The sequence below is a fragment of the Camelus bactrianus genome, chromosome X, assembly GCF_048773025.1.
Source record: "Camelus bactrianus isolate YW-2024 breed Bactrian camel chromosome X, ASM4877302v1, whole genome shotgun sequence".
Taxonomy (NCBI): Eukaryota; Metazoa; Chordata; class Mammalia; order Artiodactyla; family Camelidae; genus Camelus; species Camelus bactrianus.
In genome coordinates, this window is record NC_133575.1 from 55144315 (window position 1) to 55206358 (window position 62044).

The following is a 62044-nucleotide window of genomic DNA, read 5'->3' on the forward strand; positions in this document are numbered from 1 at the left end:
TCAACATACAAAAATCGGTTGGTTTCTATAGACTAATAAGAGCTCTCTGAAAATTAAATTAAGAAAGCATTCCCCATGCAAACAACAGCACATCACTAGTAAATTATAAAATACTGAAAGATAATAAAGACTAAACCAAAGACTCCATGAAAGAAGAATCTGGTCATGTATAAAAGGGCAAGAATTAGAATGGCATTGGACTTCTTGAAAACGAACTGATTTCAACAGTAACATCTTTTGAGTTTTACAATCTATACATCCTCAAGTACAAAGATGCAGAGATTACGTCTCATACGCTTTCTGGTGAAGTTATAAAGGATGTGCCCTAGAAAAACAAGGCAATAAAGAAAGAAAGAAAAAGAATGGGATCCAGAAACAACATCTTCAACTCAGGAGAGCAAAAAAAGGCAACATCCTTGTGTTACCAGTGGGGCAGCCAGAGTAGAGAGTGTATAGTCCTCATTGAAGAAATAAGACTGGGGGTTTTGAGACAGAGGTCTCCAAGAAAGCAGCATTATTTACTGGATAAGTGAGTCTTTGGATTAATACAAACTATCTGCATATGCACATCAAATCAAGGAGGGGAATAAAGAAAAAGAGAATTCTAGAAATTGCTGGATCGGGGGAGAAGGAGAGGCTGTTCAAGAAAGTAAAATTGAATTAGCTGAAACCAGAGTTTGTATTTGGAGGATAGTCAGGAAGTCACTAGGTAAGGCCTACACTGGATAAAGCAAGAAATGGCAGAATGAAGACATTATTAAGAAATAAAGAGGACAACCAAAATAAGTAGCAAGAAGAATGTAAAGTGACCGTTTCTGGTAAGTAGGCCAGAGGTGGAGTAGAATAAGATGAAGTTATTTATATCTTTTTTTAAAAATAAATACTTGATTAAAATACTCTACAAGTATTGATTTTATAAAAATAAAAAAAAAACACTTTACACTACTTTACAAAAAAAAATTAATGCCACACATGGCTAAACACAAAACCTAAATCTAAGTCTTGGTCTTTTGCTATTTAAAAAATATGCCCTTTAATTTTTACTATGGTCTCCTAGTGAATAGCATATATTTTTGCTAATTATTTAAAATTAGAAGGCTGATCAATTGTTTTGTGTAGTTATTTTATAATAACATTAAGTGTACGTTTATAAAACACTTTAATATCTATATGGCTGATCCTCTAAGAAAAGCCATCAATGCCTACAAACACTTTAATACTTATTAATGTAAACTGGTGTTTGTGGCAAAAAGTATTTTCATTTACTCCTAAAGTACTTTGGAATTTATTCCCAGGAATAACTTTCATGTTAGATTACTTTTTGTGTCAATTATGCAAATTCGGTTAGATTTAAACAAAACAAAACTATCACATTGATGCAGTCCCTCAAATCAAATGATTTTTATAACTTTAGTTGCATAAAAATAATGTAGAGAGATTGTTAAAATGCAGATTCTAAGATATCTCCCAGAAAATGATTATTAGTGGGTCTGGGATGGGAAAGAAAAATCAGCTTCTTTAAGAAACACCCCAGTTGATTTGATGTGGTTGATTCTTGGATCACACCTTAAGAAACACTTTTCTTGAATTTTATTTTTTAAATTTGCATTAATATGTTTAATTTTTGATAATATGGCAAGTGACCTTTAACCATGTATTCATGGGAGACTCTAGATACTGCACTGTCTAATACAAAGCTACAAAGCACGTGTGGATAATTTAACAGCTATACTTTATTTTTAGATGCTAAAACTACTAATTCTATAGCAAACTGTAATCTTAGGTAATAGGACTGTCTGCATAACTAAATTTGTGTCGCAACCCTATGCATTTAAAGGTGGTTCTTTGAACCCCCCCCCAAAAAATATTTATGGTACAATTACTTTAGGATCTCTAGCTTCTACTTTTAATGGAGAATCAGAAGATGATGAATTTGGATTGAGGCATTGTCAACATATTTTAAGTGCCCAATAAAAATAAAAACTGCTTTCATATTAGTGGTCAGGGAAATGCAAGTTAAGACTACAGTGATATGCAGTTTCCCACACTAAACTGGATGGGTACGTTTAAGGTGTTTAAAACATATGTATTGTTGTTCATACTATTTTGAAACTCAAGTGAAAAAATTTGTTTGCATCATTCATTTGGGATGCATTTTTAAAAGCCTCTGCAGTGCTCAGTAAATCAGTTTCTCCTATTCTTTGTAAGCAAATATTTGGCAATTCATTCAAGATCACCTCTACAGTTGAATTTCTAAACTTTTTGAGGTGACAGGACATGTATATGACATAACATTGAAACACTTGGAGAACAAGAAAACATGCAATCAAATTCTAACTTTTCCTTTCAGGCTTGATTTTCTTCTTTATCTGCCTCTCATACAGTCAAGGACACTGCTTCGCAAATTACAAGCATTCAGTATTTTTTCTAAGTTTTAATGCTGTCATTTAGTTAGGGAAGGATAATCGAGCTCCTAAGTGTTTTTTTTTTTTTCCTTTCAAGAAATACTATCTGAAAGCATAAGTTGATGGCATTCATCCTTGCCATTCTTCTCTTACCCTTTACTTTTATTGTGTTTCTACCCAAACAGTTAAGTTGTATTTGTGAACAAGTGCTCTGTGTGAGTGTAGATGGATGAGCAAAAAAGATAAAATGATGCATTCAGAAAATGACCCTGCTTCCTTGCTCTGCTGCTGCCTCCTGACCAAAGAATTCCCATGCAGTGTCTCCCATGCAGACATTGCCTTGGTGTAACTTGGCTCAGTGCATTTTGTCTGTGTAACTTTTACCACTCCAAAGGACTATGCAGTGAATATGGCAATGGGACACTAGTGTGACAGTGAATTTTAATCACCTCCTTATTAAGTTTATTCAGAAAAGAAAAATTAGGAAGTGTGCTTTGCCACGAAGGAAAGGACATGTGCTGTTGAGGTTTGGACGCATGTTAAGTAACAAACAATTCCTGTGCAAGATTAGGCTTCTTTTGAGGAGCAGATAAAATCCAGAGGACAATGATTCTATCAGATTTGACTAACAGCCAACAAACTTCCAGCTGGTATCCAAGCTAGATATAAGAGGAAAACAAACTTCATTTCATTTTGCAATCGACTTGAAGTGCTTCTTAATGGAAAAACAAACTAGCAGAACCCAAGTTGCTGCTTTACTTACTATAAACACTGGCAGGCTTAGAGGTAGTTATTTGAGGTTTACTTGTCTAAATATTGAGCCAGTAGGCATTTGTTGATCATTCATCTATTTAAAGCCAACTGTATGGAGCAAGTGTAAGGTGTGAAGATTGATGTGGACCAGGATCTGTGAATCAGTTGCATGGTACACCGAAAAGAGCTGCTAGTGGTTTTGTTCCCTTTGAAGTTTTGCATACTGATTCAGAGCAGGTTGAAACTGAGGCTATTTTCCAAATAAAGGATACAATTAAGAACCTGCTCATCTTTTTCCAATCTTTTGCTAATTTTTACTCATTAGTGATTCTTTAGGCTCATGAAAAGTGAATTCTCTATAATCAAATGAGAATTCCAGGAGAAGGGGCTATTGAAATTGTCCCTTTGACTCCATGGTTAATACACAAATCTCCTTCAAATCCTGTATCAAGGGCTGTGTATCCCATATCTGGAGGCTCACTTCTATCCTCAAATCTAGACCCAATCTAACTCTTAGCAGGAGAAACTTTATTTCTCAGTAACAAAACAGTCTTGGCACAAGATTGCACAATTAAGAGCCTGGGGAGAACCATCAGAACAAAAAAAAAATTATATTAAGATGCAAAAATATGGAAATATATATCATGTTCGTGGATTGGAAAAATTAAAGTTAAAATGACTGCACTGCCCAAAGTGATCTGCAGACTCAATGAATCTCTATCCAAATCCCAATGGCATTGCTCATAGAAATAGAAAACAACCCTAACATTCATATGGAACTACAAAATACTCCAAATAGTCAAAACAATCTTGAGAAAGTGTAACAACATACTTCTTGATTTCAAAATACATTACAAAGCAAACAATTAAAACAGCATGGTACTGGCACAAAAACAGACCTATAGACCAATGAAATGCAATAGAAATCCCCCAAATAAGCCCAGACATACATTGTCAATTGATTTTTCAACAAGGGTGCCAATACTACACAATGGGGAAAGGAGAATCTCTCCAACAAATGCTGTTGAGAAAAGTGAATATCTACATGCATGAGAATAAAATTGCAGCTTTATTTTACCCAAAAGTCTACTCAAAATGGATTAAAAGCTTTAGCATATAAGACCTGAAACTGTAAATCTACCAGAAGAAAATTTAGGGAAAAATCTTCATGTCATTGGTCTAGTAAATGATTTCTTGGCTATAACACCAAAAGCACAAGAGGAAAAAAAAAAAAAGGAAAAATAGGCAAGTGAAACTACATCAAACTGAAATGGCTTCTGCTTGGCAAAGGAAACAATCCACAGAGAGAAAAAGGTAACCTTGGAATGACAGAAAATATTTGCAAACCATGTATCTAAAAGGGGGTTAATACCTAAAATATATCAAGAACCCCTATAACTCAATAACAAAATAACCCAGTTAAAGAATGGGCAAAAGGACCTAAAAAAACTTAATGAGATATCAGCTTACACCTGTGAGTATGGTGGTCTTGTGTACTAAAAAAAAATATAATGAGTGCCGGCAAATTTGTGGAGTAATTCATATCCTGTGCACTGCTGGTGGGAATGTAAAATGACAAAGCTGCTATGGAAAATGAAAATGTAGGTTTCTCAAAACAAAATAAATAAATAAACATAGAACTACTATGTGATCCTGCAGTCCCACTTCTGAATATATATCCAAAAGAGCTGAAATCAGGATACCTAAGACATATCTGCACTCTTGTGTTCCTTGCAGCATTATTGACAATATCCAAGATATGGAAACACCTGAATTTCATCAAAGGATGAATATATAGAGGAAATTTGGTATATGCACACAGTGGAATATAATTCAGCCTCAAAAACAGGAGGAAATCCTGTCATACGTGTCAACATGGATGTACCTGAAGGACATTATGCTGAGTGAAGTAAGCTGATCACAGAAGGACAAATACTGAATGATTCCACTTACATGAGGTACCTAAAGTAGTCTAACTCATAGGAACAGAGAACGGTGGTTACCAGAGGGTGGAGGGAAAGAGAAATGGGAAATTGGTGTCCAATGGGTAAAAAATTAGGTATACAAGATTAATAAGTTCTAGATATCTGCTGTACATCATTGTGCTTATAGTTAACAATACTGTATTGTGCACTTAAAAATTTTTTATGACGGTAGATCTCATGTTAAGTGTTGATACCACGATAAAAAATGTCGTATGTATATGTAATGGAATCTTATTCAGCCTTACAAAGGAATGCAATTCTGGTGCAGGCTGAAACATGGATGAAACTTGAAGACATTATGCTAATTGAAATAAGCCAGATACAAAAGGACAAATAGTGCATATACTTCAATTATGTGAAGTGCATAGAATGGTCAAATACACAGAGACAGAAAGTAGTATGGTGGTTACCAGGGTCTGGAGATAGGAGAGAATAGGGAGTTATTGTTTAATGGGCACAGAGTTTCAGTATGGGAACATGGAAATTTCTGGAGATGGGTAGTAGTGGTGGGTGTGCAACAATGTTAGTGTACTTAATGTCACTGGACCACTCACTTAAAATGATTAAAATGGTAAATTTTATGGTATGCATATTTTGCCAAAGTAGAAATAAAACATGATTGACTTTTTAAACGAAAACAATAACAATATGCTGTAGGGTTTATAAAACGTGTAATAGTATATATGACAACATAGCATAAAGAACATATGAGGGGGGAGAAATGGAAACTTACTATTATAAATTTCTAACAGCAGTTTTGGAGTGGTACGGTGCCACCTGAAGAAAGACCATGATAAAATAAGACTGCAGTATAAATCCTATAGCAACCACTAAAACAGCAAAATGAATAGTTTTAGCCAGTAAGCCAGCAAGAGAGATAACTTTGAATCATAAAAAAATATCCAATTCATCCAAAAGAAGGTCAAAAAAAAAAAAAGAGGGAAAAATGTAAGAAAGGAAAGATAGAAAACAAAGAGCATGAAAAACAACTATATCAATAATCACATTAAATTTAAATGGCCCAAGTCAAGGCCTAGCAAACTTTTCCCACAAAGGGCCACATAGTAAATATTCTAGATTTGAAGGCCTGTGTTCTCTGTGCAACTAATCAAATCTGTCATTGGACTCAAAAGCAGCAATAGTCAAAACATAAACAAATGAGCATGTCTGTGTTCCAAAATAAACTTTGCTTATTAAAGTGTATAGGTGACCATTGCTTGCAGACCCCTGTAAATGGCCAAAATCTTACTCCAAATTAAAAGCAGATATCATGGGATTAGATAAAAGAGCAAGACTGAACAAAAAGAAACATAATTCAAAAATGAAGACCCAAGTGCATTGAGATATATATATATATATTTCATGCTAATGATAATCAAAAGAAACCTGGAGCGGCTATACTTATCTCAGACAAAACAGGCCTCAGAAGTAAGAATAGCAACATGTTTAAAGGAGATTTTGTCATAATGATAAAGGGGTCAATTCATCAAGAAGACATTAAAAATCCTCAGCAATTCTGCATCTGACAGAGCCTCAACATACAAAACACACACACACACACACACACACACGGATTCAGCTGCAAGGAGAAATAGTAAAATCCATAATTATAGTTGGAGATTTAAAGAGTTCTCTCTCAGTAATAGATAAAACAAATAGACAGACAATCAGCAATGAGGTAGAACTAAGCAAGGCCATCAATCAAATGTAACATGTTGACACTTACAGAATACTTCTTCCACAGAAAGGAGAATAAAACTTATATTTGAGACAATATGGAACATTCACCAAAATAGCCAAACACCTTGGATTGTGAAACAAGCCTTACCAGATGTAACAGAATGGATATCAAATAAAATGTGTTCTCAGACTATGATGAAATTAAGCTGGAAATTAATAGCAGAAAAATATCCCAACACTGGGAATTAAGCAGCACACGTCTAAATGGTCCTTAGGTCAATAAGGAGGTCTCAGTTGAAATAAGAAGTTTCAGTTTTTTAACTGAACAATGACAAGAATACAACATACCAAAATGTGTGGGATGCAGCTAAGGCAGCAGTTATGGAGAAATTTTTAGGTTTAAATGCTTACGTTAGAAAAGAAAGAAAGACTCCAATTAGTAATCTAAGATTCACTCTCAAAGGAGAAAAGAGGAACAAAGTAAAGTCAAATCAAGCTGTGGAAAGGAAATAAGATAAAAGCCAAAAGCAATGCAACTGAGACAGAAAAACAGAAAAATCAATAAATCAAAACACTTGACCGTGGCTTGAAAAAGATTAATAAATTGATAAATCTCTTTTATTTCAGGCCTGACATAAAAGGTGTGAAGATACCAATATCAATATAGGACTGAATAAGGAGTTATCACTATAAGCTTGGAAACATTAAGACGAATACTACAAAATGGCTCTACAATGAAAACTAGATGGTTTAGGTGAAGACAGACTATTTCCTTAAAGAACAAAAGCTACTAAAATGCCCACAAGATCAAATACATAACAGTGAATGTTCATGTAACTATTAAATGAATCAAATTCTTAGTCAAAAACATATTTAAAAGGAAATCTCCAGGGACTCGTGGTTTCATTTGAAAATCCTTCCAGTTACAGAGGAAATAATACCCATTGAGTACACACCTGTGTAAGGAATTGAAGAGGAAGGACTACATCAAAACTCTAAAACTTACTTTATGAGACTGAAATTACTCTGATACTACAACCAGATAAAGACATTACCAAAACAGTGATCTGAAGTCCAATATTCCTAAAGAACATAGATGGAAATAATTGTCAAGGAATTATTAGCAGATTATATTCCACAGCATATTAAAAAGGATAATACAGCATGACCAAAAGAAGTGTATCAACAGGATGCAAAGCTGGTTCTATATTTGGAATTTAACAAGTGTAATCCGCCATATAAACAGATTAAAGAAGAAGAACCACATGGTCAATGACAATAGATGCAGAAAAAGCTTTTGGCAAAGTGCAACATAATTTCATAATTAAAACTCTCCTAAGAGTAGGAACAGAAGGGTACTTCCTCAAACAAAACACATTTACAAAAAAACTTACAGCTAACATCATACTTAATGTTGAATTACTGGATGCCTTTCTTCTGAGATCGGGGGCAAGATAAAGAACTTATCTCCTGACAGTCCTATTCAACATGGTGCCGAAAGTATGAGCCAGTGAAATAAGGCAAGGCAAAAAATTAAAAATGCATACAGTTTGGGAAGGAATAAGTAAAAGGGTTTTTACTCACAGTCTACACAGAAAAACCCAAAGAAAGAATCTACAGAAAACAAAAACCAAAAACAAAACCAACAACAATAACAATAACAACAACAAAAAACCCTCTAAAACCAATAAGAGAGTTTAACAAGGTGACAGGATACAGGGTCAACACACACACAAAAAATCAAACTTATTTCTATACACTAGAAATGTCCAATCCTTTGCAAAAGAGTGAACCTCCACATAAGCCTGAAATCTTATGTGAAAGCTAACTCAAAGTGGGTGAAAGGTCTAAGTGTAAACTGTAGAGCTCTAAAACTTTTAGAATAAAGCATAGGGGAATATCTTCATGAATTAGGGTTAGGCAAAGGCTTCTTAGATGTGGCATCAAAATCATGATCCATAAGTAAAATAATTGATATATTGGACAATTCCAAGATTAAAAACTTTTGTTCTCTGGAGAACACTACTAAAGAAAGAGAGAATAAACTACAGCCTAGAAGAAAATATTTGCAAATAAAATATCTGAAATAGGATTTATATGCAGGATGTATAAAAACTCCCCAAACTCAACAATAAGTTAAGAGAAAAAAAAACTAGTTGTAGAGTGAGCAATAGATATTGAGATTTCAACCAAGATGACATAAGGATGACACAAATCTAATAGGAAGTACCAACACGCATCTAATCAAATGACTAAAATACACACAAACACACACACACACACATTACCAAGTGCTGGAGATGATGTGGAGCTACTGGATCTCTCAGGCATTGCTGCTACGAATGCTAAAATCTGGATCAACCTGTCACATGGTTTTGCAGTTTCTTCCAAATTTAAACCTATACTTACCATGTTATTCAGCAGTCCAAATCCTGTGTAACCTAGAAAATAGAAAACTTACGTTCACTGAAAAATCCTGTATGCAGATGTTATGGCAGGTCTATGCATATTTCACCAAAAAAAAAAAAAAACCCCAAAAACAAAAACCTGGAAACAACCCAAATGCCTTACAATAGGTGAATGGATAAAATACACCATGGTACATCCATACAATTAGATTGAATGAACTACTAATGCATGTGACAACTTGGATGGATCACAAGGTACTGCATGATTTCACTTATATATCACTCTCAAAATGACAAAATTACACTGATGGAGAATAGGTCTGTGGTCGCTGGGACTTGGGGCCAAGGTAGTGGTGTGATGAAACAGTGCCATATCCTGATTGCAGTAATGGTTACACTAATCTATACATTTGATACAATTCATAGAGCTTTATGCCAAGAGGGAAAAATCAAAGTTTATAGGGTGATAATTTGAAAAAAATAAAAAAATTAAAAATCATGCACACACACAGTATTCCACGACATACCTATTAAAATGGCTGAAGTTTATAGAATTTATTTTACTTTATTTTTTTAATGGAGGTACTGGGGATTGAACCCAGGACCTCACGCATGCTAAGCACGCACTCTCCCACTGAGCTATACTCTCCCCCCTACAGTGGCTAAAGTTTAAAACACTGATTTTATCAAGTGCTGGCAAAGATGTGGAGGAACTAGAATTTGAATACACTGCTGATGGAAATGTAAAATGGTACAACAACATTGGAAAAATATTTGGCAATATGTCTTAGTCCGTTCAGGCTGCCATAACAAAACACCACAGACTAGGTGGCTTATAGACAACAGAGATGTATTTCTGGAGGCTGGAAAGTCCAAGATCAAGGAGCCAGCATGGTCACGTTCTGGTGAGGGCTTTCTTCTTGGTTTGTACCAGGTGATGTCTTACTGTGTTTTCACATGGTTAGAAGCGCTGAGCTGTCTCTCTGGAGCTTCTTTCACAAAGGCATTAATGTTATTCACGAGGGCTCCATTGTCATGGCCTACTCACCTCCCAAAAGCCCTACCTCCTAATACCATCACATTGGGAATCAGAGTTTTAACATATAAATTTGGGGGGAACACAGACATTTAGACCATAGCAGGCAGTTTCTTAAAATATTACATATACACCTACCATATGATCCAGGCATTCTAGTCCTAGGAATTTACCAAAGAGAAAGGAAATCATGTGTACAAACAAATACTTGTATATGAATGTTCAGAGCAGCTTTATTTTCAATAGCCAAATAATACACATAATAATAAAACAGTGGTAAAGTCCATCAACATGTGAATGGATAAACACACTGTGGTATTTCCACATAATGGAATACTCAGAGCAATAAAAAGTAATGAACCATTGATATGCATTACAACATCAATGAATCGCAACATGCTGAGTGCAAGAAGCCAGACTAAAATGCGTATATACACTATAATTAAATTTATGTAAAATTCCAGAGAATGCAACTGAATATACATATACACATATATATATATATATATATATATATGACAGAGAGCAGGTCAGTGGTTGCCTGGGGACCAGAGGGAGTAAGGAGAGGATGGAGGCAGGGATCACAAAGGAGCAGGGGCAGGAAATTCATCATATCAAAATATACCTTGGAGGAGTGTATGTGAAAGGAAAGGGCAATGAAGTAAGGCTGCACAGGGTGCTTCCAAGTTACTCACAAGATTCTAAAACTCACTGAGGGGCAGCGACCATGCATTCTGCCTGATCAACATACAAATTACTACACACACACACACACACACACACACACACATATACTTCCTTCTTGTATGTGTGAAACATTTAAGAAAATGCACGTAAGCATCATGAAAGATAAATACATGCATATATATTATAGAGTTAATGGTAACTATAGGGTTATTTTATAGACCAGGGATTCATACAGTTTTAGAAATGGATAGAGTACTATGATCATCAACTGTGAGGCCCTCAGTTTACATCGAGAATAGTGAAGCGACCTGCCTCAGGTCAAACAACTAAGACTTAAACCTTGGTTGTTACTTTACTCCCACAGGACAGTTCTTTGAATTACTCCACCTTCCTTTTCTCATCTCTTGAGCTAGTTCTCTTTCTGTGACTTCAGTTAAACACTCTGCCCCCTCACAAGTAAAAGACATTCCTACATACATATATAAACGTATAGATACACAAATACAGCATTTGCCCATACATCCATACATACATGCATGGTGTGCTGTTTAAAAACCAGCTCTGTGGGAGGGGGACAAATTTGCAGCATGCACTTACCAATTTCTCTGTTCCCATTTCCCCCACCATGGCTGATTTCAAGCTCCCAACATGGTGTCACTGAATATGGAGTTTTGGAAGAGATGTGCAGTAGAACGCCATTTATAGTTTTTTCATCATACAGATACAGTAGATGAAAATAAGCTCAAAAAAACAGATTAATAGTAAAATGTAGTAAAATAATTAGGAAAGAATGTGTTTTGAGTGTTTACTAACTTTGGCTTTAATATAATGTATTAATGAATTCATTTACTTATTTTGTTTATATAATCTGATATTTACTAATGGTATGCTTCCCAACTGGCTCACAAAATTTCCTAAAACTTTAATAACTGATTACCACCAGTTGATTTGAGACAGCTTTAGCATACCATTGCTGCATAAACAGCTGCAAACTTTGGTGTGTGCTTCAAAAGTTCCTTGGAGTATTTCTTCCCTACTATAAAGCAAACAGAGTAAGCCTGCATTGCCCTTATTTGCTACATTTAAGAATTTGGCAAAGTAGTGGGTTAAATTTATGAACCATTCTTTGATCATCCTTATCAAATAAAAAGTGGAATTGAGTAAGCACTATATAGAGAGAGTCCATAATGTAAAATAAAGTAATTTGTACCTACTATACATAGATGGATTCATGCTGGAATCACATTTCTCCAGATGTGCCTTCCTGTTTATCTAAAAATCTAGGCCCCATCCCTCCCTCCCTCCCTCCCTTTCCTCCTTTCCTTCCTTTCCTCCCTTCCGTCCTTTCCTCCCTCCCTCCCTCTTTCATTTGTCATTGTTTTCTTGAGAACAGAAACAATAGAATATATATATAGAGAGAAATAAAGGTAGTGAGAGAGAGAGAGGGAGGAGAGAGAGAGAGAGAGATTTTACAGAATTGGCCCCCACCATATGACGATGTAATAAATATTTTTTGATATTATGTAATTATTGTTTTGGCATCTTGAGGTCATGGGGCCATGCTAGTGACCCAAGGTTGTTTTCACCCCCACCATCCCAGTGTTTTTGCAAGTATGTGGAAATCTTATTACAAACACTCCATCCACTAGCCTCAACACATATGTTTTGCTTCTTTCCCAATAGGGGGCATCTCCACCTAGCTAGTTCCTGCCAACATAGCAAAAGACTTTACCCAAGTTCCTCTCTCTTCTCCCTGCAGGTGACCCCATGTGCCCCTGTGTGGTGTGTCATGCCTCCCATCCTCTGAGGAATTGTGAGTAATAAAGTTTTCTTTCAAAGGCAGTAAGCTCCTTTTCTGACATCTTACCATACCTGAGTACAACAAATGCTGGGTACATCTTAAAATAAATCCTGGGTACAATGGCAAGTCCAAAACCTGTAGGATAGACTGACATCTATTTGTCTTAGGTCAACACAATCTTGCTACTAGTCTGGATAAACCTGCGCTAGTTTAGCATCTCTCAGGCCTAGCATGCTAGCCCTGGCAGCCTTCCTTTGTTCCCCTGCAGGAAAATAAAAACACAACAAACCAACCAACCAACCAACCAACCAACCAGCCCCACATCAGGCTTCTTCCATTGGGTCTTAATTTCACGCCGTTGTCATTTTGCCTGCTTACACAAAATGGCTAACCCACAGAGAGGGGACACCAGGGTTTGGAAGAGGACCACAGTTTTGTGAGTGAATATTGGGAGAGTGCCCTTAGAAGGCTGCCAATCTCCTCAACCAAGGCAGGGGGGTGGAAGGAGGGTCCTCTCTTCACAACCACTCAAGCAAGCAAGAGGGTCTTCAAGACCCCTCGCTAGAGCGTCCTGTGCCCCTGCTCCACCAGAGCCACGAGGCGCTGTGACGTGATGGCAGGAGCACGGGGCAGAGCACATATGCCCCGCCCCCATCTCGAGCCCCCTCTAGGGCCCCATTGAGACGTCACCGCGGTAGCCATTGTCTGGTCCGCGTCGCGTTGCCCCAGGAGACGCCACAGGCCTCTCCAAGACTCTCAGAGCGAAGCCACAGAGTCCTTGGCCCTGACCCACGACCCTCCCCGAGAGAGGCTCCTACCTCCAGCCCAAGCCCCCTCGCCCACCTTCCAACCTCAGAGGACCAACTTTCCCTCAGATTCTCTGAGAAAGGAGAGCAAGGACTGACGGCCTCATGAGTGAGGCCGGAGAGGCCACCTGCACGGAGGTGGCAGCTTCCATCTCCCCTCAAGCCGCGCAGAAACACCTGGCGTCCTTGGGAGGCGGAGATCCTCCCCGGGCCCTAGTCGCAGGCAACCTCAGCAGCGATGGGATCCCCAAGACCCCCGCGGCAGGCGCCAAGGGAAAGGTGCCCAAGCAGGTCATCGCTAAGAGAGTGCGAGGCTCCGTCAAGTGGTTTAACGTGAAGAATGGGTACGGTTTCATCAGCAGGCACGACACCCAGGAAGATGTGTTCGTTCACCAGACGGCCATCACCCGAAACAACCCTCACAAGTACCAACGCAGCGTGGGCGACGGCGAGACGGTCGAGTTCGACGTGGTGCAGGGCGAGCGGGGCACCGAGGCCGCTAACGTGACCGGGCCAGCCGGCGCACCAGTGGAGGGCAGCCGCTATGCTGCCAACCGCCCCCGCTTCCGCCGGGGCTTCTATATCCACCGCCGCGAGCAGCCACCACGCGGTCCCAAGGGTGCTGAGGACGACGTTGACGAAGGCGAGGGCAGCGGCGAAGGCTCCACCGCAGCCCAGGGCCTGAGGCGCCGCCCGCCTGGCCACTCCCAAGACCCACGGCTGCGGCGCTTCCCGCCCTTCCGCAGGGCCCCGGCGGTGATCCGCCGCCCATCGATCCAGGCTACTACCAACGGTCCACGGGCCGCCCAGCTGCCGGGGGCCGCCCAGACCGCAGGGCCCGAGCCACGGCGGGGGCCGCGCCTCAGCTACCTGCAGAGTCGCCCTAGGGGCCGAGGCACCACGCTTGCTCCAAGACCCTCACCAAGCATCTCTGTGGAGCTGGAGGAGGAAAACAAGGAGAGCGGACGCGTCGCTGGAGATCCGAAGCAGGGGCCCCCTCCACGCTACGGATCCCGCCGCCCCAGTAACCCGCGCCACCTCCCGCAGCAGGCTCCTGGAACCCAGGACCAGGACCCCGAGGGAGGAGAGGGCAAGATACGGAAGAGCCCTACTGAAACACCTGCTGCCATTGCTGTGGCCAAGAAGAGCAGTGCCACTGCGGAGGAGGATCCTCTGCTCATGGATGCCCCCTCTGCCGCCCAGGCCGACTAACAGCTCGGCTCCCTCCCCAGGGGCTCCCTGGCTTGGGCTGCAGGTGATGTCCCCTTGAAGAGAAGATGCCCTTTCGTGCATCACAGTCCAAACATCCACACTGTTAGAGTTGTGCCCTGAGAAAAATACATGCCCCTTCCCCAAGGCTTGAGGATAAATCACAAGATCTATACGTTTCTAAACTCCCTCATACAATCTGCCTTGGTAGTTTTGGTACACACACACACACACGCCGGTACCTCTGACTATTCTTTTTAAAGATCTGACTAGGACCACAGCTATTATACTGCATCCCCAGGTGAATTAGTTGGAGTGCTTTTAAAAATTAGTTTTTATTTTTAATACAAAAACTAAGATTATCTGATGTTGAAGATTATCTGACATTGGTTGCTGTGTGATATTACTCACCTGAAGTGGTCATTTTCTCAATAAAACATTTCATGTTACTTTTATCTGTTATCACTGTTGTCTGATTTTTTTTAAAGCCTGTCAGCACATAATTGTATTGACACAGTCCTTTCAATCCTTCTTAGAACCAGTTTTAGCAAAGATCATGCCTATTGTTCTCTTTCCAAGTCACGAATTTAAAACTAATTCTGGACTTACAGGTTGAACTTCTCAGGGTATTCTAAAGGATAAGAATACTTGGAAAAGAAAGACATATCCCCAACACTTTCTCTTTCATCCTCTTCCCCTGCCCTGCCATTTGAGCAATAAATCTGGAGGATGGGCCCAACTACCCACACTTCCTGCTTAGGTAGTAAGTACTCTATGAGGCAAAACACAAAAAGCTGAGCAAAACACCATGACAAGTGAAAAATGTGGCTCTCTGGAAACAGAATTTGCCTCCTCTGTATTTTTTTTCTTTTAATGGATTCAATATAATACGATTTAAGTGGTTAAAAGAAAATGGGCATGAAGGGCTGGGGGGTGGGGGAAGTGGGGAGATACTGGTCAAGGGGTACAAACTTTCAGTTGTCAGATGAATGAGTTCCAGGGACCTAATGTACAGCATGGTGACTATAGTTAACAGTACTGTATTGTGTACTTGATAGTTGCTATGAAAGTAGAACATTAATGTTCTCACCATGACAACAACAAACAAAATGATAATTATGTGAGGTGAAGGGTGTGTTAATTAACCTTATTGGGGGAAACATTTCACAATGTATACCTGTATAAACTTATCACATTGTATATTTTAAACTTACACAATGTTATGTGTCAGTTATACCTCAATAAAGCTGGGGGAAAATCTGAAAGAAAACAAAAAAGTGAGCATGGAAGCAGGTACAGTTTTCGTTGTGCGTATCTCTGGAGCTGAATAGAAACAGCTAGTCCACAGTTTTCATCTGTGCTTCCTGGTTGAGTTCATCCAGGGGGCCTGTGGAGGATTCCTGGAGGGCTGAGCAAGTGTAGTTTAGCCCACCTCAGCCCCATTTTTGCAACAAACAGAGAAGCTCTTACTGGGAATGTCATCCCTATCCTGGTTTTCATTTGAACATACAGTGAGGTTGGTGGATGGGAGGCATGAGTTGGGTGTGGGGGGCTGGGGGAAGTGAGCGATCAATAAATTTGAAACCAACAAGGGTCTTTAAAACCTCATTTTACAGATTAATGTAATTGGATTATAAATAGCAAGATCAAAATACTTTTCTCATTTAAATGTTGAGGCATTTTATACCGCATTATAGGCTAGCATAAGGTATTTGGAGAGTGAGTATTTAATCATTCACCATGGCTAAATGTCCTCAGTCAATTGGAGTAGAAACAGTACAGATTCCTCATTCAGCAAAATATTTGGGTGCTCACTTGTGCCAGACACTCTGCAAGGCACTAGGAGCTGCATCATGGTGAAGAAGATGGTCCCTTCTCTCAAGAAGCCCACAGCCTAGTGGAGAGTGAGACAAAACTAGCAGTGACTACACAATGGAGTGAGTGCTCTGGTGGAATTAGCACAGGATGTGAGAGAAAACACGGGTGACCCAGATGGTGGCAGGGTTATTTCCAGGCTAAAGGAACCACTACTTGGACGCTTAAATTTAAAATTATATTCAGCAATCACCACAAACAGAGCTCAGATTTTTTTTTTTAATTTAATTTTTTTCTTAATTCAAGTATAGTCAATTTACAATGTTGTGTTAATTTCTGGTGTACAGCATAGTGACATATATACATTATATATACATATATAATATTACATATACACACACACACATACATATACATATATGTATATATACACACACACATATGTATGTGTATTCCTTTTCATATTCTTTCTCATTATAGACCATTACAAGGTATTGAATATACTTCCCTGTGCTATACAGTAGGACCTTGTTTGATAAAGTCATGTCAGCATACATCTAGAAGTTTTTCCTCCAGACTCCTAGCCCAGTGCATGTCCCACTACACCAGCTGACTTCTTCAGAGACTAGCAGGGTGCACCACAAATCGTTAAACGTAAGAATTTATACTGACACACAGCGCCAAGAGAGAATGGGGGAAGACCTGAAGCGAGACTAAACCTACTATGATTAGGAAATGACTCAGAAGCATCCTGGATGCCTTTTCGTGCCGAACAACAGGCATGGACATGATGTGGGGAAATTTTTTCTGTATATGCATGTTGGGTTCATAGGCCGCTCCCTGTTGTGTGAGGTATATGCATCGGGAAACAGTGAATTGGTCAGCCTTGCCGTGGAGGCTTCACTTTGGGGGGATGGAGGACATGAAGGGCCAGGCTAAGGAATCTAGGATTTTCCCTGCTCACAAAGGTATCTGACAGGATCCATTAGGTGGAGTTGACCTGGTGATTGCTGGCTGGGTGTGGAATTGAAGGGTACAGAGGCACATATCTGGAGGTGAACATATTTAACTGAGAGCAGGAATATTCTGCTGTTTCCCAGCTGCTCCAGGATTTAGGTGTACTTACTTAAGGGCAACTTCAATAGCCCAATAGGAGCCAAAGAGTATCGCCCAAGACACGACAGAAGGATGCCTGGGCTGTCTCCAGGAAACTTTGATTTAAAACAAAACCAAAAAAGAAATGTATCCTTTGTGATAATCCTCTTCCCTCTCTCACTCCCACTTCACATACCAGATATTACTTGGTTTCCCTGACTGAAAATGTGAATGCAGCAGTCATCTTTGTTTGGGTCATTGAAAGGTGACGTGCTCCAGCCTAAAGCCTTTAGTAAGAGCAGGCCTCCCTTGGATACCCTTGATTGGGAGGCTATATCCCAGAGAGCATGGGTAGGAAGGCTGTTTGCACATTAGAGCGACGTCTCAGAACCCCCAGTGTCCTATTATAATTGAATGTGAAGTCAAGAGGGTGGGATTCTTCACCCTTCTAAGAAAAAGGTGAGTCGTGAATCTGAAGCAGAAACCCCAACCGCAGTCCATTGCCTTCCTGTGACTTGCAGCATCAACAAAATGGCACTTTGTAGCTGATCTGAATCACTTCATGGATCCCCTTGATGCGGGAAGGCACGCAGTCGCAGGTGTCAATTTGGATTCCCTTTTTCTCTTCTGTATTTGGCGCTATGTGCTCCCATGCTATTATTGACTGGTTGCATAAGTTCTTTATTTTTTATTGAACCATAGTAGTTGCAACATTATGTTAGTTTTGGTTGTACAGCATTGTGATCCAGTGTTTTTGCAGATTATACTCCGTTATAGATTATTACAAAATAATGGCTATAATTTCCTTTGCAGTACAGTATATCTTGTTGCTTATCAATTTTATACATATTGGCTTGTATCTGTTAATCCTTACCCACAATTTGTCCCTTCCCCCTTTCCTCTCCTCTTTGGTAACCGCAAGTTTGTTTTCTGTATCTGTGGTCTGTTTCTGTTTTGCATATGCATTCATTTCTATTATCTTTTAGATTGCACATGTAAGTGATATCTTGCAGTGTCTGTCTTTTTCTGTCTGACATTTCACTAAGCATGATAATCTTTAGGTCCTTCCATGTTGCTGCAAATGGCAGTATTTCGTGCTTTTTAATGGCTGAGGTACATTCCATTACATAGATATAGACGTATAGATATATAGGTATGGTACATACTACATCTTCTTAATCCAGTCATCTGTTGATGGGCACTTGGGTTGCTTTCATGTTTTGGCCATTGTAAATAGAGCTGCTATGAACATTGGGGTGCATGTATTTTTTTCAAATTAGTGTTTTCATTATTTTTCTGCATATATACCCAGGAGTGGAATTGCTGGATCATATGGTAGTTTTAGTTTTAGGTTTTTTTTTTTTTTTTTTTAGGAGCCACCGTACGAGTTTCCCTAGTGGTTGCACCAATTTACATTTCCATCAACAGTGTACAAGGATTCCTTTTTCTCCACATCTTCTTCAACATTGGTTCTCTGTGGACTTCCTGATGATATGCAGTCTGGCAGTTGTGAGGTGATATCTCATTGCTGTTTTGATTTGCATTTCTCTACTAATTAAAAATATTGAGCATCTTTTCATCTGCCTGTTAGTCATTGATGTGTCTTCTTTCAATAAAAATGTCTATTCAAGTCTTCTGCCCAATTTTAAATTGATTTATTTTTTGATATTGAGTTGTATGAGCTCTTTGTATATTTTGGATATTAACCCCTTGTTGATTGCATCATTTGAAAGTATTTTCACCCATTCCATAGATTGTGTTTTTGTTTTGATGATGGTTTTCTTTGCTGTGCAAAAGGTTTTATTCTTTTTTAACATTTCTTATTGAGCTATAGTCATTTTACAATGTTGTGTCAATTTTCAGTGTAGAGCACAACTTTTTAGTTATACATGAACATACATATATTCATAGTCGCATTTTTTTTCACTGTGAGCTACCACAAGATCTTGTATATATTTCCCTGTGCTATACAGTATAATCTTGTTTATCTATTCTACATATGCCTGTCAATATCTACAAATTTCAAAATCCCAGTCTGTCCCTTCCCACCCCATCCCCCTTGGCAACCACAAGTTTGTATTCTATGTCTATGTGTCTATTTCCGATTTGTATTTATGCTTTGTGTGTGTGTGTGTGTGTGTGTGTGTGTGTGTGTGTGTGTGTGTGTGTTTTAGATTCCACATATGGGCGATATCATATGGTATTTTTCTTTCTCTCTCTGGCTTACTTCACTTAGAATGACATTGTCCAGGGACATCCATGTTGCTGCAAATGGCGTTATGTTGTCACTTTTTATGTCTGAGTAGTATTCCATTGTATAAATATACCACCACTTCTTTATCCAGTCATCTGTTGATGGACATTTAGGCTGTTTCCATGTTTTGGCTATTGTAAATAGTGTTGCTATGAACATTGGGGTGCAGGTGTCTTTTTGAAGTAGGGTTCCTTCTGGATATATGCCCAGGAGCGGCATTACTGGGTCACATGGTAAGTCTATTCCTAGTCTTTTGAGGAATCTCCATACTGTTTTCCACAGTGGCTGCACCAAACTGCATTCCCACCAGCAGTGTAGGAGGGTTCCCTTTTCTCCACAGCCTCTTCAGCATTTGTCATTTGTGGACTTTTGAGTGATGGCCATTCTGACTGGTGTGAGGTGATACCTCATTGTAGTTTTGATTTGCATTTCTCTGATAATTAGTGATATTGAGCAGTTTTTCATGTGCCTTTTGATCATTTGTATGTCTTCCTTGGAGAATTGCTTGCTTAGGTCTTCTGCCCATTTTTGGATTGGGTTGTTTGCTTTTTTCTTATTGAGTCATATGAGCTGCTTATATATTCTGGAGATCAAGCCTTTGTCAGTTTCATCTTTTGCAAAAATTTTCTCCCATTCTGTAGGCTGTCGTTTTGTTTTGCTTATGGTTTCCTTTGCTGTGCAGAAGCTTGTAAGTTTAATTAGGTCCTATTTGTTTATTCTTGCCTTTATTTCTATTGTGGTGGTAGACTGCCCTAGGAGAACATTTCTGAGATGTATGTGAGATAATGATTTGCCTATATTTTCTTCTCGGAGTTTTATTGTATCTTGTCTTATGTTTAAGTCTTTGATCCATTTTGAGTTTGCTTTTGTGTATGGTGTATGGGAGTGTTCTAGCTTCATTGATCTACATGCTGCTGTCCAGTTTTCCCAACACCATTTGCTGAAGAGACTGTCTTTATTCCATTGTGTATTCTTGCCTCCTTGGTCAAAGATTAGTTGACCAAAAGTTTGTAGGTTCATTTCTGGGCTCTCATTTCTGTTTCATTGGTCCATATATCTGTTTTTGTACCAATACCATGCTGTCTTGATGACTGTAGCTCTATAGTATACTCTGAAGTCTGGGAGAGTTATTCCTCCAGCCCCTTTCTTTTTCTTCAGTAATGCTTTGGCAATTCTAGGTCTTTTGTGGTTCCATATAAATTTTATTATGATTTGTTCTAGTTCTACAAACTATGTCCTGGGTAATTTGATAAGGATTTCATTAAATCTGTAGATTGCCTTGGGCAGTATGACCATTTCAATAATATTGATTCTTCCAATCCAGGAGTATGGGCTATGTTTCCATTTTGTCAGGTTTGTTTTTATTATGTTACTTATGACAATACAATCACATCAAGTTAATATTTGTTGACAAGTTTGTAACAGATGTAATACAACCTTTTTGACTTTTAGTAAGCCTAGGTATAATAAGAGTATTATATTTAATATTGATGACTCCAAAGACATCTCATGCCTGTTTATGGCTTGCTAAACATATATTTTACATCTGCTTTAATCATTAAGAGGGGAAAAAAAGTACTACAAAGTTGCATTTTGATCATTATCCTCATTGTAAAATGTCTACTAATATTCAAATGTTTGTCCAGGTGCTATGACAAAGCAGTCAAAGAAAGAAGCAGTGCTTTCATAATACAAAATATTGATACTAAGTTTAAGACTAGAAACTATTTCTAAATCAGTGCCCATTCTGCAAATTAAGGCAGTACTAAACCCCATTTCAGGAGAAAATAGCCGGAGCGATTGTTGCCCTACTCCCTCAAAGATTTGGGGAAAATTGAAACAAAAATGGGAACTAAAACTGTATTCCTCTGCCAAGTTTATGATTAACCTCTCTATCCAAAAACTTCATTCCCCTTCTTCTTCTGCATCTGTTCCTTCTCAAGACTGAAGAATGTTAAAAAAAAAAAAAAAGGGAGATTAAATCCAAGTCTCTGGGGCCTTTCCTGGGACAAAACCCAGTCCCATGTCCTCTCTCTGCCTTTTGTTTCCAAAAAAAAAAAAAAAAAAGTAGCCTCCTATCTAATTCCAAAAAATAAATTTAATCAGATAAATGAGAAAATGCAGAAGCAAAGGCAAGCAGTCAAAAAAGACAAAGTAATAGTAGTTTAGCCATTAAACAAAGTCAAGGACCTTTAGTTCCTCCTCAAGGGCTATAGATAATATTCCGAGCCAAATCCTTTGAGCTGTTTGCAAATACTAAAATCTCCACCAAGTGGAAGAAATTAATCACATGGAGATCAGACTGTAGCCATGACATAAGCTGCTCCATCTCACACAGTTCCAAGAACTGGCCTCAAGGAAAGGAACACAAACTGACCCTGGAATTAAAGATTAACTGTACTTAAAACAATCTAGATGACACTGAGAAGAACACCACATAGCCAATTTCAAGATGATTGTTTGAGCTAGACCTTCTGCATGTAGGTCCCTCCCTCTGCCTATACACTCCTGAACCTCCCCTTTAGAAGCTCTTTTCCCCCTGATTGGCAGTTGGGAATTGGCTTTTGGATATGAGTCTTCCTTCTCCCCAGGCCGCTGGCTTCCTAAATAAAGCAAGATTTCCTTTATTACCAACACCTGTCTTTTGAGTATTGGCTTTTGAGTGGTGAGCAGCCAAGCCTGAGTACGGTACCAGAACCACAATGAGATGGGCAGGAGAGGCAGAGATGCTGTATGGTCAAGACCCACACCCCTGGGTAGGTTACCCACAAGTGGGAGAATAATCACAGTTGCAGAGGTTCTCCTCAAGGAGTGTGGGGTCCAAACCCCACACTGAGCTCCCGAGCTTGGAAGTCTTGCACTGGGAAGATGTGTCTCCAGAACATCTGGCATTGAAGGCTAGGGGGACTTGCATAAAGAAGTGCCAGAGGACTGTGAGAAACAGACTCTGCTCTTAAGGGGCACATGCAAAATCTCACATGCTCTGAGTCCCAGTACAGATGCAGCATTTTGAAAGGAGCCTGGGTAAAACCTATTTACTGATCTTGGAGAGCCTCCCAGAGGGGCTGGGAGCAACTGGGACTCCCGCTCAGGACACAGACACTGGCGGCAGCCATTTTGGGGGTCTCATTCAACCACAAAGACACTGGTGCTGGCAAGCATCATTTTGCCTCATCATAATAAGCCTCTCTGTAGCTTATTAGCCCTGGGGGCTTATATGCCCACCAGCAGGCTGACAACAGTGCTGAGACACCCAGGGCCAAACAGGCTAGAGCAAACAATCCTAAAATCCATATGGAGCCACAAAAGATGCCTAAAAGCCAAAGTGGTCTTGAGAAAAAAGAACAAAGCTGGAGGTATAACCCTCCCAGGCTTAAGACCATACTACAAAGCTACAGTAATCAAACTGCATGGCATTGCAACAAGAGCAGAAACATAGAACCAACAGAACAGAAAAGAGAGCCCAAAAGTAAACGCACGCACCTGTGGTCAACCAATCATGACAAAGGAAGAAAGAGTACACAGTGGAGAAAAGACCATCTTTTCAACAAGTGGTGCTGGGAAAACTGGACAGCCATATGTAAAACAATGAGATTAGATCATTCCCTCACACCACATACAAAAATAAAGAGCAGAAACTGTAAAATTCCTAGAAGAGAGCATAGGCGGCTCACTCTTTGACATAAATCTTAGCAATATTTTCTTGGATCAGTCTACTAAAGCAAAAGAAATAAAGGCAAAAATAAATGAATTGGACCTAATTAAACTTAAAACCTTTTGCACAGCAGAAGGGGGCTAAAATGGTGGAGTAGAAGGACGCTCATAGCTCACCCTCTCCCACAAATACACCAAAACTCACATCCGTGCACCCATCCAGCCAACCAGACCACCTGCTGAACTCCGACAGAACATCGACCTCTTCAAAAGACAAAGACGCCACGAATCTGGTGGGAGAAAAGGAAAAAAGAAAGAAGAAAAAGCAAAACAGTGTGGGACCGGTCCCGCAGGGAGGGAGCAGCAAAGGAGGAGTAGCACTCATTCACTGGGTCCTTCCCTCTCCAACAGAGAGGTCGGCGGGAGGGAGGGGGAACCTCCGAGGCTTGGATCTGTACGGATCTACACCCCTTGACTGACAGAACTAAGTTAAATGGGCACAGAGGGTCTCCACAACCCCTAGCCCTAGAGGCAAAGCGGCTGGTGGGGGAAGGGACAGGCTGCCCAAGCAGGGTGGAGGACTGGGGCAGGCTGCACAGAGGCAACCCTGGGGGGCTGCAGGGGGCTGCACGCCATGGATGAGTGGGTACACAGGGCAAAACAACCTGGGCCCTCCATAAAATACGGGAAAAAAAAAAAAAAACCCACAGCTGATGTTCCCTGGGGGGAAGGGTGCCATACACCCATCTCCGAAAACCCGCTGAAAGTTTTCGGGGGAAGAGAGGTGGGGCTCAGCCACAGCCTCCATATCCTCCTGCGCTTAGCACCCAGGCGGGGGTGGGGTGGAAACCTGAATCCTAAGGGCTTAGGAGCCTCAAAGGCCAGACGGAGACTTGTTTACAGCCCAAGGCAGATAGGATCCTTCTTCCCTGGTACCTCTGAGAATTCACACTGCCAAGACAAACAAGGGGCTGCGTTTTGGCAAGGAACAGGGGCGGGGCTGTTCCTCCGTCTTCCCTGAGCCTGCCTATGGAGCGTGGGCCCAAGGCAGAGCAGGCAGCTGCACAGAGCAGGGGAGCGACTGGCGCCAGGAGAGGGCAGGTGGCCACCCGCCTTCCCAGCAGGGGCACAGCACCTGACCAGGGTGCTGGGAGGGGGTGCAACCTGCTCACCTATCTTGCCCTAGTGCAGCATCTGACCTGCAGTATTGGGAGGGGGAGTGGCCCGCCGCCTACTGTGATGTTGGGAGGGGGTCAGATCCGCCCACCTTCCTCGCCGGAGCGCAGCATCTGACAGCGGCATATGGAGGGGGAGTGATCTGCCCACCCACCGTGTAAAAGGACATCACCTGACCGCAGTGTTGGGAGGGGCCGCGATCTGCTTGCTGACAGGCACTGTGAGCATCACAGACCATGGGCACCAATGGAGGGCCTCTGGAAGCAGCAAGCTGAGTTCGAGAAACAGGGCAAAGACAGAAAGACCTCTCGGTAAAATCATTAAGAGCACACAGTCGCCTTAAGAACACATCCCCCTTTTTTTTTAAAAAAAAAGGAAAGAAAAATGAATTGAAGTGGATTTTTAAATATAATAATAATAATATTTTAAAAGAAAAATTTTACAGGGATTAAAACTGGAGACACGCACAATGTTTAAAAAGTAAAAATTAAAATGGAATAGAAAATGGAATAGATAAAAAAAAGAGTTTAAAAAGGGGGGATGTGTTCTTAAGGCCACTGTGCGCTCTTAATGATTTTACCGAGAGGTCTTTCTGTCTTTGCCCTGTTTCTCGAACTCAGCTTGCTGCTTCCAGAGGCCCTCCATTGGTGCCCATGGTCTGTGATGCTCACAGTGCCTGTCAGCAAGCAGATCGCGTCCCCTCCCAACACTGCGGTCAGGTGATGTGCTTTTACACGGTGGGTGGGCAGATCACTCCCCCTCCATATGCCGCTGTCAGATGCTGCGCTCCGGCGAGGAAGGTGGGCGGATCTGACCCCCTCCCAACATCACAGTAGGCGGCGGGCCACTCCCCCTCCCAATACTGCAGGTCAGATGCTGCACTAGGGCAAGATAGGTGGGCAGGTTGCACCCCCTCCCAGCACCCTGGTCAGGTGCTGTGCCCCTGCTGGGAAGGCGGGTGGCCACCTGCCCTCTCCTGGCGCCAGTCGCTCCCCTGCTCTGTGCAGCTGCCTGCTCTGCCTTGGGCCCACGCTCCATAGGCAGGCTCAGGGAAGACGGAGGAACAGCCCCGCCCCTGTTCCTTGCCAAAACGCAGCCCCTTGTTTGTCTTGGCAGTGTGAATTCTCAGAGGTACCAGGGAAGAAGGATCCTATCTGCCTTGGGCTGTAAACAAGTCTCCGTCTGGCCTTTGAGGCTCCTAAGCCCTTAGGATTCAGGTTTCCACCCCACCCCCGCCTGGGTGCTAAGCGCAGGAGGATATGGAGGCTGTGGCTGAGCCCCACCTCTCTTCCCCCGAAAACTTTCAGCGGGTTTTCGGAGATGGGTGTATGGCACCCTTCCCCCCAGGGAACATCAGCTGTGGGTTTTTTTTTTTTTTTTCCCGTATTTTATGGAGGGCCCAGGTTGTTTTGCCCTGTGTACCCACTCATCCATGGCGTGCAGCCCCCTGCAGCCCCCCAGGGTTGCCTCTGTGCAGCCTGCCCCAGTCCTCCACCCTGCTTGGGCAGCCTGTCCCTTCCCCCACCAGCCGCTTTGCCTCTAGGGCTAGGGGTTGTGGAGACCCTCTGTGCCCATTTAACTTAGTTCTGTCAGTCAAGGGGTGTAGATCCGTACAGATCCAAGCCTCGGAGGTTCCCCCTCCCTCCCGCCGACCTCTCTGTTGGAGAGGGAAGGACCCAGTGAATGAGTGCTACTCCTCCTTTGCTGCTCCCTCCCTGCGGGACCGGTCCCACACTGTTTTGCTTTTTCTTCTTTCTTTTTTCCTTTTCTCCCACCAGATTCGTGGCGTCTTTGTCTTTTGAAGAGGTCGATGTTCTGTCGGAGTTCAGCAGGTGGTCTGGTTGGCTGGATGGGTGCACGGATGTGAGTTTTGGTGTATTTGTGGGAGAGGGTGAGCTATGAGCGTCCTTCTACTCCACCATTTTAGCCCCCTTCTGCTGTGCAAAAGGTTTTAAGTTTAATTAGGTCCAATTCATTTATTTTTGCCTTTATTTCTTTTGCTTTAGTAGACTGATCCAAGAAAATATTGCTAAGATTTATGTCAAAGAGTGAGCCGCCTATGCTCTCTTCTAGGAATTTTACAGTTTCTGCTCTTTATTTTTGTATGTGGTGTGAGGGAATGATCTAATCTCATTGTTTTACATATGGCTGTCCAGTTTTCCCAGCACCACTTGTTGAAAAGATGGTCTTTTCTCCACTGTGTACTCTTTCTTCCTTTGTCATGATTGGTTGACCACAGGTGCGTGCGTTTACTTTTGGGCTCTCTTTTCTGTTCTGTTGGTTCTATGTTTCTGCTCTTGTTGCAATGCCATGCAGTTTGATTACTGTAGCTTTGTAGTATGGTCTTAAGCCTGGGAGGGTTATACCTCCAGCTTTGTTCTTTTTTCTCAAGACCACTTTGGCTTTTAGGCATCTTTTGTGGCTCCATATGGATTTTAGGATTGTTTGCTCTAGCCTGTTTGGCCCTGGGTGTCTCAGCACTGTTGTCAGCCTGCTGGTGGGCATATAAGCCCCCAGGGCTAATAAGCTACAGAGAGGCTTATTATGATGAGGCAAAATGATGCTTGCCAGCACCAGTGTCTTTGTGGTTGAATGAGACCCCCAAAATGGCTGCCGCCAGTGTCTGTGTCCTGAGCGGGAGTCCCAGTTGCTCCCAGCCCCTCTGGGAGGCTCTCCAAGATCAGTAAATAGGTTTTACCCAGGCTCCTTTCAAAATGCTGCATCTGTACTGGGACTCAGAGCATGTGAGATTTTGCATGTGCCCCTTAAGAGCAGAGTCTGTTTCTCACAGTCCTCTGGCACTTCTTTATGCAAGTCCCCCTAGCCTTCAATGCCAGATGTTCTGGAGACACATCTTCCCAGTGCAAGACTTCCAAGCTCGGGAGCTCAGTGTGGGGTTTGGACCCCACACTCCTTGAGGAGAACCTCTGCAACTGTGATTATTCTCCCACTTGTGGGTAACCTACCCAGGGGTGTGGGTCTTGACCATACAGCATCTCTGCCTCTCCTGCCCATCTCATTGTGGTTCTGGTACCGTACTCAGGCTTGGCTGCTCACCACTCAAAAGCCAATACTCAAAAGACAGGTGTTGGTAATAAAGGAAATCTTGCTTTATTTAGGAAGCCAGCGGCCTGGGGAGAAGGAAGACTCATATCCAAAAGCCAATTCCCAACTGCCAATCAGGGGGAAAAGAGCTTCTAAAGGGGAGGTTCAGGAGTGTATAGGCAGAGGGAGGGACCTACATGCAGAAGGTCTAGCTCAAACAATCATCTTGAAATTGGCTATGTGGTGTTCTTCTCAGTGTCATCTAGATTGTTTTAAGTACAGTTAATCTTTAATTCCAGGGTCAGTTTGTGTTCCTTTCCTTGAGGCCAGTTCTTGGAACTGTGTGAGATGGAGCAGCTTATGTCATGGCTACAGTCTGATCTCCATGTGATTAATTTCTTCCACTTGGTGGAGATTTTAGTATTTGCAAACAGCTCAAAGGATTTGGCTCGGAATATTATCTATAGCCCTTGAGGAGGAACTAAAGGTCCTTGACTTTGTTTAATGGCTAAACTACTATTACTTTGTCTTTTTTGACTGCTTGCCTTTGCTTCTGCATTTTCTCATTTATCTGATTAAATTTATTTTTTGGAATTAGATAGGAGGCTACTTTTTTTTTTTTTTTTTGGAAACAAAAGGCAGAGAGAGGACATGGGACTGGGTTTTGTCCCAGGAAAGGCCCCAGAGACTTGGATTTAATCTCCCTTTTTTTTTTTTTTAACATTCTTCAGTCTTGAGAAGGAACAGATGCAGAAGAAGAAGGGGAATGAAGTTTTTGGATAGAGAGGTTAATCATAAACTTGGCAGAGGAATACAGTTTTAGTTCCCATTTTTGTTTCAATTTTCCCCAAATCTTTGAGGGAGTAGGGCAACAATCGCTCCGGCTATTTTCTCCTGAAATGGGGTTTAGTACTGCCTTAATTTGCAGAATGGGCACTGATTTAGAAATAGTTTCTAGTCTTAAACTTAGTATCAATATTTTGTATTATGAAAGCACTGCTTCTTTCTTTGACTGCTTTGTCATAGCACCTGGACAAACATTTGAATATTAGTAGACATTTTACAATGAGGATAATGATCAAAATGCAACTTTGTAGTACTTTTTTTCCCCTCTTAATGATTAAAGCAGATGTAAAATATATGTTTAGCAAGCCATAAACAGGCATGAGATGTCTTTGGAGTCATCAATATTAAATATAATACTCTTATTATACCTAGGCTTACTAAAAGTCAAAAAGGTTGTATTACATCTGTTACAAACTTGTCAACAAATATTAACTTGATGTGATTGTATTGTCATAAGTAACATAATAAAAACAAACCTGACAAAATGGAAACATAGCCCATACTCCTGGATTGGAAGAATCAATATTATTGAAATGGTCATACTGCCCAAGGCAATCTACAGATTTAATGAAATCCTTATCAAATTACCCAGGACATAGTTTGTAGAACTAGAACAAATCATAATAAAATTTATATGGAACCACAAAAGACCTAGAATTGCCAAAGCATTACTGAAGAAAAAGAAAGGGGCTGGAGGAATAACTCTCCCAGACTTCAGAGTATACTATAGAGCTACAGTCATCAAGACAGCATGGTATTGGTACAAAAACAGATATATGGACCAATGAAACAGAAATGAGAGCCCAGAAATGAACCTACAAACTTTTGGTCAACTAATCTTTGACCAAGGAGGCAAGAATACACAATGGAATAAAGACAGTCTCTTCAGCAAATGGTGTTGGGAAAACTGGACAGCAGCATGTAGATCAATGAAGCTAGAACACTCCCATACACCATACACAAAAGCAAACTCAAAATGGATCAAAGACTTAAACATAAGACAAGATACAATAAAACTCCGAGAAGAAAATATAGGCAAATCATTATCTCACATACATCTCAGAAATGTTCTCCTAGGGCAGTCTACCACCACAATAGAAATAAAGGCAAGAATAAACAAATAGGACCTAATTAAACTTACAAGCTTCTGCACAGCAAAGGAAACCATAAGCAAAACAAAACGACAGCCTACAGAATGGGAGAAAATTTTTGCAAAAGATGAAACTGACAAAGGCTTGATCTCCAGAATATATAAGCAGCTCATATGACTCAATAAGAAAAAAGCAAACAACCCAATCCAAAAATGGGCAGAAGACCTAAGCAAGCAATTCTCCAAGGAAGACATACAAATGATCAAAAGGCACATGAAAAACTGCTCAATATCACTAATTATCAGAGAAATGCAAATCAAAACTACAATGAGGTATCACCTCACACCAGTCAGAATGGCCATCACTCAAAAGTCCACAAATGACAAATGCTGAAGAGGCTGTGGAGAAAAGGGAACCCTCCTACACTGCTGGTGGGAATGCAGTTTGGTGCAGCCACTGTGGAAAACAGTATGGAGATTCCTCAAAAGACTAGGAATAGACTTACCATGTGACCCAGTAATGCCGCTCCTGGGCATATATCCAGAAGGAACCCTACTTCAAAAAGACACCTGCACCCCAATGTTCATAGCAACACTATTTACAATAGCCAAAACATGGAAACAGCCTAAATGTCCATCAACAGATGACTGGATAAAGAAGTGGTGGTATATTTATACAATGGAATACTACTCAGACATAAAAAGTGACAACATAACGCCATTTGCAGCAACATGGATGTCCCTGGACAATGTCATTCTAAGTGAAGTAAGCCAGAGAGAGAAAGAAAAATACCATATGATATCGCCCATATGTGGAATCTAAAACACACACACACACACACACACACACACACACACACACACACACACACAAAGCATAAATACAAATCGGAAATAGACACATAGACATAGAATACAAACTTGTGGTTGCCAAGGGGGATGGGGTGGGAAGGGACAGACTGGGATTTTGAAATTTGTAGATATTGACAGGCATATGTAGAATAGATAAACAAGATTATACTGTATAGCACAGGGAAATATATACAAGATCTTGTGGTAGCTCACAGTGAAAAAAAATGCGACTATGAATATATGTATGTTCATGTATAACTAAAAAGTTGTGCTCTACACTGAAAATTGACACAACATTGTAAAATGACTATAGCTCAATAAGAAATGTTAAAAAAGAATAAAAACTTTTGCACAGCAAAGAAAACCATCATCAAAACAAAAACACAATCTATGGAATGGGTGAAAATACTTTCAAATGATGCAATCAACAAGGGGTTAATATCCAAAATATACAAAGAGCTCATACAACTCAATATCAAAAAATAAATCAATTTAAAATTGGGCAGAAGACTTGAATAGACATTTTTATTGAAAGAAGACACATCAATGACTAACAGGCAGATGAAAAGATGCTCAATATTTTTAATTAGTAGAGAAATGCAAATCAAAACAGCAATGAGATATCACCTCACAACTGCCAGACTGCATATCATCAGGAAGTCCACAGAGAACCAATGTTGAAGAAGATGTGGAGAAAAAGGAATCCTTGTACACTGTTGATGGAAATGTAAATTGGTGCAACCACTAGGGAAACTCGTACGGTGGCTCCTAAAAAAAAAAAAAAAAAAACCTAAAACTAAAACTACCATATGATCCAGCAATTCCACTCCTGGGTATATATGCAGAAAAATAATGAAAACACTAATTTGAAAAAAATACATGCACCCCAATGTTCATAGCAGCTCTATTTACAATGGCCAAAACATGAAAGCAACCCAAGTGCCCATCAACAGATGACTGGATTAAGAAGATGTAGTATGTACCATACCTATATATCTATACGTCTATATCTATGTAATGGAATGTACCTCAGCCATTAAAAAGCACGAAATACTGCCATTTGCAGCAACATGGAAGGACCTAAAGATTATCATGCTTAGTGAAATGTCAGACAGAAAAAGACAGACACTGCAAGATATCACTTACATGTGCAATCTAAAAGATAATAGAAATGAATGCATATGCAAAACAGAAACAGACCACAGATACAGAAAACAAACTTGCGGTTACCAAAGAGGAGAGGAAAGGGGGAAGGGACAAATTGTGGGTAAGGATTAACAGATACAAGCCAATATGTATAAAATTGATAAGCAACAAGATATACTGTACTGCAAAGGAAATTATAGCCATTATTTTGTAATAATCTATAACGGAGTATAATCTGCAAAAACACTGGATCACAATGCTGTACAACCAAAACTAACATAATGTTGCAACTACTATGGTTCAATAAAAAATAAAGAACTTATGCAACCAGTCAATAATAGCATGGGAGCACATAGCGCCAAATACAGAAGAGAAAAAGGGAATCCAAATTGACACCTGCGACTGCGTGCCTTCCCGCATCAAGGGGATCCATGAAGTGATTCAGATCAGCTACAAAGTGCCATTTTGTTGATGCTGCAAGTCACAGGAAGGCAATGGACTGCGGTTGGGGTTTCTGCTTCAGATTCACGACTCACCTTTTTCTTAGAAGGGTGAAGAATCCCACCCTCTTGACTTCACATTCAATTATAATAGGACACTGGGGGTTCTGAGACGTCGCTCTAATGTGCAAACAGCCTTCCTACCCATGCTCTCTGGGATATAGCCTCCCAATCAAGGGTATCCAAGGGAGGCCTGCTCTTACTAAAGGCTTTAGGCTGGAGCACGTCACCTTTCAATGACCCAAACAAAGATGACTGCTGCATTCACATTTTCAGTCAGGGAAACCAAGTAATATCTGGTATGTGAAGTGGGAGTGAGAGAGGGAAGAGGATTATCACAAAGGATACATTTCTTTTTTGGTTTTGTTTTAAATCAAAGTTTCCTGGAGACAGCCCAGGCATCCTTCTGTCGTGTCTTGGGCGATACTCTTTGGCTCCTATTGGGCTATTGAAGTTGCCCTTAAGTAAGTACACCTAAATCCTGGAGCAGCTGGGAAACAGCAGAATATTCCTGCTCTCAGTTAAATATGTTCACCTCCAGATATGTGCCTCTGTACCCTTCAATTCCACACCCAGCCAGCAATCACCAGGTCAACTCCACCTAATGGATCCTGTCAGATACCTTTGTGAGCAGGGAAAATCCTAGATTCCTTAGCCTGGCCCTTCATGTCCTCCATCCCCCCAAAGTGAAGCCTCCACGGCAAGGCTGACCAATTCACTGTTTCCCGATGCATATACCTCACACAACAGGGAGCGGCCTATGAACCCAACATGCATATACAGAAAAAATTTCCCCACATCATGTCCATGCCTGTTGTTCGGCACGAAAAGGCATCCAGGATGCTTCTGAGTCATTTCCTAATCATAGTAGGTTTAGTCTCGCTTCAGGTCTTCCCCCATTCTCTCTTGGCGCTGTGTGTCAGTATAAATTCTTATGTTTAACGATTTGTGGTGCACCCTGCTAGTCTCTGAAGAAGTCAGCTGGTGTAGTGGGACATGCACTGGGCTAGGAGTCTGGAGGAAAAACTTCTAGATGTATGCTGACATGACTTTATCAAACAAGGTCCTACTGTATAGCACAGGGAAGTATATTCAATACCTTGTAATGGTCTATAATGAGAAAGAATATGAAAAGGAATACACATACATATGTGTGTGTGTATATATACATATATGTATATGTATGTGTGTGTGTGTATATGTAATATTATATATGTATATATAATGTATATATGTCACTATGCTGTACACCAGAAATTAACACAACATTGTAAATTGACTATACTTGAATTAAGAAAAAAATTAAATTAAAAAAAAAAATCTGAGCTCTGTTTGTGGTGATTGCTGAATATAATTTTAAATTTAAGCGTCCAAGTAGTGGTTCCTTTAGCCTGGAAATAACCCTGCCACCATCTGGGTCACCCGTGTTTTCTCTCACATCCTGTGCTAATTCCACCAGAGCACTCACTCCATTGTGTAGTCACTGCTAGTTTTGTCTCACTCTCCACTAGGCTGTGGGCTTCTTGAGAGAAGGGACCATCTTCTTCACCATGATGCAGCTCCTAGTGCCTTGCAGAGTGTCTGGCACAAGTGAGCACCCAAATATTTTGCTGAATGAGGAATCTGTACTGTTTCTACTCCAATTGACTGAGGACATTTAGCCATGGTGAATGATTAAATACTCACTCTCCAAATACCTTATGCTAGCCTATAATGCGGTATAAAATGCCTCAACATTTAAATGAGAAAAGTATTTTGATCTTGCTATTTATAATCCAATTACATTAATCTGTAAAATGAGGTTTTAAAGACCCTTGTTGGTTTCAAATTTATTGATCGCTCACTTCCCCCAGCCCCCCACACCCAACTCATGCCTCCCATCCACCAACCTCACTGTATGTTCAAATGAAAACCAGGATAGGGATGACATTCCCAGTAAGAGCTTCTCTGTTTGTTGCAAAAATGGGGCTGAGGTGGGCTAAACTACACTTGCTCAGCCCTCCAGGAATCCTCCACAGGCCCCCTGGATGAACTCAACCAGGAAGCACAGATGAAAACTGTGGACTAGCTGTTTCTATTCAGCTCCAGAGATACGCACAACGAAAACTGTACCTGCTTCCATGCTCACTTTTTTGTTTTCTTTCAGATTTTCCCCCAGCTTTATTGAGGTATAACTGACACATAACATTGTGTAAGTTTAAAATATACAATGTGATAAGTTTATACAGGTATACATTGTGAAATGTTTCCCCCAATAAGGTTAATTAACACACCCTTCACCTCACATAATTATCATTTTGTTTGTTGTTGTCATGGTGAGAACATTAATGCTCTACTTTCATAGCAACTATCAAGTACACAATACAGTACTGTTAACTATAGTCACCATGCTGTACATTAGGTCCCTGGAACTCATTCATCTGACAACTGAAAGTTTGTACCCCTTGACCAGTATCTCCCCACTTCCCCCACCCCCCAGCCCTTCATGCCCATTTTCTTTTAACCACTTAAATCGTATTATATTGAATCCATTAAAAGAAAAAAAATACAGAGGAGGCAAATTCTGTTTCCAGAGAGCCACATTTTTCACTTGTCATGGTGTTTTGCTCAGCTTTTTGTGTTTTGCCTCATAGAGTACTTACTACCTAAGCAGGAAGTGTGGGTAGTTGGGCCCACCCTCCAGATTTATTGCTCAAATGGCAGGGCAGGGGAAGAGGATGAAAGAGAAAGTGTTGGGGATATGTCTTTCTTTTCCAAGTATTCTTATCCTTTAGAATACCCTGAGAAGTTCAACCTGTAAGTCCAGAATTAGTTTTAAATTCGTGACTTGGAAAGAGAACAATAGGCATGATCTTTGCTAAAACTGGTTCTAAGAAGGATTGAAAGGACTGTGTCAATACAATTACGTGCTGACAGGCTTTAAAAAAAATCAGACAACAGTGATAACAGATAAAAGTAACATGAAATGTTTTATTGAGAAAATGACCACTTCAGGTGAGTAATATCACACAGCAACCAATGTCAGATAATCTTCAACATCAGATAATCTTAGTTTTTGTATTAAAAATAAAAACTAATTTTTAAAAGCACTCCAACTAATTCACCTGGGGATGCAGTATAATAGCTGTGGTCCTAGTCAGATCTTTAAAAAGAATACTCAGAGGTACAGGCGTGTGTGTGTGTGTACCAAAACTACCAAGGCAGATTGTATGAGGGAGTTTAGAAACGTATAGATCTTGTGATTTATCCTCAAGCCTTGGGGAAGGGGCATGTATTTTTCTCAGGGCACAACTCTAACAGTGTGGATGTTTGGACTGTGATGCACCAAAGGGCATCTTCTCTTCAAGGGGACATCACCTGCAGCCCAAGCCAGGGAGCCCCTGGGGAGGGAGCCGAGCTGTTAGTCGGCCTGGGCGGCAGAGGGGGCATCCATGAGCAGAGGATCCTCCTCCGCAGTGGCACTGCTCTTCTTGGCCACAGCAATGGCAGCAGGTGTTTCAGTAGGGCTCTTCCGTATCTTGCCCTCTCCTCCCTCGGGGTCCTGGTCCTGGGTTCCAGGAGCCTGCTGCGGGAGGTGGCGCGGGTTACTGGGGCGGCGGGATCCGTAGCTTGGAGGGGGCCCCTGCTTTGGATCTCCAGCGACGCGTCCGCTCTCCTTGTTTTCCTCCTCCAGCTCCACAGAGATGCTTGGTGAGGGTCTTGGAGCAAGCGTGGTGCCTCGGCCCCTAGGGCGACTCTGCAGGTAGCTGAGGCGCGGCCCCCGCCGTGGCTCGGGCCCTGCGGTCTGGGCGGCCCCCGGCAGCTGGGCGGCCCGTGGACCGTTGGTAGTAGCCTGGATCGATGGGCGGCGGATCACCGCCGGGGCCCTGCGGAAGGGCGGGAAGCGCCGCAGCCGTGGGTCTTGGGAGTGGCCAGGCGGGCGGCGCCTCAGGCCCTGGGCTGCGGTGGAGCCTTCGCCGCTGCCCTCGCCTTCGTCAACGTCGTCCTCAGCACCCTTGGGACCGCGTGGTGGCTGCTCGCGGCGGTGGATATAGAAGCCCCGGCGGAAGCGGGGGCGGTTGGCAGCATAGCGGCTGCCCTCCACTGGTGCGCCGGCTGGCCCGGTCACGTTAGCGGCCTCGGTGCCCCGCTCGCCCTGCACCACGTCGAACTCGACCGTCTCGCCGTCGCCCACGCTGCGTTGGTACTTGTGAGGGTTGTTTCGGGTGATGGCCGTCTGGTGAACGAACACATCTTCCTGGGTGTCGTGCCTGCTGATGAAACCGTACCCATTCTTCACGTTAAACCACTTGACGGAGCCTCGCACTCTCTTAGCGATGACCTGCTTGGGCACCTTTCCCTTGGCGCCTGCCGCGGGGGTCTTGGGGATCCCATCGCTGCTGAGGTTGCCTGCGACTAGGGCCCGGGGAGGATCTCCGCCTCCCAAGGACGCCAGGTGTTTCTGCGCGGCTTGAGGGGAGATGGAAGCTGCCACCTCCGTGCAGGTGGCCTCTCCGGCCTCACTCATGAGGCCGTCAGTCCTTGCTCTCCTTTCTCAGAGAATCTGAGGGAAAGTTGGTCCTCTGAGGTTGGAAGGTGGGCGAGGGGGCTTGGGCTGGAGGTAGGAGCCTCTCTCGGGGAGGGTCGTGGGTCAGGGCCAAGGACTCTGTGGCTTCGCTCTGAGAGTCTTGGAGAGGCCTGTGGCGTCTCCTGGGGCAACGCGACGCGGACCAGACAATGGCTACCGCGGTGACGTCTCAATGGGGCCCTAGAGGGGGCTCGAGATGGGGGCGGGGCATATGTGCTCTGCCCCGTGCTCCTGCCATCACGTCACAGAGCCTCGTGGCTCTGGTGGAGCAGGGGCACAGGATGCTCTAGCGAGGGGTCTTGAAGACCCTCTTGCTTGCTTGAGTGGTTGTGAAGAGAGGACCCTCCTTCCACCCCCCTGCCTTGGTTGAGGAGATTGGCAGCCTTCTAAGGGCACTCTCCCAATATTCACTCACAAAACTGTGGTCCTCTTCCAAACCCTGGTGTCCCCTCTCTGTGGGTTAGCCATTTTGTGTAAGCAGGCAAAATGACAACGGCGTGAAATTAAGACCCAATGGAAGAAGCCTGATGTGGGGCTGGTTGGTTGGTTGGTTGGTTGGTTGGTTGGTTTGTTGTGTTTTTATTTTCCTGCAGGGGAACAAAGGAAGGCTGCCAGGGCTAGCATGCTAGGCCTGAGAGATGCTAAACTAGCGCAGGTTTATCCAGACTAGTATCAAGATTGTGTTGACCTAAGACAAATAGACTGTCAGTCTATCCTACAGGTTTTGGACTTGCCATTGTACCCAGGATTTATTTTAAGATGTACCCAGCATTTGTTGTACTCAGGTATGGTAAGATGTCAGAAAAGGAGCTTACTGCCTTTGAAAGAAAACTTTATTACTCACAATTCCTCAGAGGATGGGAGGCATGACACACCACACAGGGGCACATGGGGTCACCTGCAGGGAGAAGAGAGAGGAACTTGGGTAAAGTCTTTTGCTATGTTGGCAGGAACTAGCTAGGTGGAGATGCCCCCTATTGGGAAAGAAGCAAAACATATGTGTTGAGGCTAGTGGATGGAGTGTTTGTAATAAGATTTCCACATACTTGCAAAAACACTGGGATGGTGGGGGTGAAAACAACCTTGGGTCACTAGCATGGCCCCATGACCTCAAGATGCCAAAACAATAATTACATAATATCAAAAAATATTTATTACATCTTCATATGGTGGGGGCCAATTCTGTAAAATCTCTCTCTCTCTCTCTCCTCCCTCTCTCTCTCTCACTACCTTTATTTCTATCTCTCTCTATATTCTATTGTTTCTGTTCTCAAGAAAACAATGACAAATGAAAGACGGAGGGAGGGAGGAAAGGAAGGAAGGGAGGGAAGGAAGGGAGGAAATGAAGGAAAGGAGGAAAGGGAGGGAGGGAGGGATGGGGCCTAGATTTTTAGATAAACAGGAAGGCACATCTGGAGAAATGTGATTCCAGCATGAATCCATCTATGTATAGTAGGTACAAATTACTTTATTTTACATTATGGACTCTCTCTATATAGTGCTTACTCAATTCCACTTTTTATTTGATAAGGATGATCAAAGAATGGTTCATAAATTTAACCCACTACTTTGCCAAATTCTTAAATATAGCAAATAAGGGCAATGCAGGCTTACTCTGTTTGCTTTATAGTAGGGAAGAAATACTCCAAGGAACTTTTGAAGCACACACCAAAGTTTGCAGCTGTTTATGCAGCAATGGTATGCTAAAGCTGTCTCAAATCAACTGGTGGTAATCAGTTATTAAAGTTTTAGGAAATTTTGTGAGCCAGTTGGGAAGCATACCATTAGTAAATATCAGATTATATAAACAAAATAAGTAAATGAATTCATTAATACATTATATTAAAGCCAAAGTTAGTAAACACTCAAAACACATTCTTTCCTAATTATTTTACTACATTTTACTATTAATCTGTTTTTTTGAGCTTATTTTCATCTACTGTATCTGTATGGTGAAAAAACTATAAATGGCGTTCTACTGCACATCTCTTCCAAAACTCCATATTCAGTGACACCATGTTGGGAGCTTGAAATCAGCCATGGTGGGAGAAATGGGAACAGAGAAATTGGTAAGTGCATGCTGCAAATTTGTCCCCCTCCCACAGAGCTGGTTTTTAAACAGCACACCATGCATGTATGTATGGATGTATGGGCAAATGCTGTATTTGTGTATCTATACGTTTATATATGTATGTAGGAATGTCTTTTACTTGTGAGGGGGCAGAGTGTTTAACTGAAGTCACAGAAAGAGAACTAGCTCAAGAGATGAGAAAAGGAAGGTGGAGTAATTCAAAGAACTGTCCTGTGGGAGTAAAGTAACAACCAAGGTTTAAGTCTTAGTTGTTTGACCTGAGGCAGGTCGCTTCACTATTCTCGATGTAAACTGAGGGCCTCACAGTTGATGATCATAGTACTCTATCCATTTCTAAAACTGTATGAATCCCTGGTCTATAAAATAACCCTATAGTTACCATTAACTCTATAATATATATGCATGTATTTATCTTTCATGATGCTTACGTGCATTTTCTTAAATGTTTCACACATACAAGAAGGAAGTATATGTGTGTGTGTGTGTGTGTGTGTGTGTAGTAATTTGTATGTTGATCAGGCAGAATGCATGGTCGCTGCCCCTCAGTGAGTTTTAGAATCTTGTGAGTAACTTGGAAGCACCCTGTGCAGACTTACTTCATTGCCCTTTCCTTTCACATACACTCCTCCAAGGTATATTTTGATATGATGAATTTCCTGCCCCTGCTCCTTTGTGATCCCTGCCTCCATCCTCTCCTTACTCCCTCTGGTCCCCAGGCAACCACTGACCTGCTCTCTGTCATATATATATATATATATATGTATATGTATATTCAGTTGCATTCTCTGGAATTTTACATAAATTTAATTATAGTGTATATATGCATTTTAGTCTGGCTTCTTGCACTCAGCATGTTGCGATTCATTGATGTTGTAATGCATATCAATGGTTCATTACTTTTTATTGCTCTGAGTATTCCATTATGTGGAAATACCACAGTGTGTTTATCCATTCACATGTTGATGGACTTTACCACTGTTTTATTATTATGTGTATTATTTGGCTATTGAAAATAAAGCTGCTCTGAACATTCATATACAAGTATTTGTTTGTACACATGATTTCCTTTCTCTTTGGTAAATTCCTAGGACTAGAATGCCTGGATCATATGGTAGGTGTATATGTAATATTTTAAGAAACTGCCTGCTATGGTCTAAATGTCTGTGTTCCCCCCAAATTTATATGTTAAAACTCTGATTCCCAATGTGATGGTATTAGGAGGTAGGGCTTTTGGGAGGTGAGTAGGCCATGACAATGGAGCCCTCGTGAATAACATTAATGCCTTTGTGAAAGAAGCTCCAGAGAGACAGCTCAGCGCTTCTAACCATGTGAAAACACAGTAAGACATCACCTGGTACAAACCAAGAAGAAAGCCCTCACCAGAACGTGACCATGCTGGCTCCTTGATCTTGGACTTTCCAGCCTCCAGAAATACATCTCTGTTGTCTATAAGCCACCTAGTCTGTGGTGTTTTGTTATGGCAGCCTGAACGGACTAAGACATATTGCCAAATATTTTTCCAATGTTGTTGTACCATTTTACATTTCCATCAGCAGTGTATTCAAATTCTAGTTCCTCCACATCTTTGCCAGCACTTGATAAAATCAGTGTTTTAAACTTTAGCCACTGTAGGGGGGAGAGTATAGCTCAGTGGGAGAGTGCGTGCTTAGCATGCGTGAGGTCCTGGGTTCAATCCCCAGTACCTCCATTAAAAAAATAAAGTAAAATAAATTCTATAAACTTCAGCCATTTTAATAGGTATGTCGTGGAATACTGTGTGTGTGCATGATTTTTAATTTTTTTATTTTTTTCAAATTATCACCCTATAAACTTTGATTTTTCCCTCTTGGCATAAAGCTCTATGAATTGTATCAAAAGTATAGATTAGTGTAACCATTACTGCAATCAGGATATGGCACTGTTCCATCACACCACTACCTTGGCCCCAAGTCCCAGCGACCACAGACCTATTCTCCATCAGTGTAATTTTGTCATTTTGAGAGTGATATATAAGTGAAATCATGCAGTACCTTGTGATCCATCCAAGTTGTCACATGCATTAGTAGTTCATTCAATCTAATTGTATGGATGTACCATGGTGTATTTTATCCATTCACCTATTGTAAGGCATTTGGGTTGTTTCCAGGTTTTTGTTTTTGGGTTTTTTTTTTTTTTGGTGAAATATGCATAGACCTGCCATAACATCTGCATACAGGATTTTTCAGTGAACATAAGTTTTCTATTTTCTAGGTTACACAGGATTTGGACTGCTGAATAACATGGTAAGTATAGGTTTAAATTTGGAAGAAACTGCAAAACCATGTGACAGGTTGATCCAGATTTTAGCATTCATAGCAGCAATGCCTGAGAGATCCAGTAGCTCCACATCATCTCCAGCACTTGGTAATGTGTGTGTGTGTGTGTGTGTTTGTGTGTATTTTAGTCATTTGATTAGATGCGTGTTGGTACTTCCTATTAGATTTGTGTCATCCTTATGTCATCTTGGTTGAAATCTCAATATCTATTGCTCACTCTACAACTAGTTTTTTTTTCTCTTAACTTATTGTTGAGTTTGGGGAGTTTTTATACATCCTGCATATAAATCCTATTTCAGATATTTTATTTGCAAATATTTTCTTCTAGGCTGTAGTTTATTCTCTCTTTCTTTAGTAGTGTTCTCCAGAGAACAAAAGTTTTTAATCTTGGAATTGTCCAATATATCAATTATTTTACTTATGGATCATGATTTTGATGCCACATCTAAGAAGCCTTTGCCTAACCCTAATTCATGAAGATATTCCCCTATGCTTTATTCTAAAAGTTTTAGAGCTCTACAGTTTACACTTAGACCTTTCACCCACTTTGAGTTAGCTTTCACATAAGATTTCAGGCTTATGTGGAGGTTCACTCTTTTGCAAAGGATTGGACATTTCTAGTGTATAGAAATAAGTTTGATTTTTTGTGTGTGTGTTGACCCTGTATCCTGTCACCTTGTTAAACTCTCTTATTGGTTTTAGAGGGCTTTTTGTTGTTGTTATTGTTATTGTTGTTGGTTTTGTTTTTGGTTTTTGTTTTCTGCAGATTCTTTCTTTGGGTTTTTCTGTGTAGACTGTGAGTAAAATCCCTTTTACTTATTCCTTCCCAAACTGTATGCATTTTTAATTTTTTGCCTTGCCTTATTTCACTGGCTCATACTTTCGGCACCATGTTGAATAGGACTGTCAGGAGATAAGTTCTTTAACTTGCCCCCGATCTCAGAAGAAAGGCATCCAGTAATTCAACATTAAGTATGATGTTAGCTGTAAGTTTTTTTGTAAATGTGTTTTGTTTGAGGAAGTACCCTTCTGTTCCTACTCTTAGGAGAGTTTTAATTATGAAATTATGTTGCACTTTGCCAAAAGCTTTTTCTGCATCTATTGTCATTGACCATGTGGTTCTTCTTCTTTAATCTGTTTATATGGCGGATTACACTTGTTAAATTCCAAATATAGAACCAGCTTTGCATCCTGTTGATACACTTCTTTTGGTCATGCTGTATTATCCTTTTTAATATGCTGTGGAATATAATCTGCTAATAATTCCTTGACAATTATTTCCATCTATGTTCTTTAGGAATATTGGACTTCAGATCACTGTTTTGGTAATGTCTTTATCTGGTTGTAGTATCAGAGTAATTTCAGTCTCATAAAGTAAGTTTTAGAGTTTTGATGTAGTCCTTCCTCTTCAATTCCTTACACAGGTGTGTACTCAATGGGTATTATTTCCTCTGTAACTGGAAGGATTTTCAAATGAAACCACGAGTCCCTGGAGATTTCCTTTTAAATATGTTTTTGACTAAGAATTTGATTCATTTAATAGTTACATGAACATTCACTGTTATGTATTTGATCTTGTGGGCATTTTAGTAGCTTTTGTTCTTTAAGGAAATAGTCTGTCTTCACCTAAACCATCTAGTTTTCATTGTAGAGCCATTTTGTAGTATTCGTCTTAATGTTTCCAAGCTTATAGTGATAACTCCTTATTCAGTCCTATATTGATATTGGTATCTTCACACCTTTTATGTCAGGCCTGAAATAAAAGAGATTTATCAATTTATTAATCTTTTTCAAGCCACGGTCAAGTGTTTTGATTTATTGATTTTTCTGTTTTTCTGTCTCAGTTGCATTGCTTTTGGCTTTTATCTTATTTCCTTTCCACAGCTTGATTTGACTTTACTTTGTTCCTCTTTTCTCCTTTGAGAGTGAATCTTAGATTACTAATTGGAGTCTTTCTTTCTTTTCTAACGTAAGCATTTAAACCTAAAAATTTCTCCATAACTGCTGCCTTAGCTGCATCCCACACATTTTGGTATGTTGTATTCTTGTCATTGTTCAGTTAAAAAACTGAAACTTCTTATTTCAACTGAGACCTCCTTATTGACCTAAGGACCATTTAGACGTGTGCTGCTTAATTCCCAGTGTTGGGATATTTTTCTGCTATTAATTTCCAGCTTAATTTCATCATAGTCTGAGAACACATTTTATTTGATATCCATTCTGTTACATCTGGTAAGGCTTGTTTCACAATCCAAGGTGTTTGGCTATTTTGGTGAATGTTCCATATTGTCTCAAATATAAGTTTTATTCTCCTTTCTGTGGAAGAAGTATTCTGTAAGTGTCAACATGTTACATTTGATTGATGGCCTTGCTTAGTTCTACCTCATTGCTGATTGTCTGTCTATTTGTTTTATCTATTACTGAGAGAGAACTCTTTAAATCTCCAACTATAATTATGGATTTTACTATTTCTCCTTGCAGCTGAATCCGTGTGTGTGTGTGTGTGTGTGTGTGTTTTGTATGTTGAGGCTCTGTCAGATGCAGAATTGCTGAGGATTTTTAATGTCTTCTTGACGAATTGACCCCTTTATCATTATGACAAAATCTCCTTTAAACATGTTGCTATTCTTACTTCTGAGGCCTGTTTTGTCTGAGATAAGTATAGCCGCTCCAGGTTTCTTTTGATTATCATTAGCATGAAATATATATATATATATCTCAATGCACTTGGGTCTTCATTTTTGAATTATGTTTCTTTTTGTTCAGTCTTGCTCTTTTATCTAATCCCATGATATCTGCTTTTAATTTGGAGTAAGATTTTGGCCATTTACAGGGGTCTGCAAGCAATGGTCACCTATACACTTTAATAAGCAAAGTTTATTTTGGAACACAGACATGCTCATTTGTTTATGTTTTGACTATTGCTGCTTTTGAGTCCAATGACAGATTTGATTAGTTGCACAGAGAACACAGGCCTTCAAATCTAGAATATTTACTATGTGGCCCTTTGTGGGAAAAGTTTGCTAGGCCTTGACTTGGGCCATTTAAATTTAATGTGATTATTGATATAGTTGTTTTTCATGCTCTTTGTTTTCTATCTTTCCTTTCTTACCTTTTTCCCTCTTTTTTTTTTTTTTGACCTTCTTTTGGATGAATTGGATATTTTTTTATGATTCAAAGTTATCTCTCTTGCTGGCTTACTGGCTAAAACTATTCATTTTGCTGTTTTAGTGGTTGCTATAGGATTTATACTGCAGTCTTATTTTATCATGGTCTTTCTTCAGGTGGCACCGTACCACTCCAAAACTGCTGTTAGAAATTTATAATAGTAAGTTTCCATTTCTCCCCCCTCATATGTTCTTTATGCTATGTTGTCATATATACTATTACACGTTTTATAAACCCTACAGCATATTGTTATTGTTTTCGTTTAAAAAGTCAATCATGTTTTATTTCTACTTTGGCAAAATATGCATACCATAAAATTTACCATTTTAATCATTTTAAGTGAGTGGTCCAGTGACATTAAGTACACTAACATTGTTGCACACCCACCACTACTACCCATCTCCAGAAATTTCCATGTTCCCATACTGAAACTCTGTGCCCATTAAACAATAACTCCCTATTCTCTCCTATCTCCAGACCCTGGTAACCACCATACTACTTTCTGTCTCTGTGTATTTGACCATTCTATGCACTTCACATAATTGAAGTATATGCACTATTTGTCCTTTTGTATCTGGCTTATTTCAATTAGCATAATGTCTTCAAGTTTCATCCATGTTTCAGCCTGCACCAGAATTGCATTCCTTTGTAAGGCTGAATAAGATTCCATTACATATACATACGACATTTTTTATCGTGGTATCAACACTTAACATGAGATCTACCGTCATAAAAAATTTTTAAGTGCACAATACAGTATTGTTAACTATAAGCACAATGATGTACAGCAGATATCTAGAACTTATTAATCTTGTATACCTAATTTTTTACCCATTGGACACCAATTTCCCATTTCTCTTTCCCTCCACCCTCTGGTAACCACCGTTCTCTGTTCCTATGAGTTAGACTACTTTAGGTACCTCATGTAAGTGGAATCATTCAGTATTTGTCCTTCTGTGATCAGCTTACTTCACTCAGCATAATGTCCTTCAGGTACATCCATGTTGACACGTATGACAGGATTTCCTCCTGTTTTTGAGGCTGAATTATATTCCACTGTGTGCATATACCAAATTTCCTCTATATATTCATCCTTTGATGAAATTCAGGTGTTTCCATATCTTGGATATTGTCAATAATGCTGCAAGGAACACAAGAGTGCAGATATGTCTTAGGTATCCTGATTTCAGCTCTTTTGGATATATATTCAGAAGTGGGACTGCAGGATCACATAGTAGTTCTATGTTTATTTATTTATTTTGTTTTGAGAAACCTACATTTTCATTTTCCATAGCAGCTTTGTCATTTTACATTCCCACCAGCAGTGCACAGGATATGAATTACTCCACAAATTTGCCGGCACTCATTATATTTTTTTTTAGTACACAAGACCACCATACTCACAGGTGTAAGCTGATATCTCATTAAGTTTTTTTAGGTCCTTTTGCCCATTCTTTAACTGGGTTATTTTGTTATTGAGTTATAGGGGTTCTTGATATATTTTAGGTATTAACCCCCTTTTAGATACATGGTTTGCAAATATTTTCTGTCATTCCAAGGTTACCTTTTTCTCTCTGTGGATTGTTTCCTTTGCCAAGCAGAAGCCATTTCAGTTTGATGTAGTTTCACTTGCCTATTTTTCCTTTTTTTTTTTTCCTCTTGTGCTTTTGGTGTTATAGCCAAGAAATCATTTACTAGACCAATGACATGAAGATTTTTCCCTAAATTTTCTTCTGGTAGATTTACAGTTTCAGGTCTTATATGCTAAAGCTTTTAATCCATTTTGAGTAGACTTTTGGGTAAAATAAAGCTGCAATTTTATTCTCATGCATGTAGATATTCACTTTTCTCAACAGCATTTGTTGGAGAGATTCTCCTTTCCCCATTGTGTAGTATTGGCACCCTTGTTGAAAAATCAATTGACAATGTATGTCTGGGCTTATTTGGGGGATTTCTATTGCATTTCATTGGTCTATAGGTCTGTTTTTGTGCCAGTACCATGCTGTTTTAATTGTTTGCTTTGTAATGTATTTTGAAATCAAGAAGTATGTTGTTACACTTTCTCAAGATTGTTTTGACTATTTGGAGTATTTTGTAGTTCCATATGAATGTTAGGGTTGTTTTCTATTTCTATGAGCAATGCCATTGGGATTTGGATAGAGATTCATTGAGTCTGCAGATCACTTTGGGCAGTGCAGTCATTTTAACTTTAATTTTTCCAATCCACGAACATGATATATATTTCCATATTTTTGCATCTTAATATAATTTTTTTTTTGTTCTGATGGTTCTCCCCAGGCTCTTAATTGTGCAATCTTGTGCCAAGACTGTTTTGTTACTGAGAAATAAAGTTTCTCCTGCTAAGAGTTAGATTGGGTCTAGATTTGAGGATAGAAGTGAGCCTCCAGATATGGGATACACAGCCCTTGATACAGGATTTGAAGGAGATTTGTGTATTAACCATGGAGTCAAAGGGACAATTTCAATAGCCCCTTCTCCTGGAATTCTCATTTGATTATAGAGAATTCACTTTTCATGAGCCTAAAGAATCACTAATGAGTAAAAATTAGCAAAAGATTGGAAAAAGATGAGCAGGTTCTTAATTGTATCCTTTATTTGGAAAATAGCCTCAGTTTCAACCTGCTCTGAATCAGTATGCAAAACTTCAAAGGGAACAAAACCACTAGCAGCTCTTTTCGGTGTACCATGCAACTGATTCACAGATCCTGGTCCACATCAATCTTCACACCTTACACTTGCTCCATACAGTTGGCTTTAAATAGATGAATGATCAACAAATGCCTACTGGCTCAATATTTAGACAAGTAAACCTCAAATAACTACCTCTAAGCCTGCCAGTGTTTATAGTAAGTAAAGCAGCAACTTGGGTTCTGCTAGTTTGTTTTTCCATTAAGAAGCACTTCAAGTCGATTGCAAAATGAAATGAAGTTTGTTTTCCTCTTATATCTAGCTTGGATACCAGCTGGAAGTTTGTTGGCTGTTAGTCAAATCTGATAGAATCATTGTCCTCTGGATTTTATCTGCTCCTCAAAAGAAGCCTAATCTTGCACAGGAATTGTTTGTTACTTAACATGCGTCCAAACCTCAACAGCACATGTCCTTTCCTTCGTGGCAAAGCACACTTCCTAATTTTTCTTTTCTGAATAAACTTAATAAGGAGGTGATTAAAATTCACTGTCACACTAGTGTCCCATTGCCATATTCACTGCATAGTCCTTTGGAGTGGTAAAAGTTACACAGACAAAATGCACTGAGCCAAGTTACACCAAGGCAATGTCTGCATGGGAGACACTGCATGGGAATTCTTTGGTCAGGAGGCAGCAGCAGAGCAAGGAAGCAGGGTCATTTTCTGAATGCATCATTTTATCTTTTTTGCTCATCCATCTACACTCACACAGAGCACTTGTTCACAAATACAACTTAACTGTTTGGGTAGAAACACAATAAAAGTAAAGGGTAAGAGAAGAATGGCAAGGATGAATGCCATCAACTTATGCTTTCAGATAGTATTTCTTGAAAGGAAAAAAAAAAAAACACTTAGGAGCTCGATTATCCTTCCCTAACTAAATGACAGCATTAAAACTTAGAAAAAATACTGAATGCTTGTAATTTGCGAAGCAGTGTCCTTGACTGTATGAGAGGCAGATAAAGAAGAAAATCAAGCCTGAAAGGAAAAGTTAGAATTTGATTGCATGTTTTCTTGTTCTCCAAGTGTTTCAATGTTATGTCATATACATGTCCTGTCACCTCAAAAAGTTTAGAAATTCAACTGTAGAGGTGATCTTGAATGAATTGCCAAATATTTGCTTACAAAGAATAGGAGAAACTGATTTACTGAGCACTGCAGAGGCTTTTAAAAATGCATCCCAAATGAATGATGCAAACAAATTTTTTCACTTGAGTTTCAAAATAGTATGAACAACAATACATATGTTTTAAACACCTTAAACGTACCCATCCAGTTTAGTGTGGGAAACTGCATATCACTGTAGTCTTAACTTGCATTTCCCTGACCACTAATATGAAAGCAGTTTTTATTTTTATTGGGCACTTAAAATATGTTGACAATGCCTCAATCCAAATTCATCATCTTCTGATTCTCCATTAAAAGTAGAAGCTAGAGATCCTAAAGTAATTGTACCATAAATATTTTTTGGGGGGGGGTTCAAAGAACCACCTTTAAATGCATAGGGTTGCGACACAAATTTAGTTATGCAGACAGTCCTATTACCTAAGATTACAGTTTGCTATAGAATTAGTAGTTTTAGCATCTAAAAATAAAGTATAGCTGTTAAATTATCCACACGTGCTTTGTAGCTTTGTATTAGACAGTGCAGTATCTAGAGTCTCCCATGAATACATGGTTAAAGGTCACTTGCCATATTATCAAAAATTAAACATATTAATGCAAATTTAAAAAATAAAATTCAAGAAAAGTGTTTCTTAAGGTGTGATCCAAGAATCAACCACATCAAATCAACTGGGGTGTTTCTTAAAGAAGCTGATTTTTCTTTCCCATCCCAGACCCACTAATAATCATTTTCTGGGAGATATCTTAGAATCTGCATTTTAACAATCTCTCTACATTATTTTTATGCAACTAAAGTTATAAAAATCATTTGATTTGAGGGACTGCATCAATGTGATAGTTTTGTTTTGTTTAAATCTAACCGAATTTGCATAATTGACACAAAAAGTAATCTAACATGAAAGTTATTCCTGGGAATAAATTCCAAAGTACTTTAGGAGTAAATGAAAATACTTTTTGCCACAAACACCAGTTTACATTAATAAGTATTAAAGTGTTTGTAGGCATTGATGGCTTTTCTTAGAGGATCAGCCATATAGATATTAAAGTGTTTTATAAACGTACACTTAATGTTATTATAAAATAACTACACAAAACAATTGATCAGCCTTCTAATTTTAAATAATTAGCAAAAATATATGCTATTCACTAGGAGACCATAGTAAAAATTAAAGGGCATATTTTTTAAATAGCAAAAGACCAAGACTTAGATTTAGGTTTTGTGTTTAGCCATGTGTGGCATTAATTTTTTTTTGTAAAGTAGTGTAAAGTGTTTTTTTTTTATTTTTATAAAATCAATACTTGTAGAGTATTTTAATCAAGTATTTATTTTTAAAAAAAGATATAAATAACTTCATCTTATTCTACTCCACCTCTGGCCTACTTACCAGAAACGGTCACTTTACATTCTTCTTGCTACTTATTTTGGTTGTCCTCTTTATTTCTTAATAATGTCTTCATTCTGCCATTTCTTGCTTTATCCAGTGTAGGCCTTACCTAGTGACTTCCTGACTATCCTCCAAATACAAACTCTGGTTTCAGCTAATTCAATTTTACTTTCTTGAACAGCCTCTCCTTCTCCCCCGATCCAGCAATTTCTAGAATTCTCTTTTTCTTTATTCCCCTCCTTGATTTGATGTGCATATGCAGATAGTTTGTATTAATCCAAAGACTCACTTATCCAGTAAATAATGCTGCTTTCTTGGAGACCTCTGTCTCAAAACCCCCAGTCTTATTTCTTCAATGAGGACTATACACTCTCTACTCTGGCTGCCCCACTGGTAACACAAGGATGTTGCCTTTTTTTGCTCTCCTGAGTTGAAGATGTTGTTTCTGGATCCCATTCTTTTTCTTTCTTTCTTTATTGCCTTGTTTTTCTAGGGCACATCCTTTATAACTTCACCAGAAAGCGTATGAGACGTAATCTCTGCATCTTTGTACTTGAGGATGTATAGATTGTAAAACTCAAAAGATGTTACTGTTGAAATCAGTTCGTTTTCAAGAAGTCCAATGCCATTCTAATTCTTGCCCTTTTATACATGACCAGATTCTTCTTTCATGGAGTCTTTGGTTTAGTCTTTATTATCTTTCAGTATTTTATAATTTACTAGTGATGTGCTGTTGTTTGCATGGGGAATGCTTTCTTAATTTAATTTTCAGAGAGCTCTTATTAGTCTATAGAAACCAACCGATTTTTGTATGTTGATTTTGTATCCTGGTACTCTACTTAATTTATGTATTGGTTCTAACAGCGTTTTTGAATTCTTTGGGATTTTCTACATACAAGATCATATCATCTGAAAACAGATATTTTTATTTCTGTCTTACTGCTTTGGATGCCTTTCTTTTATCTTTTCTTGCCTAAATGCTCTTACTAGGATTTTCTAGTACTATGTTTTACAGAAGTGGTGAGGGTGCACTCTTGTCTTGTTCCTGATCTTACGGGAAAAGCTCTCTCTCTCTCTCCTCTCTCTCTCTCTCTCTTTGCCAATAAATAGAACATGGGTTGTAGGCTTGTCATGTATGGTCTTTATTATGTTTGTGTTACAACGCTTCTATATCTAGTTTTTATCATGAAAGTATTTTGAATTCTGATAAATGCGTTTTTTTCATACCTCTTGACATAGCCATGTGATTTTCATCCTTCATTCTCTTAACGTGATGTATCACATTAGTTGAACTGCAAAAGGTGAACCATCCTTGCATTCCAGGGATAAATCTCACTTAGTCATGCTGTCTGATCCTTTTAATGCACTGTTGAATTTGATTTGTTGGTATGCAGTTGGGGATTATCACATCTATATTCATCAGGGACAATGGCCTGTAGTTTTCTTTTCTTGTAGTGTCTTTGTCTGTGTTTGGTATCAGAGTAAGGCTGGCTTCAAAAAAGTGAGTTTTGAAGTGGTCCCTTAGCTCCACATTTTGGAAGTGGTTAAGAAAAAAATAGATATTTTTTGTTGCTGTAGTTTAAATATCTGCTGGAATTTAATAGTGAAGTCATTTTGTTCTAGGCTTTCTTTGTTTGGAGGGTGTTTTTCTCCTACCAGTTAATTGGGGTTTAAGTAACAAATAAAGATTGTGTATATTTAAGGTGTACAACATGATGGTTTGATAGTTATACGTTGTGAAGTCAAGCTAGTTAACACATCTATCACCCCACATAATTACTTTTTTTTTTTTATTCTCCAGTATGGTGAGAACACGAAGTCTATTCTCTTAGCAAATTTCAAGCAAACCGCAATACAGTATTATTAAATCTGGTCACTATGTTGTACAATATACCCCTCAAACTTATTTATCGTATGGCTAAAATTTATTACCCTTTGATCAACTTCTGCCTATTTTCCCCACCATCCCCCAACCCTTGGTAACTGTTTTTCTACTCTCTGGTTCAATGGGTACCACTTTTATGATTGTACATATAAGTGAGATCATGTAGTATTTGTCTTTCTCTGCTTGGCTAATTTCACTTAGCGTAATGTCCTCCAGATTACAGCTGTTGTATCAAATTGTTTAATTGACACCTTTATCAGTATATAGTGACCTTCTTTGTCCCTTGTGACCAATTTTGATTGCAAGTCTATTTTATCTAGTGCAAGTGTAGCCACTCCTGCTATATTTTGGTTACCATTTCCATGGGATATCTTTTGCCACTCCTTCACTTTCAGACTATTTGTGTCCTTAAAGCTAAAGTGAGTCTCCTTTACCCAGCATATTCTTGAAACATTTTTTTCTTTTGTATCCATCCACACTATTTCTTTTGATTAGATAATTTAATTGATTTACTTTTATAGTAATTATTGATAGGTAAGGACTTATTATTGCCATTGTGTTTTTCTGTTTTGACATTCCTTTGTTACTTTCTACCTTTCTTGCTGCTTCCCATTTTAGTTTTTGTAGTGGTACACTTTAATTCCTTTACCTTTACCTCTGGATGTTTTTTCCTTTGTGGCTAGCACAAGGCTTACGTTAAACCTATTATGGATACGACAGTTTGTTTTAAGTTGATAACAACTTACCTTCAATGGCATACAAAGACTATACTATCCTTCACCCACATTTCATAATATTGACATCATAATTTATAATTTTTATATTGTGCACCCATTAACAAATTATTGCAGGTATAATTGTTTTAACTCAATTGTCTTCTAAATGTTATACTAGAGACAAAAATGATTTATGCATCATCATTACAATATGGAGTATTTTGAATTTGACAATATGGTTAGCTTTACCAGTGAGTTTTATATAAGTTACTATAATTTAAATGTTGTTGTTAGTTTTGTATGTTTTCATGTTGTTATGTAATGTCCTTTTATTTCAACTTGAAGAACTTCCTTTAGCATTTCTCATAAGGCAGATCTATTGGTGATGAAATCCCCCAGCTTTTATTTGTCTGGGAAAGTCTTTATCTCTCCTCCATTTCTGAAGGAATGTTTTGCTGGGTATAGTGTCTACAGTTGGTAGTTTAAAAATAAATACATCTTGTTTGTTCCCTGCATCTACAATCTCAGTACCCCCCCCACCCCGATCTGCAAGGTTTCTGCTGAGAAATCTACTGATAGCTTTATGTGGGTTCCCTTGCATGTGATGAGTCATTTTCCTCTTGCTGTTTTCAAATTTCTGTGTTTGTCTTTGACTTTTAATGATTTGACTATAATATGTATCAGATAACCTTACTTGGGTTGACCAAACTTGGGCCCTTTGAGCTTCATGTATCTGGGTACCCATCTCTCTCCCAGTAGTTTGGAATTTTGTGCTGTTGTTTATTTAAATAAGCTCTCTGGCCGTTTCTCTCTCTCTTATCCTTTGCACCTCTAGTGATGCAGATATTTAGTCATTTGACAGTGTCCTACAATTAATGTAGGCCTTAAAATTTCTTCTCCTTCTTCTCCTTCTTCTTCTCCTTCTTCTCCTTCTCCTTCTCCTTCTCCTTCTCCTTCTTCTCCTTCTTCTCCTTCTCCTTCTCCTTCTCCTCCTCCTCCTTCTCCTTCTCCTTCTCCTTCTCCTTCTCCTTCTCCTTCTCCTTCTCCTTCTTCTTCTTCTTCTTCTTCTTCTTCTTCTTCTTCTTCTTCTTCTTCTTCTTCTTCTTCTTCTTCTTCTTCTTCTTCTTCTTCTTCTTCCTTTCTTCTTTCTTCTTCTTCTTCTTTCTTCTTTCTTCTTCTTCCTCTTCCTCTTTTTCCTCTTCTTCCTCTTCCTCTTCTCCTTCTCCTTCTTTCTCCTTCTTCTTCTTTTTTTTTTTTGTTCTTGTTCCTCCAAGTGGCTAATTTCAAATGTTCTGTCTTCCAGTTTCCTGATTTTTTGTTTGTTTTATGTATGCTGTTGTTGGCTGTTCAAAAACCCTATCCGATTTATTTTTTAGTTGTGTCTATGTATGCTTCAGCTTCAGGATTTCCTTTTGGTTCTTTTATATTTTGTCTATTTCTTCATTAAAATCTCAGTCTGTTCATGCATTCTTTTCCTGATTTTGTTCAGTTTTCTATCTGCATTTTTTTTATTCCATTGAGATTTTTAAGATGATAATTTTTAATTCTTTGTCAGGCAATGTATAGATTTCCATTTTTTTTGGTGCCCCTTACTAGAGCATTTTTTTCTCTTGGTTGTGTCATATTTGCCTGATTTTTAATGATCCATGCACACTTTCATTGGTGTCTGTGTACTGGAGGGAGGAGACACCTCTTCCAATCTTTGCAGATTGGTTTGGGAAGGTAAGTATTCTATCCTGTCAGTTCCCTGGGTTGATGGGATTTTGTGTGGAGTCACAGTTGTTCTGGATTTGAACTGGGTCATGAGGCTGTTGCTGCATCTGCAGTGGGGTACATGCTTTGTGGGCTTTTTGCTAGGGACCTGGGCAGGTGTAGCTCTTGTCTGGTCCCTGGGTGGACTAGAGTGCCCCCAGAACTTTGTTCACTAGGGTGGTGCTGGGACAAGTGAATTTCAGGGACCACAGTTGAGTCCTTTGACTGCAATCCTATAACCAGGTGAGCAGACAGGCGTGGTTCCTGTCTGGTCCCTGGGCAGGCAAGACTGCTCTCTGACTACAGCTGGGAAGGGCTGGAGCCAAGTTAGAGTGTCATTTCAAGATCTATAGTCAGATTGAATTTAGTGGGCTTGCTTTTAGAGGCTCCTGCTCTACAGCCTCGAGTGCCTAGAGCTGAGTCATAGATGACTCTTCAGGAACAAAGTTTTCAAATTTATTTCTCTAAACACTGGTGTGCACGACTCCTCCAAGGACCTTTGGTTTATGCTGCTGATGGCAGCACCGACACCAACTGGGAATATAGCTGTGTCTACAGGGTCATGGATCTGTTTCCAGATCTGCAACCAGGATCACAATCAGTGTGTTAGCCATCAGGGGGAGGCCAGATTTCTAAGTGGCTCTCCTTGGTCTTGGACCTGGGGAGCAAAACACCATGCACCAGTTACCAATCACAGGGGAGGAACTTGAACATTTCTGCCCATCACATCTTGGTATCAGTATCACCAAGAATAACACAGAATATTCAAGCACTGGATGTAACAATGCTTTGTTTACAAGAGACAAGGCAAGTTCAGCTTCTATAGTGAGTGTGGTCCCCACGACTAGCAGGTCTCTTCTAGCAGCCAACAGAGAGGATTTTGTCTATGTGCACCCATCTCATGCCACAGTGGGAGAACCTCATCCCATTCTCACAGGACAGATATAGCAGTGTTTTGGGCATACAGTTAAGCAGACCAAATTATAATATGTTTGGCCTTTAAAAGAAGAAAAAAATTCCATGAAAAGTGATAAGCCAAGGAGAGGCTGTGTGGGCTATTTGTTTTTCAGAAAGGAAGTGTTCCAGGTCCGAGACCTTATGCAGCCAAGTCGGGGTAGAAAGATTGCATGCACAAAAGTGATTTTCCCCAAAATTAGAGTGTGGTGAACACATCTATTCACCAAAAGAGCATTATATCCAAAAGAAAATAGCACTATTAGAAATAGCTTTTATACATGAATCCTTAAACAGTGTTTAAACAAATAGTGCAGAACAAAGTGGTCAACATATCTGTTCACTGAAGAAACACTGTTTTTGACTTTGAAAGAAAAAAAAAGATTCTTAGAATGTGTTTAATACATATGTCTTTAAATACTCTTTTACATGTGTGGAGAATATATTCACTAAAATTGAAACTGTCCTCAACTTCATGAAAAAGTGGCATTCTTACAAGACTTAATATACATGTATCTTTAAACATTGTTTTGCAGGTAGAATAGTGTGATCAAAACATCCCCTCAATGAAATAACACTATTCTCAACTTTAGAAGTAACTAACACTCTTAAAGTCAAGTTTTATATAAGTCTGTTTAAACACGGTTTTACATACATTTATATACACGTGGTGAACACATCCAGACATTGAAATAACGCTGTTCTAAAGTTCACTCAGCAGAAGCACTAGCACTCTTAAAGTCATCTTTTACTTTACTTTTCTTTTCTTTTTGTATAGAATTATAGTCAGTTTACAATGTTCTGTCATTTTCTGGTGTACAGCATAATAGTTCAGTCATACATATACATACATATATTTGCTTTCATATTTTTTTCATTAAATTGAATGTTATTTCCCAGTGCTATACAGTATAAACTTGTTGTTTATCTATTTTATGTATACTATTTAGTATCTGCAAATCTCAAACTCCCAATTTATCCCTAACTACTCCCTTCCCTGCCAGTAACCATGTTTGTTTTCTGTGTCTGTGAGTCTGTTTCTGTTTTGTAAATAAGTTCATTTGTCTTTTTTTAGATTCCACATATAAGTGATATCATATGGTATTTTTCTTTCTCTTTCTGGCTTACTTCACTTAGAATGACGATCTCCAGGTCCACCCATGTTGCTGCAAATGGCATTATTTTATTCTGTTTTATGGCTGAGTAGTATTCCATTGTATAAGTATACCACAACTTCTCTATCCAGTCATCTGTCAATGGGCATCTAGGTTGTTTCCATGTCCCTGGCTACTGTAAATAGTGCTGCTGTGAACACTGAGGTGCATGTATCTTTTTGAATTAAGGTTCCCTCTGTATATATGCCCAGGAGTGGGATTGCTGAATCATATGGTAAGTATGAGGTTAGAATACTCCCTCACACCATACACAAAAATAATCTCAAAATGGCTTAAAGACTTCAACATAAGACAAAACACTATAAACCTTTTGGAAGAAAACATAGGCAAAACATTTTCTGACATAAATCTTAGCAATGCCCTCCTAGGGCAGTCTACCCAGGCAACAGTAATAAAATCAAACATAAACTAGTGGGACCTAATTTAACTTACAAGCTTTTGCACAGCAAAGGAAACCATAAGCGAAACAAAACAACAACCTACAGAATGGGAGAAAATATTTGCAAAAATGAGACTGACAAGGGCTTAATTTCCAGAATATATAAACAACTCACACAACTTAATAATAATTAAAAAAGACAAACCAATCCAAAAATGGGCAGAAGACCAAAACAAGTAATCCTCCAATGAAGACATACAAATGACCAATAGGCACATGAAAAAAATGGTCAGCATCGCTAATTATCAGAGAAGTGCAAATCAAAGCTACAATGAGGTATCACTTCACACAAGTCAGAATGGCTATCATTAAAAAGTCCACAAATGGCAAATGCTGGAGAGGATGTGAAGAAAAGGGTACCCTCCTACTGTTGGTGGGAATGTTGTTTGGTGTAGCCATTGTGGGAAACAGTATGGAGATTTCTTAAAGTCACATTTTGTATGTCTGTTTAAGCGTGATTTTACACGCATTACAGTATGGTGAACACATCCAAACACTGAAATAACACTGTTCTGAAATTTAATCAACAGTAACACTCAAGGAATATCCTTTATACCTGTGTCTTTACACAATGCATTACACGCATAAAAGTGTGGACAACACATCCATTCACTGCAATAACAATGTTTTCAACATCTCAATCAAGTAGCACTCTTACAAAATTATTTTTTACATGTTTGTTTACATTGTGGTAAACACATGCCTTCACTTAAATAATACTTTCCAAAACTTTACTTAAAAGTAGCAATATAAAAATCATGTATTATATATACATCTTTTTTGGAAAGGCTGGATATTTTTATTGAGGTATTGTTGATTTACAATATTATATTAGTTTAAGTTTCACAATATGGTAATTCAAAAGTTTATATTATATTCCATTTAAAGTTATTATAAAATATTGGCTATTTTCCCTGGGTTGTACATTATCTTATTTATTTTATATGTAGTAGTTTGTACCTCCTGATCCCCTACAACTGTCTTGCTCCTCCTGCTGGTAACCACTAGTTTGTTCTCTGTATCTGCGAGTCTGTTTCTGTTTTTTCATACTGATTGATTTGTTTTATTTTTTTAGATCATATATATACGTAGTATTTGTCTTTCATGAAGTATAATACTCTCCAGGTCCAGCCATGTTGTTGCAAATGGCAGAATTCCATTCTTTTTATGGCCAAGTAGTATTTCATTGTGTATGGATATATCATCATTTTTATCCATTTATCTGTTGATGGACACTTAGGTTGCTTCCATATCTTGGCTTTTATAAATAATACTCTTATGAACATTGAGGTGCATGTATCTTTTTTAAATTAATGTTTTCATTTTCTTTGGCTATGTACCCAGGAGTGGAATAGCTGGATCATGGAGTAGTTCTATTTTTAGTTTTCTGAGGAACTTCCCTACTGTTTCCACAGTGCCTATACCAATTTCCACACTAATTTCTCACCTACAGTGTACAAGGGTTCTCTTTTCTCCACAGCCTCGCCAACCTTTGTTATTTATGGGCTTTTTTCTTTAAATTGAATTATAATTGGTTTACAATATTGTGTTAATTTCAGGTGTATGGCACAGTGATCCTCCCCCCTCCCGGGGTATATTCCTTTATAGGTTATTATAATATATTGGGTATAATTCCCTGTGATATACACTAAATCTTTGTTGTTTATTTTATGTGTGGTAGTTTGTATCTATTAATCTTTAAATGGTGTTTTACATGCAGAATAGTGTGTTGAACACATATTTTTACTGAAATAACGCTGTTCTCAAACTCAGAGGCATGCATAACTGCTAGAAGCACCATATTTAGTTTTATATCTATATCTGTATCTATATTTTTATATCTAGATCTACATACCATTTTAAATACATTACAGTGTGGTGAACACACACACATATGCTATACACTAGCAAAAATCTATCTGAAGAAGAAATAAATGAAAAAAAAATCCCATTTACAATAGCATAAAATACTAAAATACTAAAGAATAATTTAACCAAGGAGGGGAAAGATCTGTACACTGAAAATTACAAGATACTGCTGAAAGAATTTCTAAAGGCAGCAAGAGAAAACCAGTTAGTTACAGGGAAACCTCCATAAGGCTACTAGCTGATTCCTCTACAGAAATATTGCAGGCCAGAAGGGAGTGGGAAGATACATTCAAAGTCCTGAAAGGGAAAAACCTGCAACCTAAGATACTCAACCCAGCAGGATTATCATTTAGAATTGAAGGAGAGTTAAATAATGTCTCAGACAAGAAAAACTAGAAGATTACAGCAATACTAAACCTATCCTAAAAGAAATATTGAAAGGTCTTCTCCAAATAGAAAAGAAGCAAGAATCCATAGGAAAGAGAAAATTACAACAGGAAAAGCAAATATATGAAAGGATTGAAGATCAATAACTAAGTACATAGATTAAAAAAAATTTAATTTGTGAAAGCGACACTCCAACCAAAAGGCACAGAGTGGCAGATTGAATCATAAAACAGTAACGTACAATATATTGACTAAAAGAGACTCACTTCAGGTTAAAAGACATGCATAGATTGAAAGTGAGATAATAGGAAAATATCTTTCATGCAAGTGGAAATGACAAGGAATAGGGGGTAGCAATAATCATATCAGACAAAATAGGCTTTAAAACAAAGACCACAAAGAAAGACAAAGAAGGACACTATATAAGAGATAAGGGATCAATAAAAGAAGAGGATATTACACTCATTAACTTATATGCATCCAATATAGGAGGACCTAAATACATAAATCAACTACTAACAGAAATAAAGGGAGAAATTAACAGGAATACAATAATAGTAGAGGAATTAACACCCCACTGATAATCAAGGGACTAATCAACAATTCAAAAATAACAGGTGCTGGGAAGGACATGGAGAATTTCAAGCAATTTTGCATTGCTGGTTAGAAAGTAAAATGGTGGAGCCACTATGAAAAACAATACAGTGTTTCTTCAAAAATTAAATATAGAATTACTACATAACCCAACAGTTCCATAGATATAGATACAGATATAGAGATAGAGATGTAGAGATATTCACACAACATTATGTGACATGAAATAAACTAGACAGAAAAGGGAAAATATTGTATGATTCCTTTTTTAATGAAGTACCTAGAGTAATCAAATTCATACAGGCAGAAAGCACAAGGATGGGTACTGGAGTTGGAGGGAGGGGGAAATGGGAAGTTATTCATTAATTGGTTTGGAGTTTCAGTTTAGGAAGGTAAAAAAAATTATAGAAATAGATGATGGTGTTGGTTGTGCAACAATGTGAATATACTTGTTACCACAGGACTGTACATTTAAAATGGTGAATTTTATGTTATGTACATTTTACCACAATTAAAGTATAAAAAATAAAATATAAATGAAAAACAATGATTTGGAACTACTGCTCCTTCTAGAACCTGTTAGCCAACTGAGAACACAGGCTGTTGAATTGAAATCTCCTCCCATACTGGGAGACAGTTTTAGCAAATATTAAGTTGAAACACCACAGATATCTCCTACCATGTTTTAGTGGTCTTTATCCTAATTAAGCAGTCTCTTGGTTGCTGTAAACTGTTCAAAATCTTCCAGAGTTCTGATCAGTTTGATTCTGACATTTTGCCATTCTTTGTGTGTTTTAAGGCAGGTAAAAGCTCCTAGATTCCCTTTCTTCTCCATTTTTACTGATGTTATTACTAATATTTTGCACATTTCCAATTCTATTATATTTTTTAAAAGTTTTAACTGCCATAAAACACACATAAACAAAAAGAAAATTACCTTGTTATCAATTTTAAGTGTACAATTCAGTGGTATTCAGCACAGGCACATTGTTGCACAACCATAACTTTCATTCATCTCCAGAACTTCTCATCGTGCAAAACTGAAGCTCCGCACAGATTAAACGATAATTTTCCACGCACTCCTTCATGAAGGTCCTGTCAATCGCCATTATACTTTCTGTGTGTATAAATTTAACTACTCCATGTAACCCATATAAGTGAAATCATACAGCATTTGTCTTTTTGTGACTGTCATATTTTAATTAATATAATGTCAACGATGTTTACCTTCCTTTTTATGGCTGAATAATACTCATTTGTATGTATATGACACTTTTATTTCTCCGTTATTTTATTGATGGAAACTTAGGTTACTTCCAGTATTTCAGTATTGTTAATAATAGTGCTAATGAACACGGGTTTCCAAATCCTGTTGGAGTCCTCACTTCTATTCTTTTGAGAATAACAAGAAGTGGAAATGCTGAATCGTATTGTAATTCTATTTTCAATTGTATGAGGAGCGACTGTATTGTTTTCCATAGTACTTGCATCATTTTATATTCCCACCAACAGAGTACAAAGTTTCCAACCTCCACATCTTCACCAGTATATTTTAAAAATTTCTTTTATTTTTTATAGCACCCATCCTAACGGGTGTGAAGTGGTTATTTTTACTGTGGTTTTAATTTGCATTTTCCTAATGATTAGTGGTACTGACCAAATTTTCACATGCTTATTGGCTATTTTTATGTATTCTTTGGAGAAATGCATATTTACAGACTTTTACATTTTGCCCTTTTGTGATCAGGTTTTTCTTTGTTTTGATGTTGTTGCATTGTAGGAGTTCTTTATATAAAATGAATATGAGCCCTCTTTAGATATAAATTTGCAAATAATTCTTCCATTCTGTAGGTTACCTTTTCATTTAATTGACCGTGTCCTTTGATGCACAGAAATTTCTAACTTTGATAGAGTCCATCTTATTAATTTTTCTGTTTTGCTGCATGTGCTGTTATCATATCCAAGAAAGCATGGACAAATCCAATGTTATGAAGTTTTACCTTTTTATTATTTTAGGATTCTTATAGTTTTTGTGTTTGTCTCTGATACATTTTGAGTTTTTTAATTGAGATATATCTGAAGTACAGCATTGTGTAAGTTTAAGATGTACAACACACTGATTTGATACATTTACATTGAGATAGGATTGCCATTGTATATTGGGTTACATAACTTTTATTTTTTTCTGGTGGTGGGAATAATTAAGATATATTCTCTTAGCAAGTTTAATGTTTATGATACAGACTTATTATTTATAATCACTGCACAGTGTGTAATAAATCACCAGGACTTATTTATATATTAGTTGCACACATGGACTTTTAACATCTCTCCCATTCTCCCAAACCTCAGCCCCTGGTAACCAACATTGCAATCCCTGTTTTTTTCAAGTTTATTCATTTATTTTTTTAGATTCCACATAAAAGATATATCAAACATTGTTTGTCTTTCTCTGACTTATTCTACTTAGATAATGTCCTCAAGGTCTGTCCATGTTGTCATAAATGGCAAGGTTTCCTTTTGTCTCACAACTGAATATATATATTTTATACACACACACACACACACACACACACACACACACACACATAGACACACATACACACGTGTGTGTGTGTGTGTGTGTACAGCTACCCCCCACTTTTCAAAAGTTTACTTTTGCCACATTGCT

At 39.2% G+C, this 62044-nt stretch overlaps 2 protein-coding genes across 2 annotated transcripts; one reads left to right on the forward strand and one right to left on the reverse strand.

Moving 5' to 3' along the window:
* Window positions 1–13188: 13188 nt before the first annotated feature.
* Window positions 13189–14773, forward strand: LOC105082478 (uncharacterized). The gene has a single exon (XM_045508102.2). The coding sequence runs from the start codon at window positions 13667–13669 to the stop codon at window positions 14771–14773; it is 1107 nt and encodes a 368-aa protein (XP_045364058.2). The 5' UTR covers window positions 13189–13666.
* Window positions 14774–35226: 20453 nt separating this feature from the next.
* LOC141576389 (uncharacterized) lies at window positions 35227–37262 on the reverse strand. Its single transcript, XM_074359483.1, has one exon. It carries the CDS (start codon window positions 36748–36750, stop codon window positions 35644–35646), a length of 1107 nt encoding a protein of 368 aa, XP_074215584.1. The 5' UTR covers window positions 36751–37262; the 3' UTR covers window positions 35227–35643.
* Between the last annotated feature and the right edge of the window lie 24782 nt (window positions 37263–62044).

Coding starts and splice junctions, on each gene's coding strand:
- LOC141576389 (XM_074359483.1), bottom strand. CDS start 36,750: ATGAGTGAGGCCGGAGAGGCCACCTGCACGGAGGTGGCAGCTTCCATC.
- LOC105082478 (XM_045508102.2), top strand. CDS start 13,667: ATGAGTGAGGCCGGAGAGGCCACCTGCACGGAGGTGGCAGCTTCCATC.